Source organism: Abramis brama (genome assembly GCF_963993115.1).
Source record: "Abramis brama genome assembly, chromosome: 3".
In the NCBI taxonomy this organism is placed as follows: domain Eukaryota; kingdom Metazoa; phylum Chordata; class Actinopteri; order Cypriniformes; family Leuciscidae; genus Abramis; species Abramis brama.
The window spans coordinates 12,238,893-12,310,981 of NC_139965.1; the positions used below are offsets into that span (position 1 = coordinate 12,238,893).

At 38.9% G+C, this 72,089-nt stretch overlaps 3 protein-coding genes and 1 long non-coding RNA gene across 6 annotated transcripts; 2 read left to right on the forward strand and 2 right to left on the reverse strand.

Annotated features, from left to right (window-relative positions):
- Positions 1-2,520: 2,520 nt before the first annotated feature.
- Positions 2,521-4,089, forward strand: LOC311080336 (growth-regulated alpha protein-like). Of its 2 annotated transcripts, none has more exons than XM_084110252.1 (4): positions 2,521-2,660; positions 2,744-2,873; positions 3,543-3,611; positions 3,785-4,089. In XM_084110252.1, the coding sequence occupies exons 1-4, from the start codon at positions 2,591-2,593 to the stop codon at positions 3,852-3,854; spliced, it is 339 nt and encodes a 112-aa protein (XP_083966378.1). In that variant the 5' UTR covers positions 2,521-2,590; the 3' UTR covers positions 3,855-4,089. The 2 variants fall into 2 exon arrangements, with proteins under 2 accessions (XP_083966378.1, XP_083966379.1); XM_084110253.1 differs by having other exon boundaries at positions 2,525-2,660; positions 2,747-2,873.
- Positions 4,090-11,514: 7,425 nt separating this feature from the next.
- f13a1b (coagulation factor XIII, A1 polypeptide b) lies at positions 11,515-33,476 on the reverse strand. Of its 2 annotated transcripts, none has more exons than XM_084107360.1 (15): positions 33,357-33,476; positions 27,753-28,016; positions 26,420-26,608; positions 22,497-22,745; positions 22,244-22,362; positions 21,347-21,454; positions 19,494-19,671; positions 17,777-17,915; positions 15,535-15,638; positions 15,254-15,342; positions 14,414-14,567; positions 14,063-14,338; positions 12,927-13,087; positions 12,234-12,370; positions 11,515-11,853 (listed from the first exon to the last, which is right to left on the reverse strand). In XM_084107360.1, exons 2-15 carry the CDS (start codon positions 28,003-28,005, stop codon positions 11,712-11,714), a joined length of 2,298 nt encoding a protein of 765 aa, XP_083963486.1. In that variant the 5' UTR covers positions 28,006-28,016; positions 33,357-33,476; the 3' UTR covers positions 11,515-11,711. The 2 variants fall into 2 exon arrangements, with proteins under 2 accessions (XP_083963486.1, XP_083963485.1); XM_084107359.1 differs by lacking the exon at positions 33,357-33,476 and adding an exon at positions 30,533-30,807.
- LOC311078527 (uncharacterized protein) lies at positions 32,085-41,453 on the forward strand. The gene is made up of 3 exons (XM_084107358.1): positions 32,085-32,274; positions 33,370-34,134; positions 35,869-41,453. Exons 1-3 carry the CDS (start codon positions 32,241-32,243, stop codon positions 41,298-41,300), a joined length of 6,231 nt encoding a protein of 2,076 aa, XP_083963484.1. The 5' UTR covers positions 32,085-32,240; the 3' UTR covers positions 41,301-41,453.
- Positions 41,454-48,517: 7,064 nt separating this feature from the next.
- LOC311078810 lies at positions 48,518-52,740 on the reverse strand. The gene is made up of 3 exons (XR_014605285.1): positions 52,132-52,740; positions 49,353-49,454; positions 48,518-49,266 (listed from the first exon to the last, which is right to left on the reverse strand). It is a non-coding gene; the product is annotated as an uncharacterized lncRNA (long non-coding RNA).
- Between the last annotated feature and the right edge of the window lie 19,349 nt (positions 52,741-72,089).

Consider the following 72,089-nt stretch of genomic DNA (forward strand, 5'->3'; position numbering starts at 1 on the left):
GTTTGAAAAGTTCTCTGATGATGTAGGTTTGACGGCTTGGTTTGGGAAACGCTTAACCACTGCCCTCAAATCGTTAGTCTGTAATGAGCGAGAGATGGAGAGGAGGAGCGCTAGAGTAAAACCCTGCCCTCTGTTCAATATTCCTTTTCACTGGGAAATACGTCACAACATCTGGAGAAAAGTCGTTTGCAACTTCCGGTTCACGCGGACTTTAATGTAAAAGACGGCTCGTGTGCCAATTGGCTGCTCTGCGGCAACTGCACCAGCCTATCGAGAGAGGCCCTCATGACGTCAGATCCAATGAGGGCACTTTGCGCCCTCAGCGTCACGTCCTGCCAAAACGGGCGTGGCCAGGGCCTATAAATACGGCTCGACGGGCTGGATAATCTGGTTGAATATCTTGGCTTCAATATCTTGCAGAAAAGAGATTTCCCCATAGTGTAAGATATTACGCAGTACTCGTTCCCTCTCTAGAGAGAACCGAGGTTACGTTAGTAACCGAGTACGTTTTCACAGGCGGCGTTCAGATTTCAGCTCGTTCAGTCACTCTTAATCCCTTCTTTATCATTTCACACGCTGAAACAACAGCCTCGTTTCCCCTGCCTTTTCGTTTGTAGCCTACAAATTCTAATAACTTTTATGAAGTTGTTTAGGTTTCCATTTGGTATTATTTAACATGATTATCATTAGTTATCAAGCTTTTCACGTTAAAGTAGGCTACTGATCCAAATTATTAGTTCCTTAGATAGTTACTGATTAGGCTACCTAATAGTGAGCTACCGTTCGACTGAGCGCTACTTGCTTGTTCATTAATCAGAGCTTCTTGTTAGTTAGTAGGCTCTACTATAAAGTTAATAGTGCGTACTCTTAGCTTCCTGTGTAGTTATTCATTAATGAAGGAACAGTATTTTAAATTGTTACCGAAATATGGATTTAAAAAAAAAAGTATGTGTCACGCCCGAGTCACCACACCACCTTGAGGAGCCACCCCGCACCCAAGAAGAGGCGGACACCAAGAACCTGAAGGTTTAACACGTTTATTTTTATTTATTTAAAATGAATGTCTTTAAAAACGGTGCAAGCTTTAACAGGCTCTCGCTGGACTCAGGCAGGAAGTGGAGGTGCATGTACTTCACAGCTTTAGCAGGCTCTTCACTAGCTTCAGCAGGCTCTTCACTGGACTCAGACAGAGAATGAAGGTTACTGACGCAGGCGCAGCGCGCAATGTTTTTTTTTTTTTTATTATTCAAGAAGGAATTGCGGAAGGCAGTGACCGTGCTCGGGAGATTTTTCAGCCTTTTAAGAGAACCAATTCTGAGGTGTGGTCATATTTTGGCTTTAACAAAAGTCCTGAGGGAAACTTAATCGGTGATGGTCACCCTGTCAACAGAACATGCAAGCCACGCCCCCAAAACACATGAACGCGCGACGCCAAACGCTCAGGCTCAGCTGGAAGACGCATTTATTTACCTGAGACGAGTGGAGAGGAAGGAGCGCAGATGCAGTGACATCAGGTCAGAATGACATGTAATAAAATACCTAACTTTATCACTATAAATATAAACAAATAAGATGGCTTTTAGTACTCACTATCAAGCTAGCATATCGATTACTGGTAAAGTTTAAAATATATTTTGTTTGATTCGGTAACGAGCTATATTTAGGCTATAGGTAACGAGCTATATTTATAAGGCAAAGCTAAAAACAGGTTGCATTGATACACGTTTTTCCATTACCATCAGTTAAACTGTGATGAAGGTGAATTTCGTGTAAGATTCATAACATATACGGTGTTTTGCATGTAAGAGTTTCCATGATGAAAACGTTGACTCTGATGAGGACTAACGTTACACTCCAGAGACAAGTACCGCATCGTCGGTTCGAGGACAGGTCTGGGGTCGAGGGCGAAGCAGAGGAGGTCGTTCAAGAGTGCGGGCAACCAGGGTCCGAGGAAGTAGTTTTTGCCTTGTTTGCCTTCGCTGACTGCATATGCAGGTGCTTTGAATTTTGAATGCTCTTTCTCTGCCATAATTTTACTCCTCGTAGGTTCCGCGCCTCTCTTGCACTCCTCAAATCAAACGGGTGCGCGCGCATATGGGCAGATCTTGTAGCAACAGTGGTGGTAGCCATGGTTGCGAGAGTGAGTGACAGTCGCCCAAACCAATCAATTGTTTCGTCCCAAATGGAAATAATGAGCTGTGTTTATTGCAGATTAAAAGGTCTACAGTCACTTGATTTTCATACTCTCTTTTTCAGAGCACTTACATTTTAATTATGTATTGGTATATAAAGACAGTTTAAACAAATTTGAGAATTTTTTTTTTATAAAAATCCTACCTACCCTACCTTTAAGTATTTTTATACTCGCTTGCAAAGGAAATTACAATAGAATAATAGCCACTGAGAGAGAGAGCGAGAAAGAGAGAGTTCCTTGGAAGATAAAATTAGTCAGAACCGTAATTGCGCAACACACTCTCGTGTCATGTGTGAGTCTCTCTCTATAAAAGGGAGAGTGCGGGCCTGTGTTAGACTACAGCAGACTCTCACTTCACACGTTTACTGGCATTTCTCTGCACAACACTGATTCAGAATGATGAAGTTCACCGTAACAGCCTTCGTGTTTCTGATCTGCACCGCTGCACTGCTGTCCACAACAGAAGGTAAGCAGAATATAACATTCATAACAGTGTTTTAAATCAATTCATTTGCAGATATTTACACCAACTCTCTCTCTCTGTCACAGCAGGAATACCTCCCATCAGCAGGCGCTGCCAGTGCATTCAAACACATTCAAACCCACCAATTCCTACTGAAAGAATACTCTCGTTGAAGGTGAATCCTGCTGGACCACTCTGCAAAAATGAGGAGATCATGTGAGTGTGAAACTTACTAAAAACAACACTTCAAATACAGACACATTATTGCTTCTTGCTTCCATCTGTCAAGGTTCCACACTCTTCTTCTTCTTCTTCTTCTTTTCATAATTTCATGAGTTCACATGTGTGGTGGACACTTGTTGATGCTTTTTCACTAATTTGAGTGATTTAAGCCATCATATTAAAAGGTCTTTAAGATCATTAGAGTGGCTGGTAGCGTGTGAAAATTCATAACTGATGATGATACATGGATGTTTCGTCTGAATGAATGAATTTGAGGCTTAATTTACTCTCCTTCATGTTGTTTCAAACCTGTATGGCTTTTATTTTCACCTGATGTTTAGCAGAATGCCTGAGCTGTTCTTCTGTAAAATAAAATAAAAGGTCTTGCTTTATATGGAAAAGAGCAGCTTGGATATTCTGCTATAAATAAAATAATTTTGTATTACACAGAAGAAGAAAAAAGTCATACAAATTTAGAAAAGCATTAGGATGATTAAACAATGACAGAATGTCTATTTTTTGAGGTGAACTTCATTTAACAATAAAGTCGTGACTTACCAGAATGTAATTTATAATTCCATACAATGGTGTGTAAAAATAATAACAACAATGAAAGAGTGTCATTTTATAGATTTTAAATAATCATACATTTGTTTCTTACAGTGCTACAATGAAGAAAGGAATGAAGTGTCTCAATCCTAGAGTAGACTGGGTGATTTCTCTCAAGAAAGAGTAAGTTTGTCTATGATGATGTGTCACACTTAGTATCTGTCTTATTATTATTAATATAAGTTAATTCAAATCATGCTAATGGATGAATTTTAATTAATACTTTTAACCTCGGACACTGCGGCACCTTTCATCCTTCATACAGTAATATAATGTGTCTCTCTTTATGTTTGCAGAATGTGCAAGGGGAACATCCAGAGCCAGTATGCATCATATAACTGTTCTAAAAACACAAAGAGCAACTGAAGCCATATAGAATTTTTTATTTGAATTCATCTCTTCGTGAAGTATTGAATGTGAAAACGTGCTTTTTATAACTTTATAGCTTTTTTTACTGTACTTTTTCTGACCTTGTTTTTTTATTATATTTATTGTTATTGTCTCACTAAATTATAGTTTTATATGTTGATGTAGTTTTGCATTGTTTTTGAATGATGACACGCTTATACTAGCAATAAAATGTTTTAATTGTCTTAATGGATATTTTTGTTGGTTTTTATTGTGCTTATTTTTTCATCTTGCAAAACATTACTAGGTTAATGTACATATAAACATGAATTCAATATTATTCCCTGAGCTATTCACCATCATGTCATTCCAAACCTGTATGACTGTATTCTGCAGAACCCAAAATCTTTTTTCTTTTTTTTTACATGCAGTTACTATGAACTGAGACTGAATCTTTCTAGCTTTCAAAAGCATCATAAACATGTAATAAAAATTAACCATGTAACTCATGCATACATCTGAAGCCATTCAAGTTATTGAATCTCATGACATCTGATCTCATTTACATGTTAAGGCACTCTTAAAAATAAAGGTTCCAATGGGTTTTCACACCGATTCCATAGAAGAACCATTTTTGGCTCCCCAAAGAACCTTTCAGTGAACAGTTCTTAAAATAAAATATATATATCTTAGTGGGGTTTTTTTTTTCATTAATCCAATTAAATAAATTTAGGGTAATGGTTCAAATCTATTTTTTATTTTTTAATCTAACTTGAGCAAATGAAAAATATATAACAATATATATTTTCCTTCACAATATTCACGGAAAACTATTTTATGAGAATGATTGGTCGCCATTATGATGATCATTGTTTCATTTAGTTGGGCAGTTTGATGCTTGGCTTTTTATTTGAGTTTGTGGTTTTTGTAGCAGTGTTTACCAAAATATTTAATTTGTTGTAAGCCAGAAACAAAGATGATCAGGTGATATAGTTTTCATCATCATAAAGTAGAATAGTTCAATAATGTTATCCCTGACCAAAAGTGGCTGTTTGTTATTAACATATAATAATCACCAACAATACTTTCTCGCCACAGATCAGATATTCTGAGTTTTGATTTTTAAAATATATATATATTTTTTTTTAAGACACACACAGAAATCAAGAATCAACATATGAATTTCAAAAATGGTGACATGCCTTACGCCACATGTATTGCAGCATGAAACATGTCTCCATTGCTGTGATGCAAATGTGATTCATTCTTGATGCAATCCTACAACGTATTCAAATTTCAGAATATTTCATCTGTTGCAAGAAAGTACTGTTGGCGAATATAATCTATTAATGCCAAATAACTTTTGATCTGGATAAGATCTGTGATTTTTTCCTATTTTATGATGCTAAAAAATAAAATCACCTGATCATCATCTGGCATTCTTTGCAATACATTATGTATTTTGTTAAACACTATTACAAAGACCACAAACTCGCATAAAGAGCCAAGAGTCAAACTGGCCAACTAATGGAAACACTGATCAAAACAATGGTGACCAAACATTTTCAATAAAGCATAAACATCTAAACCTCTGTTAATTCTCAATAAGAGCTTCTGCTGAGATCTTAAGAGATTTATGGTCTTCTTTTATTTCCAGTTGATTTCAGGCTGTTATAGTTGAGAGTGCAATAATGTTGAACCAACATCACATTGTAACATTGATTCAATGCCATTACCATTGATTTTTTGGAATTAAAAAAATGTATGTTGATTCAAGGCAGTTAATGTTGACATATTAACATTGATTAAACATTGTTTCGATGGTGGCTTGCTATCTGGGTTGTTTTCTAAGGTCAATGTTTGCCAGCTCTTAAAAGTTAAAAATCTGACATTTGAGTACTGAAATTGTGGATGTGTGGAAGTAATGTATAATAAGTTAATAAATATCGATGTAATGGAAATTATTTGTCTATTTTTTTTTTTTTTTTTACTAGATCCTGGATAAGTATACATATTAAGTAATGTTTCTTAATGGGAAACATGTTTTATTAAATCCATATCTTTTTGTTGTTTAGAGCAAATCATTTCCATTAACTATTTTTAAAAATGAGAATCAATTGATTATTAAATCTATATATATTTGATTGGAGAAAACAAACTTGACTTGACTCATGCATACGTCTGAAGCCATTCAAGTTATTGAATCTTATAACATAATGTACATGTTAAAGGAGTCGTATGTAAGACTGTGGCCAAAACTGGTACTGCAATCACTTTCAAATTACTGTAGAGCAGTGTATCCCCTCCCCCCTCCCCCCTGACTCGAGGTTGCCAGATATGCTGCAGGATCCAGCAGGAACATAGGCTGACACGTTTGTAGCTGCAGCTGTAGTAACTAGAGCAGAGCTGGCAACCCAGATGCCGAAACACTACTGACTTCGTGATTGGTAGATAGGTGGAGGGTGGAGCATCAGGCCAAAACACAACATGACAACATCAACATCAGTTGAGGGCTGCAACTTCACTTTTTAAATGACAATATCCTGGCCGGACTACTGTTGTCAGAGATATAAGTATTTGAAATGAACATGATTTCTTAATGTCTAGTGACATATCAGGGCCATTTTATGATTAATTGAAATACATTTCTTACATACAGCTCCTTTAAAGGAACACGCCGACTTTTTGGGACTTTAGCTTATTCACCGTAACCCCCAGAGTTAGATAAGTCCATACAAACCCTTTTCATCTCTTTGCATGCCGTCTACGCTGTCTACTCTGTCTGCATACTGCTCCCAGTAAGTGACAAAATAACGCCAACATTTTCCTATTTACATGTTGTGATTTGTATAGTCACAGTGTGTACAAATAACAAGGTCACATGAGACACAGCCATCTTCTAACCCTATACATACTGGGAACTATATTCTCAGAAGGCGAAGCACTGATAGGAAAATGTTGGTGTTATTTTGTCCCTTATTGGGAGCAGTATGCTAGCTGGAGCTGTTTACCTCCAGTCTTTGTGCTAAGCTAGGCTAACCTGCATGAGTCCTGGAAGCGGTGTAGGTTTCAGCCAGTCACATTGAAGGGTTGAGAGTTTCTGGACAGCTTGTGGCTCTGGTTTGTACCGTTTGCATCAGATAGTCTGGTTGGTTTGGCCTGCTTGGGAGTTGAGGCTGAACTTTGCTCTGTGTGTGTCTGTGGTAATTATGATTCATGTTTTACTGCACATCTCCTTGATATCAGCCTTCATGGTGGTCAGATTCAGTTCATATCTTGACTTACTGTTACCTCTAATTAATTGTATGTAATCTTAAACCACAATGTATTGGACAATAATATACAAAAGTGCATTTATTTTTATTCATTCATTTATTATTCATTAATTCATTCATTAATCCATTCATCTGCCCCTGCCTGTGAATCTACACCCTTTTACTTTAAACTTGGCATTTTGCACTGCTAATATTGTTGTTTCTCATGACAAATTGCTTGTGAAATTTTCCGTTTCTAAGTCGCTTTGGAAAGAAGCATCTGCTAAATAAGATGCTACATTTTTTAAATAAATATGTCCTTCTATGTTTTATCATCTCACATCTTTCACATCTTTCCAGCTCAAATCAAGATTTAATTTCCATTTATTTACATACTAAGTGTGCAAATGCAGTGTGTACTGTACATTGTCTCTGTGATTTTGCGTCATTCCTTACTTCAGGGATTGCTTCAAATGTTTTGTCATCTGAACCCCTTTGATCTTAAATATTAAAATTTGACAACACATTTGCATGTTCACTTTAGAAACAGTTTACATAAAGCATTAAATGTAAAGCGCTTTGAGTGCTGAGAAAAGTATATAAACTATATAAATCCAACTAATTATTCTTATTATTAATTGTTATTACATTTTCAAAAGCTGTGTACATTGCATTACAATATGCAATGCAGTTGATGTGATAGTCCACTATTATCTAATCATTACCTACTATTTTTCATACCTCACTGAAGACTACTAACTACAGTAGTGAACATTTGAAGTTGTCCTAAGACAAGAACGAAGTAAACTATTTTATGAGAATGATTGGTCACCATTATGATGATCATTGTTTCATTTAGTTGGGCAGTTTGAGGCTTGGCTTTTTATTTGAGTTTGTGGTTTTTGTAGCAGTGTTTACCAAAATATTTAATTTGTTGTAAGCCAGAAACAAAGATGATCAGGTGATATAGTTTTCATCATCATAAAGTAGAATAGTTCAATAATGTTATCCCTGACCAAAAGTACTTTCCAATACCAATACTTTCTCGCCACAGATCAGATATTCTGAGTTTTGATTTTTAAAATATATTACGTGAATTTTTTTTAAGACACACACAGAAATCAAGAATCAACATGTGAATTTCAAAAATGGTGACATGCCGTACGCCACATGTATTGCAGCATGAAACATGTCTCCATTGCTGTGATGCATATGTGATTAATTCTTGAACGTATTCAAATTTCAGAATATTTCATCTGTTGCAAGAAAGTACTGTTGGCGAATATAATCTATTAATACCAAATAACTTTTGATCTGGATAAGATCTGTGATTTTTTCCTATTTTATGATGCTAAAAAATAAAATCACCTGATCATCATCTGGCATTCTTTGCAATACATTATGTATTTTGTTAAACACTATTACAAAGACCACAAACTCGCATAAAGAGCCAAGAGTCAAACTGGCCAACTAAAGGAAACACTGATCAAAACAATGGTGACCAAACATTTTCAATAAAGCATAAACATCTAAACCTCTGTTAATTCTCAATAAGAGCTTCTGCTGAGATCTTAAGAGATTTATGGTCTTCTTTTATTTCCAGTTGATTTCAGGCTGTTATAGTTGAGAGTGCAAGCATAATGTTGAACCAACATCACATTGTAACATTGATTCAATGCCATTACCATTGATTTTTTGGAATTAAAAAAATGTATGTTGATTCAAGGCAGTTAATGTTGACATATTAACATTGATTAAACATTGTTTCGATGGTGGCTTGCTATCTGGGTTGTTTTCTAAGGTCAATGTTTGCCAGCTCTTAAAAGTTAAAAATCTGACACTTGAGTACTGAAATTGTGGATGTGTGGAAGTAATGTATAATAAGTTAATAAATATCGATGTAATGGAAATTATTTGTCTATTTTTTTTTTTTTTTTACTAGATCCTGGATAAGTATACATATTAAGTAATGTTTCTTAATGGGAAACATATTTTATTAAATCCATATCTTTTTGTTGTTTAGAATATAAGGTAATGGTAACCCATTATTAATGACTCAAGTGTTACTACATTTTTCTAAAGGAACTTCTAATTATTTTGGATCAGTCTTCTAAAGTGAAGATCATGGGAACACACTAGTAATGACTAAAGTGTTACCAAATCCATCGGAACGAATTACTATTCAAAATCTTACAAAAATCTCAAAAGTTTACTGTGACTAAGGAATTAGTAGTTCCTTTAGCAGGATGTAGTAACACTTGAGTCATTACTAGTGGGTTTCCGTTACCTTTTATTATATAATATGCATTAATCATGTTAATTATGAACCTCTATATATAGTAGTTCTCTGGGAGGTATGAAAAAAAAAAATAGTTACTGAAACTACCCAATTCTCTCTCACGACCGGTTCATACCAGTTCGTACCCATTTGTATGATTTGTTCATTTTAGTGTCGTGATCAGTCATTCGTACTGTATTAGCCACCTCATAAAATTCGTACAAATTGCCGTGAGATCGGGTTGGAACTACCACATTCAACTGAGCGCTGTTACTTACTAATTTGTTAATCTGAGTTTCTTGTTAGTTAAAAGTAGTTACTAAAATATGAATAGTGTGTTACTCATTTATGTATGTGTAGTTGTCATTAATGAAGAAACAGTTTTCTAAAGTGTTGCCGTCTTTGGAAATCTGTAACCAGAAAACCCTCAGGCAGTGCTGGGTCAGTGTAATTAAATGTGTTTTTTTTGTTTTTTTCAGTATCTTTTTTTCTGCAACGCATTGCAGATGCAATTGCACTGCATTGCGTGTAGAAAAATCCTGAAATGTTTTCCTCTAAAAACTTAATTTCTTTTCCACTGAAGAAAGAAAGAAAGACATGGACATCTTGGATGGCATTGGGGTGAGGAAATTATCTGGAAATTTTCATTTTGAGGTGAACTAATCCTTTAAGTCTTACACTTTGAACACACGCACACACACACACACACACACACCACTGTGTGTCTCTGTCAGAGCATTTCTTATAGAGTCATCTTTGAGCAAGATCAGACTGGTGAGTTTGTGTCCGTGAGATCCACGTAAACCCGGGGCGTGTGACCCCTTTGCATTGGGTCCTTTAATGAACGAAGAATTGAAAGTATGGGATACCTAGAATAATCAAAGATCTAAATTTAATCATAATCAGTATTTATGATTATTTTCTAATAAGACACACAATCTAAATTTGAAAATCATTTGAAATTGGAGTCAGATTAAGCGCAGAGCTAAAGTAAAATTTAAACCAAATTCTGAACGCTGAAAAGAAGCATTACACCTTCGCCCACACGGGTGGTCTTTACACAAATAATTCCACATGTCAGTTTTGACAGGCCAAATGAGATGATCGCCGATTGGATGGACCTTTTTGCGTTTGGCAATGCGCTGTAACACCATGTAAGTGTAGGATTGAAAATAATCCAAGATATTTCTTTACTGTTTCCACCCTCTTTCCACCACAAGGACCATTTGGAGTTCCTAAAGGCACAGAGGGGCTGATAGTGTTCAAGGCCTGTAGGCCAATATGTTTGTACTTTGGGGGTTGATGAATTGTCACACCTTTAGTACAGTGGGGGAAGTGTAATTATCTGATTGGTCAGTTTGAATGTCTCACATCTGGGTTTTAGTCACATGGTAAGGAAAGGATAAAAGAAGATTGAAACTGTTGCTCTGGCTCTCTTGATGCTCTGGCTCTCTTCTTCTCTGGGTCCCTTTCTTGGGGCTCTCTTCTTATTCTTGGGGCTCTCTCCTTTTGCCTCCTCTTTTCTTTCTCTCTCTCTCTCTGGTAACATTTTTCATATGCTGGGTACAATTAATAATATAAGTTATCATCATCTCATACATCTATTTTGTAACTATTTTAAGTGTAACCATTACCATATTTTGTCAACTAATGTGCTAACTAGTTTTGAATTGGTATTGACTTTGAAGTGCTACATATTGCAATACAATATCGTCACTCTCTATAGCAACGCTCTCCCACAAATATTAAGCTATTGTAACTGCGCTTATTTCTGTCGTTGTTATAAGTGGCAGTGGGTGGAATAGACAAGAAATGTGCAGTTTTCTACCATCTTGCTAATAACGTTTCTTTAGTCATCCGGCAAGTCTTGCAGCTTGAACCACTGCAGGAATCCACCCTTACAACACACATATGGTCTTTTCTGTAAAAATGACGCTACAATGGGCACTGCATTTGTATTTGAATGATTGATCTTTCCTGTTTTATACATCAGTTAATATTCATACCTAATGAGTGAATTCTATAAAGAGATTAATTCATCTTAATTCAATAAAAAAAGTGTTGTGGAGTGACTTTCACTCGACTTTTTGTTTTCTGTGCTTATTTCCCTTTTCAAGAAAAAAACAAACATTTTTGTTGATTTGTTTATTTATTTTATTTTAAACCTACGGCTATAAGAACATATTAATTGTAATAACTGTATTTTTGACTAAACATAATATAATGCACTGGTAACATGCTTTAGTATGTTTATAGAGTACATGCTATGCTGGAGTTTATATGGTATTTCTCTTTGGTCAAAGACTACAGATGTGTGTTTCTCAGCTTCATCCTCTGTGGCGTTCATGGTTGTATGGTGAGCTCAGTCTCCCCGTACACCTGTCTGAGCGCAGCACAGTCTAGACTCGCCATCAGTTTAGTAGAGCCGGCCCGGCGGGGACTGAATGTCTCCGTCCACGTTATAGAGGTGCCTGGAGAAATCAGACTGAAAAACACATCACACACACACACGTCAGAATGACACAAAACATGCAGTACGGACTTACATTCATGCATTTAGCAGATGCATTTATCCAAAACAACTTGCATTGTATTCAAGGTATACATTTGAATAGTTCATGCATTCCCTGGGAATCAAACCCATGACTTTAGAGATATGAATCTCACATAAAACATGTTCACGTCACATTTCACTCTTACAAAAAGGAACCGTTTTTTGCACCACACATTATTCTCAACAGTGTAATATGGTAATTTTAACATATATGTATTTTATTTTACTTGTATGCCTTGCATTTAAAATATATGTAATATGTACAGATATGTGCAATTTCGATGTAATGGTGTCGGTCTGACAGTGTTCACCTGTACTGCTTGTGTTTGAGGGCCATGATTCCAGGACCCTCCATACGCAGATCCACATTCTCCAGACTGAACTTAAACGGGTTGGTGAACTCGACTGACACATACATTTCCTCGCTCACTCTTGGAGAACCGGTCACCTATACAGAGAGACATAGCAAAGAGACGAGAGAGAGAAAGAAGAGAGATATGAACTAGTCTCTAGTCTACCAGTAGAGGGCAGCAGATTCATTTACATTCAATTATCAAAAGCAACTTGTAGTCCATTCAAACTACATTTTGTCAGTATGTGTGTTATCTGGGAACAGAACCCAGCTAATATATATATATATATATATATAAAAACAAAATCTCAGGGGTACCTCAAGTAAATATGTTAGGTTAAAGGGGTTTGTCTGACCAAAAAAAAAGGTAATTTAACTTAAATTTAATTTAAATTAATAAGAGACCAAATACAGTTAATATGTTTAAACTTATGATATCAGTAAACTTTAAATTTATATTGTTTTTATAATGTTTTATTTGTATATAATAATATACAAGTATAATAATATGTTTGATTAAAAGGTTAATAATCTTAAAATTATTTTTATTATCTATATTTTAGCTTTTTCAGTTCCCTCATCAACGGCAGTTTGGGAAACCCTGGTTTTAATGTAAATGAGAGGTACAGTAACAGTAATAGTAATGCCTGACCGTCACTATGAGTTTGGGGTTGTGCATTGTGATGACTTTCATCGCTGTTATGATCTGTCCCGTCTCTTTAATCTTTCCTGTAGCGATGAAGTGGATGTTTCCCTGTTCCACCAGTTTGTGCATGTAGTCCTCGCCGCGCACAGACACTTTCTCCTCCTTACCTATCGCCAGCAGGGGGAGCATTAAAAGCATGAGTATAGATCCAATCATATTACACTCTCTCCTAGGGCTGGGTTGAAAATATACATTTCTCGATTTTAATCAAATCTCCTTTCTATGTACTGATATCGTTTCTTTAATCCCGATAAATTATCTTTTATTTTATTTGTAGCGCGCCAACCAACCAATAAATTACAATAAGCTTTGTGCAGTTACTTTTGATGTGAAACAAAGTCTTAGCTTTCAAATTCTGTCAATTTTATTATGAATTTTACCATTTTGGCACTCTTCAATGTTAGCGAGGCAGATCGCTGTTCAAGCGGCACTTAAACCAACAGTTACAGCTCCAAATAAACATGAATGAACATCAGAAAGTATGTTAAAAGAAAAGGTACAACTGTGTTTCAACCACAGAAATACATCAATAAAACGGCTTGTAAACAATATGCCACGTAACATTACATTTACCTTTAGAAAAGCTGTTCAATGACCATAAACTCAATAGTAAGAAAGAAAAAAGAACTCTAGAGAGGAGCATTTTTCTAAATATATGCATTAAATATTAATTATATTTTTTGTTCTTCAAAATGTAATGTGTGTTTATATAAATCTGTCATGAAAACAAGTTATGACAGCCACTGTGTAAATGTTTATATTTTTAAAAACCGAATTGGAGTAGAAACATAATTATGTCATTATTACAATAACGTATTATAACAAGAACAGTAACAGTTTGTATACAAATCAGGTGTTAACTTTAACCTTTAAAATGATATTAATGTACCAACTGACATTATTCCCTGTATAGTTTACAGCATTAGTTGAGATTAGTTTAGATTTTTTTTCCTTGACATGCACTGTAACTGATAAATATTCACATGAATCGATATCAAAACGAGATCTTTAGCAAACTTGTGAATCAATATTGAATTGAGAAACTGGTGTACCCAGCCCTCCTCTCTCCTACGTGTACTCACTCTGCAGTGGCTCTAGTTTCACTCTGGGTGTATTAAACACCACCTCGCCGCTCGGGACTCCGGTGTAATACACCACAGTCCCGATGATGTACACGTCTGCACTGCGCCGCTGGTCGCTGCGGTTGTTAAACTGCAGCGTCACGTTAAAGCTGTCCCCTACGCGAACATCCAGACTGAGGATCTCCACATCCACATCACCCTTAGGAAGAGAGGATTTCTCCCTCTGACAGCCGAACTCCTCCGCTTTCTCCAGAACACGGCGCTCCTCTGGGCTCCCTGAGGAAAGAAAGGTTTAAAATGGAAGTCGATCCTGGTTATCTGACATTTACATCCAAGAGCAACTTCTCTCACCTTCAGGAAACTTGTATTGATTGGTGATGTCTCGACGCCCATCGTGCAGCACGGCTTTGGTCAGAACCATGCGGCCCACGTGAGAGGTATTGACCTTCACCGCGTCCAGTGTGCCATCTTTATGTCTACGATAAAAGACCACGTCACTGTTCACCTGCAGAGAGAGAGAGATAGATTAGGTGGATGGACAGACGGACAGACAGACAGACAGACAGACAGACAGATAGATAGATAGATTGATCGATCCCTAAGGGTTAAAAGCAAAAAGGACTCCTTGACCTGGTATTAAGATGCGTTTTGGTCGATCGGATCACAAGTGGACGATGCTAAATTCAGGTGTAAACGGGTCTAAAACGGTTTGAGCTCGTCCACTTTCAAATACTTCCAGAGGTTGTGGAAAACGCATTCGACCGGATTGTCGGCTGAAGACCCAAGTTTGGTTTGAAGATGAAAAACGTATCAAACACAATGTTCTCTCACCATTCCTGATTTCTAACACACACTCACAGCGTTCGGCTGGTCTTGTGACTGTCAGAGCAGAAACTAAAGCTGATGATCTCTGTGTGTTTTTCTGTCATCTCCGGTCGCGTTCATATGTAAATTGCGTGAGCTTATTTTGTCCATTAGATCGAAAGATCTAAAAAAAACACAAACACTTCCCGCCCATAGACCCTCCCCTCGAAGAAAGCAGGACAGAAGTGGATGAAAGTGGACAAAAGAGACGGATTAAAACACCAGGTGTAAACGAGAATGTGTCTCCCTCGTCTACTTGTGATCCGATCGACCAAAATGCATCTTAATGCCAGGAGTAAACGGGGCCTGTCACATGGCTTGCATTACCTCAGAGAAGACAAAAGGGGCATCAAACGGGTAGCAGATCTGGCCGTGTTTAATGGCAGCTACTGATGCAGGACCGCACCTGAACATACCTGACAGAAGAACAGCCTCAATGACATCACAGAACAACAAACAGATGCTGTGTGTGTGTGTGTGTGTGTGTGTGTGTGTGTGTGTGTGTGTGTGTGTGTGTGTGTGTGTGTGTGTGTGTGTGTGTGTGTGTGTGTGTGTGTGTGTGTGTGTGTGTGTGTGTGTGTGTGTGTGTGTGTGTGTGTGTGTCCTACCATCACTTGTCTCCTGTGGCGTAGCGTCCACAACCTGCCATCCTCCAAAGCCAGAGGGCAGATCGGGTCTCGCCATGTAGCACTCGTTCCAGCAATGATAATTCCTGCAGATGAAAATAAAGCAAGTCATTTACTGCATAAGCCACATTCAGCCTTGGGGTAAAAATACTGCCAAAATGAACGAAAAAAGTTCCTCCTCAAGTTCAAGATAAGTGGACAAAAAAGCCTTGTACAAATCATGGGCGAGGCTAGCCCCTTCTTAGGGGTGCTTCAGCACCCCTAAAAAGGAGCTCAGCACCCCTAAAACTTGGAGTAAGAAATGTTGTTATTCTAAAAATTTTGTTCGTCTTTGACAAGGTTAAATAATGTTCTTCATCTTCAATCCGCAGCAGCGCCAAGCAGAGCGCAGGTCAGAAACAGAGGCGTGTGTGTGTGTGTTTGTTCATCTGAGCCTCATTGGTCTTTCACTTCTCGTCAATGTCAGAATATTTGAGATGACCAATCAAATCAAAGTAGGCGGGCTTTATGTTCACAGAAGCTGCTGAGCGCGAATTTTACATGGAATTTTAGCAGCACGACTGACGCTTCAGTTTATAGTGCGAGTTAAGATGTAAGTAGCTAAACTAAACATTTTATATTTGACAGTTTTTTAGGTCATAAATGTTAAACGAATGACAAAAATAATTAGAAAACTAATAAACTTTTGTCTATTTTCGCCATTTTGAGCTGAAAATGGGCCTATATAACGTGTAATTATGTCATTGTGAGGGGACAAGAAACATTAACAAAGCCGTTTTCATAGGCACAAGATTAATAATGCATGTGTACATGTTGAGAATTAATATAATACAATTTGTAGCCTTCAGTAAATTAAAAAAGTTCAGCTTTAGGAGGGGAAGAGGCAGGGCAAGATCAGGAGACTGAGAGAAAAAGACAGAGTGATGGAGATGAGGAGAGAGCGGGTTTTAAATATATTTCTTATCCTTTTTTGGCCTTCAAATGTCTTGAAATGCACATATCAGAGAAATAAAAATGTTTAACCCCATAACAACCTCAAATTTATGACCTCTTTGATTATAAAGCCCTGTCTACGGCCATGTATTAGGCCTAGATCAATAATGAATGTGTACATATTGTGAATGAATTTAATAAACTTAGTTACCTAGCTTTTCTGGTAGCTTTGTCTGAGAAAATGATTCATAAATCAACCTATCAGTTGACCCTATGTTTACTTTCTTCACTGACAGACAAAAATGAAAAGCCTATATCAGTCAAAGCTCAGCTTTAGGAGGGGAAAAGACAGAGCAAGAGAAAAACAAAGAGAAAAAGAGTGTGATGCTGATGAGGTGTGAAAAATAAACAGCTGCTCGCACATGGTTTTAAAGCTATTGTTATCCAATTTTTTTGGCCTTCAAAACATCTTAAAATGCACATATGTAGATCAGAGAAATCAAAATTTTCTCGGGGGAGCATGCCCCCCAACCCCCCTAAATACCTCACATTTGGGACCTCAGTGATTATAAAACCGTGCCATATGCATGTTACTGGATGAATGAATGAAACTAGTTAATAATGAGCATTAGACCATAAACTAACTTTTTTTTTCCCTCACTGGGGGCTGAGCCCCCCTAAAATGAAAATCCTAGAATCGCCCCTGGTACAAATTAAAGTGAAATAAAATGAATGAACTGTGTCAATTGCAGCATTACATCATGATGCAGGGCGCAACTATTATTAAAATATCAATATTATGCAATTGTGTTAATAAATATGTGCCATATATAAAACATTTGATCCAAAACAACGAATTTTTTGTGAAATTGAAATTCGTATTTTTTCCTGCCAAATGTGTTACCATGACATGTTGTATGTAATTTTAATTCATTATACAATTTTAACTCATATTTAGTAATGTACTTAATGTATAATGCATTGTAAAGTTATTCATAATGTACTTTATAAAGCATTATATCTTTTCATAAATAATTATAACCAAAGTTAAAATGCACTATAATATTTGCAGATTCTGAAATGGGTTGTTTGTCATGCTCAATGATTAAATAAGTATTATACTGTATTATAACTGTGTTTAAAATTATTCACGAGACCACACAATGCTTTATAAGGTGCATTACAAGACATAGCATTAAAATACTTGTATAATGCATTATCTTTATAGGCTTTAAGTAAAGTGTTACCAAAAATTGTACTGCTAAATTGCAGGCTGTAAAAGAGCACAAACCAGATGGAATCCTTGGTGCGATTCCGGTCCAGTTTTCCGTTTTCGTCCAGAATGATGTCCATCTTCAAGTTTCCGTCATTGTCGTGGGCGGAGAAGAAGTTTGTCACGACCCTGCTGGGGATCCCGAGACTACGCAAGACTGTGGGGAAGAAGGAGATGATAATTAATCTCATTACACAGCTCTCTGAAATGCTCGGTTCTGATTGGTCAGTTATTCGCCAATAATGACCGTTGTCAAAAGCAATGCTTTATAATGATTGTTTTGTGCACTGTAATGGATTTTAAAACATTTTCTTATCAAATCCCTATTTCATGACCCCTCTGTTATTATTTAGAGACCCAGAAAAAAAAAGTTTTTTGAATTTAGTTTTTTTCCATGTCATCACACTGTTTAGAGCACAATAAACAAATGGTAAAAAAACATTTTTTTAAAATAATATTTTATTCATACGTTATGCTGTGTCCTCTGTAGTGGACGCCAGGACTAAGTTGTTTAAAAAATAAAATGACATGAAATTATATGTATAGGCAAAAACAATGGGATTTTTTTTTCAATCACCAATAAATTTTGGGGTTTCAGGATTTTTTCAACCAAAATTTGTATAAAGATTATTCTCAACTATGTTATGAAAGAAATAACGGAATGAATTGATACACCATTTTACTTTATGCAATATGTGGGTAAAATGGCCATAAATTAATATTCGCATTCAATGCAATGCATCTATAAACTGTATCTAATTTGCACATTAATGTGTTCTTGGAGCAACATTTAATGAAAAAAGAAGTGTAATAATTGGAGTAATAATTGGCAACATTTTAATAATAATATCTAATATTTCATAGGAATATTGATGTATAATTTATTTCCATATTCACTTGTTGTGTCTCACAAAATGCCTGATAAACATGATTTAAGTCCTGGTGTCCTCTACAGTGGACACGTTTGAATTCAAAGCCCTGTTCTGTAACAGAAAGTATTTTTTTTATTTGAAACCCCTTAACATTTTCCTGAGATGTTGTTTTATGAAATACAATTTGAAAAGTAGTCCAATTTAAATTATAATTACAATATATTATCATATTTCCATAAGAATGCTACATTTGATCACTAAATTAATGTCAGACATTTTTAAAGACCAAGGAGAAGTTGTTTTCATGGTGAAACCTCCAAACATTTGGTATCTCTGAAAAGTCCTGAATGTGCTCTTTACAGGACACCCAGGTTGTGTCATGTGACATGTATGATGTCAGAGAAATTCACTAAAATATAATGTCCACTACAGTGGACAAAAGTCTATTCTTGGGTCCCAGGAGGATATGGTGAAAAGCTGTGTAATAAGTGATATGACTATACACTGATATGAACTTGTTTGTTGGTCTAGGCTCAAAGCTGCTGGCTAGGAACTCTTTTCAGTTGTGGAAGCTTTGTGTTGAATGAGCTAATAAAATAGTTAAACTCAGATCAATATTTCGTGTCTAATTATTTACTTATGTGGCGTGTAATAAGCTTACATCCAATACAAGCTACTACAATGTAATGTAATAAGCTAATACATCCAGCCGGTTGTTTCCCCTTCAGGGTGATACAAGACCTGATCACCCTGTCAGGGTTTCAGCGATAACAACCAGCTGGATATACATTATCCCTTACATATAGACCGGAGATCATGTGACCTATAAATGAACGTCTTGTCCTGTTGAAGTGAGCTCTCACAGGTGTTGAAGACAGCAGCGTAGACCCAGCACTGGCTGTAGCAGACCGGCGTTCCTTTGGTGCTGGCGTAGTCCAGGAGGATCTCCACGCTGCCGGTCCAGGACGTCGGCGGGACGCCGTACGTGTAATCTCCACTCCAGTTTCCCACCAACACACCGTCGTCATCACGGGAGTTCAGCTGTTTTGAGCCAGGGAAGAAGTGAGCTCAACAATGACTTCATGAAAGTTGAAAACGATATGTTTTTTTGCCAGTAGCACACATTATAAATCATCATGTGGAAATTTTAAAAGGCTATGTGTTTTTAGTATTAAAGGTGACTAACATAAATGTGTGTACACAACCACCCTATAATAATAAAAATCCACACACTCCTCTTTTTATTCCCCCTAAATCATAAGCGGTGTCTCAGAACAAGCTGTTTGCAGATTCTAGCAATGTGATGTGAGAAATGCCTAAGCCCCACCCACAACTTCTGACGGACTCCGCCCTATTAGCATAGACCCCGCCCTCAGTGAGCTGTACACAGTCCGCCATGTTTATCTCCTCGACCAGGGCATTTAACAGCAGCGTTCAAGTAAGAAATGTATTCCTTTTAAAGCTACTCCCTAGTGAAAAAAAGTATACATCATTGTATTTGAAATATATTCCCTTTTTCAATAGTACATTGCAAATATACTAACAAAACATTTTACTATATTTAAATATATTAAAAGTATATTAGCATCACGCTTTTACCTGTTTTCACAATACAACTTTTAACACATTTTAAAATAATTGTACTTTCGTATATTTTCTGAAAATATATTTTAGAAAAAATTATACTTAAAGTGAAAATTCTGTTTATTTTTTAAAAGTGTATTTATTTGCACTTTACTTAAATATATTTTAGGTATATTTTTTAACTGTGTGCTGGAAATGATCATTGTAACAATGCATTGAAAGTATACTTTCAAAATGCATTATAGTAGCCAATAGTATATTGTACGAAGTATTCAATTTGTTTATTAATGTGCATTTGTTATTGAAGACAAAGTGTGCAATTTGTAGTATTTGGAATAAGCCAAAGGTATTATTGAGCATATACTTTTTACTCAAATATAATAAACTTATGGTATATTGCTTGTGTGTTTCGAAGACACTCATAATGAATTTGTAATGTACTTGTAACACAAATAAAGTACACTTCAACATCACTAATCAAGCATGTAATTAGTCCCTACACAGGCATATACTTAAAGTATACTTGAAGTTGTTCCAATTTAGCACACAAAAGTACACTAAATACACTTAAAGTTATGTTTTACTACAATTTAATTAAAAATAAAATATACTTAGTACAAAATTAGTTGTTCCAAAATAGCACACTTCGAGTTAACTAATCATTGACACACTTGAAGTATACTGAATTAGTCTGGCTGCAAGTTTACTTGTGTTTTTTTCTTTCACCAGGGCTAGTTATTCAATAAAGAGCAGTGAGTGATTTTCTGTTTTTCTGCTGTTGTTTGATTCATATTCACAGCAGTAGGTACTGCATTTTATGCTGCTTTCTTCTGCTCCTTTAATACACAGATCTAATGTAGCTACACATGCGGTTTCTTTCCCTGCTGTTTACGTTCACAGACATAACCAACTGTGTTTATGTGAATAAAAGTATTATTTAAAAGTTATTTATCTGTCAAAATATGACAGTTCGATGCTTTACCGTTAACTGTGAACATTTACGTTATAGTCCAAGTCTGGCACAGTGAAGCTCAGTTCCTCATAAGATGGTAAGCAGTAAGTGAAGGGGATCATTCAGCGTTTTGGAAACTGTAGCTGTAGTTTCTCTGGTTCAAGCGTGTCAGTTTCTCACCATGGCCGAGGCGATGCGCGTCACTTTAATGACGTCACCACGGTTGGACAGCGGCATGTCTGCTTTATCCAGAATGAACAGACAGGCATCCAGGACACCAAACTCAAACTAAAAAACAAAACAAAAATACAGAAAATTGCAATATTTCTATTCATAAACATGAAAATATTCTTACAGCCTTTTAGTTATAATTAAGGATGCACAATATCCCTTTGTCATCACATATCAACACTCACTTAAAATAATTAAAAAAATACTATAAAAAGTTGTACTTATAAAGTTGTGCATAAAATCACTTGTTGAATATAAAATTGTTTTTTTAATACATTTTTACTTTATAGTATAGAATTTTGGTAACAGTTTACAATAAGGTCTAATTTGTTACCATTAGTTAATGCATTAACTAACATTAACAATGAGCAATATAACTGTACTATTTCAACTGTTGTGAATGTTAATCAATGTTAATAGATGCAACTTTTGATCTTCTGTATGTATTATGTATTAGTAAATGTTAAGATTAACCTTAACTGAGATTAATAAATGCGGTAGAAGTATTGTTCATTCTTAGTTCATGTTAACTAATGTTAACAAATAAAACCTTATTGTAAGTGTTTCCAGAATTTTTATATTGGTCATTAATCAATTATCATTCATAACATTGAACTAATTATTGGTTTAATCAAAATTGCTGCATATTTTATAATAAGAGCATACTTAATAATAAATAAAGGTCATAGCGATTTTTCACAGAGATTAAATGTGTCCCAAGTATCTTTTATAAATTGTGTAGGACAATGAATGCAGCCACTCAGTTATTCCTGAACATTAGAGAAAAAAGTGCAATTAAACACATTCATTTGAACATTTAAAGAGCATAAGGAAGCCGAAGCAAACCTGTCCGTAGTTCCAGGCCCGTTCGGACACATCGTCATATGCTCCATGATAGATGATCCCCAGCTCGTTCATAACACACTCTTCACGCTCCTCCTCATCATCCAAGAACACGGGATCAGCTTTCAAAGAAACATCAGTTATCATGCATCACATCTTTTTTTCCTTAACACATGCACACAATTTCAATGTTTCAAAAACAGAACCTAGCCTATATAATATGGGTTCTTCTCCCAGAAAGAAAGAAATGTAAAACCTGATGACCACGGGTTAAAAAGGATGTAGACGTCGGTGCTCGGGTCCCTCCTGGTCCTGCGGATGCCGTAGGGCGTCACCACACCGATATATATCAAGTACTTTCCCACAATGCACTCTGGTGAGGGTGTGATGCCCATCGTGACAACATTGTCGCTGGTCTCTACGACCCGACCCCTCCAGAGACTCTGTCGATCCGCAGTGGGGAAGACGGGAATGTAGGTGCCCTTACTGTACTGAGGACTCGGCCCTGGTGCACAACGACAATCACAGCAAAATATTAGCATTACAGGCTTCATCATTATGCACAAATATATACTACTGTAAGATTGGTAACACTTTACAGTAAGGTTCATTAGTTAACATTAGTTAACTACCTTAGAACTAAGCATGAACAATACTTTTACATCATTAATTAATCTTAGTTTTAATTAATTTCAACATTTACTAATACATTATTAAAATCAAAGGTTGTATTTGTTAACATTAGTTAATGCACTGTGAACTAACATGAAGAAACAATGAACAGCTGTATTTTATTAACTAAGATTAACAAAGATTAATAAATACTGTAATAAATGCATTGCTTATTGTTAGTTCATGTTAGTTTATACATTAACTAATGTAAACTAATAAACCTGTAAAGTGTTACTTTAAGATTTTTACGGGGGAAAAAAGTTCTTGAAAGATGTTCACCAAGGCTGCATTTATTTGATAAAAAAACAGTAATATTGTAAAATATTATTACAATTTAAAATAACCGTTTTATTTAAATATATTTTAACATTTAATTTGTTCCTGAGATACAGTCACACATGATTCAGAAATCATTCTAATATGTTGATTTGCTGTTCAAGAACAAATGTCTTATTATTATCAATGTTGAAAACTGCTTAATATTTTGTGAAAACTCTGATGCATTTTTCAGTATAATTTGATGAACAGAAAGTTCAAAAGTGCAGCATTTATTTGAGATAGAAACATTACAAATGTCTTTACTGTCACTTTTAATGCATCCTTCCTGAATAAAAGTAGAAATCTTACTGACCCCAAACTTTTGCATGGTTGTGTATGGCAAAGTCTGTTCTGAGCAACTATGTTTCCTCAAAAGGTTTGCCTGGTCTGTTTGTTAAAATCATTTTCCAGTAAAGAGAACCTTGCTCAACTAGCCATCAAGCTGACTTCCTTCAGCTCGTGTGCTCAGTTTCCTTAAATATCAGTTGCAATGTGCAAATATCTGGATGTGTAAATATTATCAAGAGAAAAAGAGAAGTACACAAGGTTTTGTCACTGAAGGGAAGTGTGCCAACGAGAAGGGAAAGTGTTGATGGTGCTCAGAAGTTGCAGAACAATGGCATCTCTTGTGAAATTTCTTTGTCAAATACATCCAGAAAATGCATAGTGAATTACATTTAATGCTGTGCTGGACAATATGCCTCTTTAAATAATTCTTAGGTATTGCAAAAGGAGGAAACTGATCATTTAAGCAGAAGGAAGCTTCAAAAAACATGTACGCTCTTAAAAATAAAGGATCCAAAAGAAGGGCTTCACAGCGATGCCATAGAAGAACCTTTTTTGGTTCACTAAAGAACCTTTCAGTGAACAGTTCTTAAAAGAATACATTTTTTCTTTTAAGAAAAGGTTCTAAAACCTTTTCTACTTTAAGAAGCTTTTGTGGAATGGAAAGATTCTATGAATGTTAAAGGTTCTTAATGGAACCATCAATGCCAATAAAGAACCTTTTTTAAGAGTGAAGAATGCTTTAATAAAAAATGGAAAGACTATCAGATTACCACTTTGAGATATAGTGCACTCATTTACACAATACTCGATTTAGACTAATAAACAATGGAATTTTGACTCTTTGAAAAAAGTAAGTTTTTTTTAACGTATTTAAGTATTAAAAGCGCTGATCTATGACCCATATTTATTGTTTATTCTTGCCAGTACTAGTCATAATGACTAGTACTGGCAAGAATAAACAATAAATATGGGTCATAGATCAGCAGTATTAAAGATTAGTGCAAACATTTAATATGTATTGATCTGCAAAAAAAAGCAAACTTTTAAATGTATTACCAAAACTAATTGTACATAATACTGATTATTATACTTCTTATAAACTTTTACAACAGATCTAGTTCACAAATAACTGACAGTCGCACACCTAATTCTTTTTCCTTTTTTTTCAATTTTTCATTTCATTTTTTTTTTCATTTTTTTTTATTCTTTTCATTTACAATAATCAGTCCTAAAATTTGGGATTAGTAACTTACTTTTTGCGCTACGACAATATCCTGGTTAATTTTTACCTAAACACTGAATCAGTGAGTTGCAATCGGATCAGTTTGATTGTAAATGAATCATTCGGTGCGATTCGTGAACCATTTCAACAGGTTCATTGGAAAGAATCATGTTCATGTTCTTGGGTATTGGGTGGCGATTTCTTCAGTTCGAAATAGCGAGGAACGAAATGTTTTCCCTGCTTATAACTGTTATTCGGATATTATTTTTAATAGTCACCTTTTTGCAGATCATTAGTTATTTACATTTTTGGTAAACACTGCATGTATACATTAATATATATCAGTTTGACCCATTCAGGCCGATTTGTAGACCAAGTGTGAAGTAAGCGTTATCAAATTGAAGGATTAATCAGCCAATCACAGTGAGGAAGAGAACATGATAGGCGGGCATTGACAGGGTAGTGAGCAAATCCTAGCCTTGTGTCGTCTTACATGATGTTATGCTTTGAAATGTACTGAAGTAAAAGTTTCCCAAAAGAAAAATACTTAAAGGAGAGATACTTGAAATATCAGTAACTAAGTAAAACTACTTCATTATTGTCCACCACTGGGAAAAAGACTTGTGAACCAGAGGCGGCTCGTCAGGGGAGGTAAGGGAGGCCAAGCCTACCCAAAACTTTGAAGTAAAAATGGGAAAAGGACGATTTAATGGTAATAAAATTCTCAGATATTAATTTCATGTCTCAGAATGTGTATTTATTGTTAGTAATTTCCCCTCTGTAAGAGTAACCACCGCAAGGCTCTTCCCCGAATGTGCAGAATCTGCGAAACGCGATTAGGAGTGTTGAGAAAAGTAACATGGCATGGCAGAGGAGGCTAGCCTCCCTTGGTATAACAACCAATCATTGACGAGATGTAAATTAGCCTACGTGATATTAGTTTGTACTGCTACCGCTAATATAACTATGGAGAGTAGAGATTTTGAATATTTGATCGTAAACAAATTTAGTAAACTACCATTCCAACGCTATCTCACGACCAAATCGTACGAATTCATTGAGCGAGTAAAATGTGGCTGATTCGTATGAATTTGTACGACCTCACTCATACGAATTCATATGATTTGTCTAAACCCCAGTGACGGGTTGGTTTAGGGGCGGGGTCAGGGGTAGGTCATTCATACGAATTCATACGAATTGGGCAACTCGTAAAAAATTTACGATTTAGCAAAAATCTTACAAATTCGTATGAGTGAGGTCGTATGAATTTGTACGAATAAGCCACCTCGTAAAATTTGTACGAATTGGTAGTGAGATCGGGTTGACCATTCATACAACAGCTACAAATTAAAAATGAAGGAAGACCCCATGTCTAAGTTGGAAATAGGCTATACAGCAGTCAGCTTCACTAAACGACACAATGCGAATGTCCTTTTAACACGGACATTTAAAAGGACAGAAGGAAGGATTTTTGCTTCAAGTGATAGGCTAGGACTAGGTGAGTATATTTATATTGTCTTGATTTATGTGTTGTTTTCTATACATTGTCTGTCTATAAGTGACCAAAAATCCATTTTAAAGCAGTTAAAAAATTTAATTTTGTGTGCCTCCATTTAAGAAACCCACCATTCACCATCCACTGTTGTGAACATGTTGAGCTGAATTCTCTGAAGACTCACCTATGACAAACTCAAGTGCAAACTTGTCTTCGGCCGGTTTGTAGGGCCGATTGAATGTGATCTTGATCTGGAACTCTTGAGCCCGACGCACGATGAGGAAGTCGCTGGAGTACAGGTGTGTGTGGTGCTCTTGTTTATTGAGCTCTTGAGGACGTTTCAGCACATCCACGTCCCAGACATCAAGATACTCTGGGGGACAGAAACTGGACTGTCAACACGTTAAAGGCTCAACCATCAATTAGCCTTTTTTAGAATAAATACTCTACAAAAACAGTGGCATGACTCTCACAGAGAATGTCTTTCATTCTTTATCTCTGGGGGGTTGAAGGGAAGAGGATGAAGATGTTACAAGATAAAAGTGGTGTGCTTCCTGCAATAAATGTGAGGGACAAGAGCTCACTGTTATGTTGGGATATTTTTCACTGGAAAAATAATGGTGAGTGTTATTTTAGTATTATTCATATACTATTGTAGTGTTTATTAATATTTTTATTAATCTATTAATATTTTCAATTATAGTTTACATTTGAACAATTTTGCTATGTGCTTATTTTATTTATTTGTAAATATTTTATAATTCAATTATTTTTATATCAGTTTAAGTTTAGTACTTATTTTTCTCAATTCCTAATTTCTTATATTTAATATTTATATTTAATTTTATTTCAGCTTTATTTCAGGTTTTAGTTAACAATAACAACATTGATAATAATGACATCATATTTAAGTGAGAGACATCGCTTTTTTAAAATTAAGTTTCTATTACAGTATTTATCTCCATTTTATTAAGCTGACACTTTGTCTAACTCAATAGTTCTGATTTGGGACAAAAATAGAGATACATTTTACACAGACAAAAATGTCAAGAATATTATATATTGATGATATTAATATGTATTGCAATAACCGTAAAATATTCTTAATATGTAATTTATAAAAACGCACACCAAATAAAAGGGGTACTACTAAAATTTACTTTACATATAATTTCTTACAGTGACAATATTTACATATTCTAGCACTTTAAAATTACCATGAAATCAAAATGGGCAATTCTAATTTTTTAAGGAATATTGCAGTGTTTATTATACATTATTTTTCCGTGCACATTGTTTTTAAAATTCGTGCCTCATAATGTTGTATATAAACTCTTGCAGTGACATCTCTTTTCTTCTCTGATGAAGAGGGCGGGGCAACCTGTCAATCATATGAGATCCACCAATAGCAAACCACACCCATCCAATCAATCCCCCATGGATAAAATCAACATTTATACATTTATTCCTGTTCGAGACGAGAAGCCGATAAAAAGTACAGATGTTCTCATTCTCACCATTGAGTGGAGGTGGTCCTCTGGGCATTAACATGAAGGGCTCAAACTCCTCCACTTTCCCCTCCTGTTGATTAGAGCTGGCTTTGGCTCCTGCACTGCGCCCGCGGTGGGACACGCGTTTGGGGCGTACGGCGGGTGTGGCGGCGGGTGTGGCGGCGGGTGTGGCGGCGGGTGTGACGGCGGGTGTGGCGGCGGGGGGCGGGTTCTCTCGGGCCTCTTGATCAGCCATGGCGGGTACTGGAGTGGTGGCCATTACACTGAACTCTATGAGAAACAATGTAAACCGGTCAGCTGCACACATCGCATACAGACTTCAATGATAAAACAGTAAAAGAGCCTCTTCTTTTGTTTACACATCCATGCATTTTTATAAAATGTTGCAGGAAGGGTGTCATTCATGGCATCTGTTTTGCATTGAGGATGAAGCACTGCATGCACACAAACAAACTCAAAGCATGTGTTGCTGCACAGTTTTATTGCAGGATTTGGCCTTTCTTCCTTTGATTTATAGCAGCATATGAAAAGTCCAAAGTAGAAACGTAAGCTAGACTAATGAGGAAGATGCAGTTTGGCTTTTCTTTCTTTCTGTCATTCTTTGAAAAAGTGGCAAAACTTAAGGTTTAAGGTTTTAAACATTAAGGTTTCGTTATAAACATTAGTTAACTGTAACAGTTAACGTGAACTAACAATGAACAATACTTCTACAGCATTTATTAATCTTAGTCAATGGTAATTTTTACATTTACTAATACATTTTTAAAATCCAAAGTATTTGTTAACGTTAGTTAATGCACTGTGAACTAACATGAACAATTCGATTTACTAATTAAGGTTAACAAATATTAATAAATGCTTTTAAAATATATCGCTCATGCATTGTTAGTTCATGTTAGCTAATGAATTAACTAATATTAATAAATGAGACCTTAATTTTGTCACTGAAAAAGTATTTTGTCTTTTATTTTCAACTCTATAAACAAAAAAAATAATAAACTTGTGGAAATAACAAAATTACTTGCTTACAACTGTTTAAAATAAATAAATAAATATTATTTCTAAACCAGATTTTTTTTTTTTTTTTTTTTCTGTACATTATAGTCGTTATGAAACGGAAGTTGTGATAGTCGTTTCTGCACAATTGTGACATATATCTGAGTGAAACTGATTCTCAAATAAGAATAAATGTAGGGCGGGGCTTGATTGATTGGTTGTGGTTTGCTATTGGTTGATCTCATGTGATTGACAGGTTGCCCCGCCCTCGTGTCAGTAAACACATCATCAGAGAAGAGAAGAGATGTGGCTGCAAGAGGGAGGGGAAGTTATTTTGATTAAAGATTATGAGGGCAAATGAAAAAATGATGATGTGCACAGATAAATCATTTATAATAAATACTGCAATATTAAACAAAAAATAAGAATTGTACATTTTGATTTCATGGTGACTTTATGAACACAATATGGGAATAAGGACAGTGTGTGTTTTTACACAAAACCTTGTGATTCCCTCTTTGGTGCTGTTAATGCAGGCGACATTTTCCCATCCAATAGCCTATTCCTGTGTTTCCTGGCATTTAAATGTGGAAAACTTATTTTTATGATAGGCTGCACAATGGCTGCTTTTACACTGGCAAAATGTGCCACCACAGACACACAAACACCTGTGTGATGGATTACATAAACTGGGCGTCTGCTTGAATGAGGTGCGAAGTTTGAGGAGATGTTTGGCCCGTGAACCCCACCGGAGCCGTGAGTAACACCTCGGACACAGTGAAGTCTCTGTTCACTGGCTGAACACACTTTTCCACAAGTATCTTGGCGAGGTAAACTAGAAGGAAAAGCTGATGCTAATTTAAAAAAAAATAATAATAATAAAAAAAAAAGTTTGTCAAGGTTTTTTTTTTCTGCGTAGATATAAAACAGATGGTGGGACATATTAAAATAGGTAAGTTTTGCAAACTACACAGAAAATTGGCTCTGCATGTAAACACTCAGACTTACTTTCACAAACACACACATAAAATGCATTTGCAAACACAAACGTATCTAAAATCCAGAATATAAATACATCAATCACTTAAAATAACTTTAAAATTCAAACACTAACAAATTATCTTTAAAGACAATAATTTGTCCTTTGCAATTATCCATTTACCCTCAATAAATTTTTGTGAACACACACACACACACACACATATATGCACACATATGTTCTACACAAAAAAGTTAGTTGAAGGTATTTGGATAATTGCAAATATACACTAGTACCTTTCCAGAGCTTTGGGCTCAGTGTCATTTTTTAAAATAAGATATTAATACTTTTATACAGCAAGGATGCATTAAATTGATCAAAAGTGACAGTAAATACCTTTATAATTTTATAAAAGATTTCTATTTCAAATGCATCGCAGTTGAACTTTCTATGCATCAAAGAATCCTGAAAAAAAATTATCCACACAAATGAAGCAGCACAACTGTTTTCAACATTGATAATAATAAATAATAATAAATGCAAATCATCATATTATAATAATTTTCTGAATGATCATGTGATCATTGAAGACACTGAAGACTGGAGTAAGATGAAATTCAGCTTTGATCACAGGAATAAATTATATTTGAAAATATATTCACATAGAAAACAGTTATTTTAAATCGTAAAAACTGTATTTCTGATCAAATAAATGCAGCCTTAATAAGTACTCAAACTTTTGAACAGTAGTTGGCAATTTCCATCTTGCAGAGTGAACTCTTTACTATTAAATATGTAAAAGTAAACTAACCTGGTTTATGTTTAGGTAGAAAGGCGGCACTGGTCTGCAGACACTGGAAGCTGGAGTCCGGGATCACACCAGGGCGAATTCTGCCTTCACTTTTATATGGGGCTGGAATAACAGTGTGTGTGTGTGTGTGTGTGTGTGTGTGTGTGTGTGTGTGTGTGTGTGTGTGTGTGTGTGTGTGTGTGTGTGTGTGTGTGTGGTGTGTGGTGTGTGTGGTCTGTGTGTGTGTGTGTGTGCGCGTGTGTGTGTGTGTGTGTGTGTGCGCGTGTGTGTGTGTGTGTGTGTGTGTGTGAAACCTCATGGTGGGCGTATCTATGTATGCAGATTATCATGACATTATAAAGCAGTGGGTGTGTAGTAGTGTATGTGTGAGATTAGGGTGGAAGTGCAAATGTGTGAGTGTGTGAGGCTTGTAGTGACCAGAAATGAGGCCAAATAAAGACAAGTGTAGAATGTGACACATCTTTCTCTTTAGGCAACGACTCAAAACACGCAGAGACACTTTACAATCAATGCCTAAAATATTCAGTTTCATTTTTTGCAAAACTTTCAATAAAAATCATAATTTTACTGATAAATAGTGTCTCTTAGATTGTGATCCAATTAAAAAAAAGTTGAAAAATGTATATAAAAATCAATCATAATAACATCAAAGCCATTTGCAGTGCTTCAAAATTACTGCATATTGCCTTTGTATGGCAGTATAAGTACAGCTATGAGTTATAATACTGAACAGTTTTCTGTATTTCTACAGTAAACCGTTACTCTTCATCAGATCAGTCTCTTTGCTTACCAGTAAAAAACACCTAGACATCCTTAAAGCAAGATATATTCACCTGAGAAGCAAAAGATGATGCATAAGATATTAAGCATAGAATATAAGAGCATTTCATCTTGTTCCATTTTCTAATGTCCATTTTCGCACTGCATTATGGCTCTAATGGGCAGTTTGAGTCATTGCTTCAGGCATTCTATATGGAAAAATCCCATTTTGCCAATGTTTCTGAGGGAAAACAGGCTGTTCAGACCCCTTTGGATGCTTTGGGAGACTATGAGTCACAGGCATGAGCTCACCTTTACATTGGAGAACAGGCAACTTTCTTTCACCATGAACTTTAATTCAGAAGATGTAATGCTTTTGGTACAATACGAGTGCTTGTCAAAGCAGTTTGACCTTAGCAAGTTACATCTTGCATAACAGAGGGTGGATGCAATCCACGGCTTATAAATGGGCTTTTCATGAACATTTTTGGTGGGCCAAAACTAAAAGGTTAGGGTTATGAGCATATATGTTATGTGCATGCATGTTATTATATGCATATATACCTGATCAAGACACTTCCCCTGAAATACAACAACATAAAACCCAAATAAGCCTTCCTCGATGACCAAATAATGATTCGAAACAAAGCTTTATGATATAGAGCTAAGCACATCTGAAATGAGCAACACTGACCACAAGGCTCCTTTTGATTTCCGCCATACCCATGCGAGCAGAACATGGCGTTTCCTGTGCGAGTTTCAGAAAACCACAGGTTAGTCACGTGAACAAGCTTCCACGTTCAGCGCTTTGTTCCGCTCTGCTGTCGTTCCATGCATATAGGAAGTGAATCGATTATGCTTGAAAGATACTGAGGCGTAAAACGATGCCAACCTAAAACAATACAGCTCACAACGAACAGCGAAGGAGGGCGAAGACAGACAGACAGAGATGGAGAAACAGAAGGAGGATCCCTCGTTCTTGGGTGAGCAAAGTATGATCATGATTGAAGAGAGACCACTGAAGCTAATGTACACATGCACACATTTGTGAAAACATGTCTGAACGTCTTTGCATTAGACAAACATATATCAAAGCAAGTTTTGTATCTTCAGAGCCTTTTTTTCATTTACTAACGACAAACCAACAGAGTGTCACAATACTCAGGAATAAGAGGAACCTCTTTTCAAAAGGTACATTTTTGGACCTTATTTACCCCTAATGGCTGCATATTAGTACCTTAAGGTACATGTTAGTACTTAAACGTATTAGTACCTTTGGTACTGCCCCACTAACAGCTTTTGTACCTTTTCTTTCTGAGAGTGACTCATTTTCAACACCCAAATGGCTTTATGTCAAATGTTTTGCTTGAAAGGCGTGTTTTTGCTATCATACTTTAAATGAATGATACTTGCTTTAATATTTTGCTATCTAATGCAAAAAAAATTGGATATTTTTAAGTGTGGCTTAGGTCTGTAAATAACTTTTGGGGTCACTGCATAATATCTTCTTCCAAAGGGAGATTCAGGCTTTGTCTCACTAAAAAGACAGTGATATGACAACTGTAAAAAATTATTATTATTTTTTTTAATAATATAATGATACAAAATTACACTTATTTAAATATAAAATACAATACATACATACTACCATTCAGACGTTTGAGTGCAGTAAGATTTTTTAAAAGGTTTTTTCTGTTATCTGCTCAACAAGGCAGCATTTTTTTTAATCAAAAATACCATAAAAACAATTTATCTAATTGAAAATATTAAAATGTAATTTATTCCTGTGATCAAAGCTGAATGTTCATCATCATTACTCCATTCTTCAGTGTCACATTTCCTTCAGAAATCATTCTAATATGATGATTTCTGATTATTTTCAATGTTTATAATTATATTTTTGTAGAAACTATGATAATTTTTTTCACAATTCTTTGATGAACAGAGTTCAAAAGAACAGCATTCATTCAAATTGAAATGTTTTGTACATTATAAATCTCTTTAAAATCACTTTTGCCCAATTTGAATTACTTTTGAACGGCAGTGCATTAAAACTAAACATTACCTATCCGTCACAGACAGGAGGCCGCAGACAGCTGAGGCGAATGGAGGAAGTCCTAGTCACCAGCCGTCTCCTCTTCCTGAACTTCGTGTGGTTTTACTCGGCCGCAAAGGTGCCGGGAAGAGCTCAGCTGGAAATACCATTCTAGGCCTGGCAGGAGGGTTTGAGTCGAATAAACCGACCGAGGAGTGTGTGAAGAGGCGCGCCGACGTGGAGGGAAGGCGCGTCACGGTTGTGGACACACCAGGATGGGAATGGTACTATCCGGTGAACGGGACACCCGGTTGGGTGAGGAGAGAAACGAAACGAAGCATGTCCTTGTGTCCGCCAGGCCCTCATGCCGTTCTTCTAGTGGTGCGATCTTGTACGTCAGTGACAGCTGACTACCATCAGCAGATCGAGGAGCACCTGGAGCTTCTGGGAAAAGCGGTGTGGGATCACACACTGGTGCTGTTCACACGCGGGGACGAACTGAGCTCCGTTCCCATCGAACAGAGGATTCAAAGCGGCGGCAAGGCCTTCCAGAGGCTCCTGGAACGATGTGGGAACCGGTTTCACGTTCTGGAGAACAAGAGGCGCGTCGATGATGGATCGCAGGTGAAGGAACTGATGAAGAAGTTGGATGAGCTGGTCGGAGAGAGAGGAGGGAGATATTATGAGATGGATGTGCTGCTTCTGGAGCTGGAGGTGGAGAGTAAACGGAGGGCGAGAGAAAGGAGGAAGAAACAGAGGCTGATGGAGGCGCAGACGCACAGAGGAACCATCAGAGCCGTGCTGACGAGTGAGTGGACGGCATGCAGATAGACAGATAGATAGATAGATTTATTTAATGCCATGTCAGCATCTAAGGCCATTTTTTTATGGCACAAATTCAATTACAAAAATACAAATATCATATAAATACAATGCATGTGAAAAGTGTTCTTCCTCAGTATTTTTGTCTTGGTTTCCAGTACAAATATCTAAACATGCTTAAGCAAGGTCTGGTACTACTAAGATGAACACTTGTTTTTTTTAAATGTATAAATAAATAACATTTGTTTGGGTCAAAATGACGGAACAGAGGATTAAAGGTTAAATTGAGATACTTAATTTACTTTAGAAGCAAAATTACATAAGATATTAAGCCTTAAAAATGCATCTAAATGAAATGAGTATATGATTTAAAAAAATGCCAAGGGTGTAAGAAAAATAAACTGGTTTTGCCTTTTAAATAAATAATAAATAAAGTGATTTTTTTTCTTCTTGTTTTAAGCCTAAACTCACTTTATTTTGGGAATATCATATTTTACAATATACAATATTTTTATTTATTTTTCAGAATATCATGCATCTTAATTTAAATATATTTAGAAAATTGGACTGGAAAACAAGATAAAAGTACTTTTTGCAGTGCATCGAATTCAACAGACAGACTTTACGGTATTACAGAAGTCAAAACAAAATTCTAACTGTGAGTTTGGGATACTTGTTTCTCTACAGAGGAAAACCATTCAGTTTTCAGTATTCGGATTGATAAATTCACTGAAAAGAACCAATTGAAAAGAAACTGGTTTGAAAAAATATTCAGTCACTAAAGAATGATTTATACAAACATCTTACTCTAGCTGATGAAAATTTTAGAGCAGAGCACATTTATTAGGTACAAAAAAAATAATTCACTATAGAAATGTCTATTACTTTAAGACTTAATTCCATTAATTTTGCTACGGCAGTGTACAAGACACATTTTCATCACCTAGAAATGAACATTTTGTCATGATTTACTCACCTCATGTTGTTCCAAATGCGTATGTATTCATATACATCTGTGAAACACACACACACACACACACACACACACACACACACACACACACACACACACACACACACACACACAGTTAATGTTGCAATTCACACACTGCAAAACAAAACAAGCAAATAAACAAAAGTACCATAAAAGAAAAAAACATAAAAATATCTATATGACTACTATGGAAAAATCTTCCAGTCCACCATAGCTTAAAACATAATTCATGCTTGGCCCATTTACACACGCTTCACTAGGTGTGATGTCACTGATGCAAATCAGCATTGTTCCTCACACAAAACAACACACTAGTTTGGAACAAGATGAGTAGGAGCAACTAAAAGATTTGTCAAATTATTTATTTGTCAGCATTAATATGTAGTTAAAAACAGTCACTTGTATATTAGTGCTGTTACAGCAAACAATCTTTTTCTCCTCAAAAATAAATAAATACTGAACATTTAAAATGAATCATTATGTAAGTCCAAATTATGGAATTACATAAATTCTAAATGTGACTAGAATGCATGTAAGCACTACAATTTTGTAAGATTTGAATATAGGCTTACATAATAGATTAACACAGTGATGTAGATAACCTTTGTTTGGCAAAAATACTTAATAATAAAAATGCATCTAAATGATGTGTCAACAAAAGCCATTATTCACAAGTAACCACTTCATTTGGTTGTTTCTGTGTATTGTGTCTCCTGTCCCTGCTAGACGATAATACTCAAACTGAAGACATGGATGAGAGGAATCTCTTCTCCAGAGGTTCACGGCGTCTCCCGGAGCTGAGACTGGTTCTGCTGGGAGAGAGAGAGACGGGGAAAAGCTCGGCTGGGAACGCCATCCTCGGAGGACCGGGATACTTTCAAAGCGGAGAGGCGACGGAGGAGTGTTCGAGACAGCAGATGGAGGTTTCTAACAGACTGGTGACGGTGGTGGATGTGCCGGGATGGGAGGGCGGACCGGAGGGAACAACTCCAGAGAGAGTGAAGCGAGAGATCGGAATGAGTGTGATGCTGTGTCCTCCCGGACCTCACGCGTTTCTTTTGACGTTGCGCGTAGATGCGTTTGTCCAAGCCCAGTCGGTGCGGGAGCACTTGGAGCTTCTGGGGGAGACGGTTTGGAGACATACGTATCTTCTGTTCACGAGGGGCGACCAGCTACGAGAGGGAGTCACGATTGAGCAGCACATACAAGGAGGAGGAAAGGAACTACGCTGGCTGGTGGAACGATGTTCAAATAGGTTCCACGTCATCAGCAGCAATTCTTATTTGGAACCTCGGAATTCCAAGACACAAATAACGGAACTTCTGGAGAAGATTGAAAAGATGGTGGCGGGAAATCGATGCGAGGCCTTCTCGCCACTAGTGCATGAGATTCAAGAGTTAGGAAGACAAAAAAATGAAAAATTTCAACTGAAGGTCAAGGAGTTTGGCGAGAAGCTTCAACGGCAGGACGAAGAACTGAAGAAGATGAAGGAACGAGAGGTCAAGAGCATTCGGTGGTTCTTCGAAAGACGCAAGAAGGACAAAGTGCAATCTCCCGGGAAGGCCGAGAGGGAAGAGGCACCGTACAAAGGCGAAGACGACAGGAGAAGTATGATGGGCGAGCTGGAGGAGAGGATGGCGTGGTTAACGGAAGACAAGGAGCGAGAGATACAAGACCTGAACACTGAAATAAGCAAAGTCACAGTGACTCACCATCAGGTACTGAAAGAGAAAGAGCAACTGCTAATGATATTAGAGGAACGAGAGCGCGAGGGGGAAGAACTTAAAGAGAAAGTGGACGAGCTTCAAATTAAACTGCTAGAACTGGAGCGCTTGGATGCCGCGAAAGAGCAAGAACGAAAAGAGAGAGAGGCCGAAATTCAGCAAGCACACTTGGACGAGAAGAATGTACTTAAAAACAAATTGTTGAACGCTGAGAAAGAGAATGACAGAATGAGAGGAAAGGCTGAGGAAACTCAAAAAGAGAAGGATGCATCACAACGCAGGTATGAAGAAGAGGCCAGACAGCAAAAGCAAGAGATGGAGAGCAAACTGAAAGAGAAGGACAGAGAAATTGAAAACATTTTAAGAGAAATCGAGGAGGTGAAACTTAAGGCTGAGAGCAGAGAAAGAGAACAAGGTGAGATATTCAGGGAAAAGGTTGAGAAGAGAGAGAAAGAGATGGACAAGCTGAGAGAGGTAATAGAGATGATGACAAAAGAGATGGAGCAGCTACGAATGTCCTATCGAGAGCAAGTGAAAACAACAGAAGCCGAGAGAGAAATGCATGGAGACGTTATGGAGAAATACAACACGCTCATAGATAAACTTGTAGGGAAAGACAAAGAAATAGAGCGAACGATGAGAGAGAAGGAAAAAGAGCTGAATAGAAATGCTGAAACGCAAGAGAAGCTTCAGCAAAAAGAAGACGAAATAGTCAAACTGAGACAAAGAGATCAGGAAAAGGACAGAGAATTGGAGACATTGAAGCAAAACATTACCGAAAAACAGAGGGATACAGAAAAGTTAAAAGACACTGTCCAGGCAAATACTGATAAACACACAGCAGAACTTAAAGTTTTGGAGGAAGAGTTGAAAGCAAAAGAAGATGAAATTTACAAGTTAAAACAAAGAAACCTAGAGAATGACAAATGCATTGACAAACTAAAGCAAAACATTAGCGAAAAACAAAATGACATTGAAAAGTTAAAAGACAGTGTTCAGGCACATATTGAAGAAAATGCAGCTCAACTAAAACATCAACAGGAGGAATTCGAAGTAAAAGAAGAGGAAAATGAAAAATTAAGACAGAGAGACCAGGAGAAAGAAAGAGAAATTGACATTCTTAGGCAAAACATTAGCGAAAAACAGAGAGACATTGAAAAGTTAAGAGACTGTATTGAGTCACATACTGAAGAAAGTGCGGCTCAACTGAAGCATTTAGAAGAAGAGCTGAAAATAAAAGAAGAGGAAATAACCAAATTAAAACAAAGAGACCTGGAGAAAGACAATGAAATTCACACACTTAAGAAGAATATTATTGGCCAACAGCAGGACGCTGAAAAATTGAAAGACAGCATTCAGTCAAATATTGAAGAAAGTGCAGCTCAATTGAAACGTTTAGATGACGAATTCAAAATAAAAGATGAGGAAATAATCCAATTAAGAACAAGAGACCTGGAGAAAAACAGAGAAATGAACACACTGCGGGAAAATATTGGCGAAAAACAAAAAGACATTGAAAAGTTAAGAGAGAGTTTTCAAGCACATATTGAGGAAAGTGCAGCTCACCTAAAACATTTAGAGGAGGAGCTACAAACAAAAGAAGAAGAAATAACCAAATTAAATCAGAGAGATATGGAAAAAGACACACTGCTGCAAACAATCAATGAAAAGCATATAAGAGACATAGAAAAGTTGAAAAACAGCATTCACGCAAATACTGAACAAGGTGCTGTTCAACTAAAACTTCTAGAGGAGGAGTTTGACGTAAAGATGGAGGTCTACAAAAGAAAGAATACGATGATGGAAAAGGAGATGGAAAATATAAAGAAACAGTATGAGGAAGCAAGAGTAATAATTGAGATGAAAGAGAATATCATCAGTCAGTTACAACAGCAACACGCAGACACTGAAAGATGCTCAGAAGAGCTGAAACAACAGCATAGTAGAGAGCAAATGCGTAACGACGCCCTACAAAACGTGAACGCAGAACTGGAGAAAGAATTCGAAGAGCTGAAGTGCAAGTGTGAGGGACTTCAGACTCAGCTGAAGACTTCAGTTGAGCGCTATGAGATACAGATGAAAGAAATGAACGGGTTAGAACAACAGCTAGATGAGTTAAAACGGCTGCTGGAGGAGAAGGAGAAAGAGAAAGAGAGTGATATGCAAGACATGAAGATGTATTATGAGAACAGACTGAGAGAAAGGCATGAAGAGCATGAGACGGAGAAAGAACAGGAGCTTTGCAGGAGAGAGAGGGAGGTAGAAAAGAAAGAAGAGAAATTAGCTCAAAACAAACAAGATTTGTTAACTAGAGAGGGTGAAATTAATAGGAGAGAACAAGCGCTAACAGATGAAAAGCAGGATTTGGAGGTGCAAATGTACAGGGTTAGAGAAGAGGAGAAGAATCTGGAAAACGAGGGCCAGAATAACAAACGTTTAGCTGTAGATCTGATGAGAATGAGAGAAGAGATTGAGAAAAGAGCAGAAGAGCTTATGGTTCGAGAGGAAAAATTAAAGGAGCAAGAGCAGCAGATAAAATGTCGAAAGGATGAACTACAAGCAATGGAGAGGATATTGGAGAACAAGGAGAAGGAAATGAAAGATCTGACTGAAAAGCAGGAGAAAAATATGGAAAATCGTAGAGAGCAGATAGAAAGGAGAGAGCAAGAGCTGTTTGAAATGGAGGAGACATTTGTTAAAGAACAACACAGGCTTAAGGGAGAAGAAAAATCCTTGGAGATGCTCAGAGCAAATCTGGAAACGAGAGAAAATCAGCTTAATAAACGAGAGCAGATGTGGGAAGTAAAAACCCATGAGCTTTTAAAGAGCTCAGAGGAACTTGAAAATAACAAACACAACGCAGAGAAACGGCAAGCCGAGTTGAGCAATGAGGAAAATGATCTTCTGCAAAAAATAAAAGGATTACAAGAAAAGGAGCAAGAACTTGAACTCAAAGGTCAAAGGCTGATGGAGCAACAACGAGACATGGAAAAACGGGACAATACTCAGCATGAACATGACCTGGAGCTTGAGAGCATTAGAGAAGCGTTAGGAAAAAGGGAGCAAGAGCTGATAAAAGGCGAAGAAGTGCTTTCTCAAAGAGAGCAAAAGCTGAAAAGTGAAGAAATCTATTTAGAGAAAAGAGAGCAAGTCATGCAAAAACGGGAAGAACAGCATGAAGACTTGTTACGCGGTCTGAAGAAACAGCAGGATGTTTTGAAAGACAGAGAACGCTCTTTAGACACCAGAGAAACAGATCTGCGTCAGCTGGAACTGGAGCTCGCTACGAAAGATAATAAAAACAAATTTCTGCAGAACCAAGAATTAGATCTAAAGAACAAAGAGAGCGATTTTGAGGCCAAAACCCAAATGCTAGAGCTCCTAAAAACAACACTAGACGTGAGAGAAAAGGAGCTTGAGGAACGTCAAAACCAATTGGACGGCAGAACGCAGGAGGTAAATAATGAACAAGACAAGCTGGAAAAGAAGCGAGAGGAACTTGAGAAATGGGAGAAGTATTTGTATAACACAGAGCTCAATTTGATACACAAAGAGCCTTCCTCAGGGTATCGCCCATGGACAAACTGCGCTGAAATGAATGGGAAACAAATGGAAGGTGAAGACATCCATCGAATGCATCAAGAAATAGGAGTGGATGGTGGCATTTGCGATGCAAAAGACACAAGAAGTGAAGAGCGATTGGTGTTGGCTATAAACTGTGCAAACAACAGATCGGTAAAGAACCAGAGGGTTAAACGAACACTGCAGGCCAAGCAAAATGAGGAAGATGGTGAGATTGATAATTCTGAAGGCGAAAGTGAGGAAGACTTCTTTGAACCTTCAAGCACCAGTTTCCAACCTACCGGACATTCACCCTGGCCCGTGTCTGATCTAAGGCTTATGCTTTTAGGAGACTCCTGGTCGTCCCGTCATCCAGCGAGATGCACCATCGTGGGGTCTGATGCAAATGGATGCAACCCTTGGAGAGGAGAGATTTCCGGCAGGCAAGTCACTATTGTAGAGCCTCAGGGCCTGAAATGGAGATCTGGGATTGACAGTAAAGGCACATTTCAAAAACATCTCTCTCAAAGTGTCTCTCTGTGTCAACCTGGACCACATGCATTCATCCTGGTGATTCCCGCTTTTTTATCCTTCACTGGTCAGTACAGGCGTGCAGTGGAACGTACCATATCAGCGTTAGGAGAAGCATCATGGAGCCACACTATTGTTTTGCTCACCTGGGGGGAAACTTTAGGAGAGAGCGGCCAGCAGCACGTGAAGAGAAACGGTGACCTGGAGCGGCTGGTTCGGAGGTGTGGGAATAGATGCCACGTGCTTGACAACAGATATCGGCAATCTCACGTGGTTAAGTTGCTAGAAAAGGTTGAGGAGATGCTTAGAGGAAATAATGGATGTTACTACAAACTGGACTGAAAAAGACTGTTGGGAATTTAAAGAGAGTCTTTATGACTGTGAATGGCATTTAAATTATGATATAGACCTATCTGGTAGATTGTCTTGACATTCTTTTAAACAATATTTATGTGTTTAGGAGTACAAATGAAAATAAACAAGATTTTCAAAAGACTTTAGAGCAAAATGTGTTTATGTATAACAGAGTAGGTAGCCGAACTACAGCAAACATGCAAGTAGCCTATGTATGTAATTCACACTCTTAACAGACGGTGGCGCACTTGTACTAAAAGTTCCACTAGGTCGTTTCACTAACAATACTGCTTTTCACAGTATTTTAATCTTTAGCTAATTTATTAGCAAATATGAGGAAGAATACGTTATTTTCTCTCTTTGTAATACAATACAATGAGTAAAGTGCATGGTTCATTTCCAAAACGCCTCACGTAGGCCTAAACATAACTTTTTTTTTGTTTAACGATCATTTCAGTCTAAAAATGAATCATAAAGAAGCCGATCTCCTCATAATGTGTTGCGAGATTGGAAAGATATAAAGACGACAAATTACTCACATTTAACACCGATTCAAGCATATTCAAGGATTCTCCGGAACATAAACAGAATGTATTTTCCATTAGTGCCTCGGTGAAGTGGCGTCTTGCTGTGCTTCCGCTGCGATCATGACAGGTAAATTATTACCTTAAAACATATTGGTCAGTTTCGCCTGAAAGAAAAACCCTTCCCATCGAGTGAAAACACACATTTAAAATGAATTTTTCTTTTATGGCCCACACACAGAAAACCCAAACGCTTACATATAATCTGTGGTAATTACGCGAGGATAGTATTCCTCCGCCTCGCTATTACACGCGTCAAACAAATCAAATAATTCCTCAACAGCGTGTCGTTTCCCCCACGACGTTTATGTGTCTGAATGGGTCTATTTTCAAGTCTTTTGAAAGAATCTATAATTTATCACTTATGACATCAAATACAGATTTTATTTTATAAGACCAACATTGTTAGATTTTAGGAAAACACTTCAATTAGACTAAAATAATATGCAATCTAATTGAAAGTGTGTCAGTCTGAGTGCATTAGTCGACTTCTTTCATTTGCCCATTAATTGCTATTTTGGGTTTTCTAGTCATTATCTGCACTATAGCTTTTTAAGGTAATGAACAAGGCCATGCTAACATCATTTCATCAGCAGAAACTTCAAATTTCAGTCTCCTCTTAAACTACTAGACAGATATGCATTCATTGGCATGCTTATTGTATGTGTAGTAAATCCAGCTATCTCTAATGGATGATAAAACCTCTTGACAATTCTAATTAGCCTAAATTCACTGCAATTACCATATGTGCCCATTTCTCTTTTGGTCAGATCAGATCAAGCAATGTTAAGGTTTTTATAAAAGGATGTAAAACACTCACTCCATTCATGTTTCAAATTAGAATTACAGTTTTAGTTAGACTGCATGAAACTTTTCCCAAATAGGCTAAATGTAGATTCTTCCAGATTCCCAACATGCAAAGTCACAAGTCAAAGTAGGTGCATTGTCGTTTGTCTCCTAAATGGTAGGAAAGGCATCTAAAAACCGTTACTCGAGACTCAATTCAGATAACAGAGATTAACATACAAATAAATGCACATAAAATGGTGCACCTTTCAACTTTCTGGGTCTATAAGCAGGGTAAACTTCTGGAGAGACCATATTAACTGTTGCATTAAAAAATGAAAAATCCACCATTGCATTCCCATTTTCAAAATTTTCAGAACTCCCTCAGTTCCATAAAACATGAAGCAATTTTTAACATAAAAAAAATAAGGAATGTTTCTTGAGCAGCAAATCATCATAATTTCTGAAGGATCATGTGACGCTGAAGACTGGAGTAATTGATCACAGGAATAAATTACATTTTAACGCGTATTTAAATAGAAAACAATTATTTTAAAATGTATAAATATTTCACAGTATTACTGTTTTGCTGTATTTGTAATGTTTTGCAGTATTTTTGCTGTATTTTTTGCATAATTTGCTATAAATTCAGCCTTGCTGAACTGAACATAATGATAGTATAAATGTACATACTAAAAAATAAAATAAAAATAACTGCTAGCTTTATGAAGTTCATTATTTTGCAAAAGGGTCCATCCTGGTGTACACAATATCAGTAAATGATAATATTAAACAAGAGTAAAGGAATCCATTTATGTACAGTTTGTAATTATCATGCAAGAGGTTTTAATACATTGATTCCAAATAATGCTTTATTTTGTAGTCACTTGTTAGGCATAGGCCGATCGAACTTTGAGAGACCCTGACCCTCCAGATGCCCTTTAAAATGCCCCTTTGGAACTTCAGATGCTGTCTGCATGCACAGTGTGCAGCGAACTTATAAAGGTCAACCCGATGTCTCTGAGGGCAGACATATCAATTCTGATGGACCATGAGGAGCACTCTAATTAATATCTTCTCGTAAATGCTGATCCAGGAACAGTTTTCCGATTCCAAAATCTATCATCATACTTGGAAAAAACTACAGAACTGGCCTCAGATCAGCATATTTGTGAGTAAAGGCCAACCTTTAGCCACATTTACACATGGACCATGAAGCAAAGACAATTTTAGGCAATTTTTTTTATTGTATCTTAAAAAGTTTCATATTGAATGCGCATATTGCATCTCGACTCAGACCTGGACAAGAATGTGGGCAAATGGTTTTACGGCTTATCAAATATAACTTTATTCACACTTCACAGAACAGTGCAGTTTAAAAAAAAAAAATTCCCAAATTCAAGTCCCGACCCAAAGCATCATCATGCCTGTCTTTATAATAAAATTAACTTTTCACTAAGAAGCAATATTTGTCTGTGAAAGTGAGTTTCAGGGTTTAATTTCTTTTTTTTTTAAATACAGAGAAAAACTGGTGGTATTATTGAGAGATGAATATGGATTTGAAACATGATGCTGATGTGCCAATGATATATATATATATATATAGATAGATATATATATATATATATATATATATATATATATATATATATATATATATATATATATATATATATATATATATGTATGTATGTATGGAAAAACCTGATACATGAATTCTAAAATGGTCAATAAATAATTTTACTCAACAAGACTTGGATTTTCTTTTTTTGCACACAAAAGTTTCACCATTTATACTTGTCCTATTAACCTCCTGCAAAGTTTCAAGCCGTTTGCTACATAAATTAGCCTATATACTTACATCTGATGAACTTCTTCCCAAGATCATCTCGTCAGGTAGGCTAAGTCAGAAAATTGAGATGTTTGATTGAAACCCCAGTCAGCGGAAGATTTGTATGCATCTCCTCCCCGAAATTACCATGGCTCATAAAACGCATCGTTTTACAATGCATTAATGTCAACTGCATACCATTTCCATATGCCCATCCATGTGATACCACGTTTAACACAAGACATTAGGAAAATATAAGATAAGGACTATGTGCCGTCACAATACAATACAATACTAAAAATCATTCAGTATCCTTGCCTTGTTTTAGAATAAATAAATCATTGTATAAAATACATTTCAGAGAACGTTTACAGAGAAGAGTTATTCCCAATCTTTAATTTCCACTGGCCAAATATTAGGCAATGTTTAATTGATTAAGCAAATCAAATTTATGCATTTAGGCCTATAAGGTAAACATGTATTTAATGATGGTTTATATGTGTTTTAATGGAAACAGATAGGCCTTATTTTTTTCAGTGTAAATAATTGTCTGACTATTGCGTCACTGACAAAACATTTAAAATAATAAAAACGTGCATATCCTACAGTTTCCTTCAAATTCTATCCTTCAAATATAATTGTAGTTTCATAATATTGGGAAGACCCAACAATGGTTGTCTTTAGGCTACTGTCGGTGCACGACACCCAGAAGTTTTACTGTCATCGGATTTATTCAAACAGTAGTGCCGAATTCTGTGACCCTATAGGCGCCGTAGTGATCGTATAGGATTAGGATTGGGTAGGAGTAAATCGGATTATCTTAATACAGCGCCTATAGGGTCACAAAATTCGGTGGGACACAGCATTCAGCACGGAGTCAAGCGCTGATCATCATTCGTTCTGCTTTTTCTAGAACACAATTTAAAGCGGAATTATCAGGAGCTATTAAGCAATCCTCGCTGTAGTTAAAACATTCAAACACAGCATGCCACAGGAAAAGTGTTCAAAAGCAGCGCATCCACTTCAAATATTTATATTTAAATTAATAATAAATAAAAAACTTTTGTTGTAATTTTTGGTTAGGACTAATTATTTCATGAAAGTTCAGTAGGCTACTTAACTCATTTAATGAGAGTGGCATATTTAATCTAAATGTGTATATCAGATGTAAGTTTAAATCATCCTGTTTACTTAATTACTTTGCTCACCAAGTAGAAGAGTGCATATGCATAGTCTAGTATCCGTGCGTCCGCACATATTTGCACCGCCTAGTTTATTTTATTTTTTTAAATCCCGCCACATTTTGGCTCCTCCCTATTGGAGTCAACCATTTACAAAAACCAGGGGGAGTATGAAAGTTTACGGTGCTCAAGTAAACTCGCACCCATATAATCAACACCAAAAATAAATAAACCTATACAATTCATACCAACATCAATTAACATAAACCCAACAACATTTCCCACATCACACAATTATGTAAGCTAGTAGCCTACCAAGACCTTGACAGTATAAATACCGGAAGCCCTCATTACCAAGCACTTTTTATCTTCGTCTCCTTCGCACCCGGAATCAGACAACACAAACTAACTGGTAATTATACTTAAATGTAGTGATGGCAAAATCGAGGCCTCGTGAACCAATGAAACAGTTGAACCAAATGTGCCATATTGTTTCGAGGCTTCGAATCAATCCGACACCCGTCTCAACGGTGACACCTAGTGGTCACTTGCAGGTGTTGATCTGAAACAACCTTGACGAGCCATTAAAAAAATGTGTTGTTTTTTTATTATTATAATGTTCTAATATGTGAAGCTTGTAACCTATAGGCTCCTCACTGTGCATAATGTTATTTTGGTCATGAAAAATGAATATTAATAAAAGAAATCAAGCCACAATGTCTCACTTTTTTAGAGATTTTTATTCAAAAATATTAATTTATCTGCTGTGGAAGGACTTAGCCTACTTCTTTTTTTACAGATAATTTCTCCAGCCTTTGAAAAAAATCCTCTCACAAAAACCCACGAGGTCAAAATGCGTTTATTTCACTTTTATACAGATGTGCGATTGTGTGGTCTGTTCCCGACCGTTCCAATCAAACGCTGATTCGGCGGACCACACCTGATGAAACACTTCGAGGCTTCGTTTGGTCATAGTCACGTGACATGGGTATTTCGAATCACGCTTCGGATCAGTGTTTCGACACATCTGCGCTTCGGGATCTCGCAAAGCTTCGGAACGACTGTTTCGCTTCAGCCATCCTTACTTAAATGTATTCTTGCTCTTCGCATGATAAACATTTCGTAAGCTTTATATTCTAATCGCTGAAAACATCAGACACACTTTTAGCAGAATTCTAATGTCCTCTTTGCGTTATTCAGCCTGTGGGTGGCGCTCTAATGATGATTGACCTACTTTAGTACACACACAAACGCATAATGTCATCTTTTAGAATTGCTTTAATGTAGTATTTATTGCCTCGGAATGTTGTTTTAGAATTTTGCAAGTTGTGTAGGAATTCCAGTGAGGAAAACCGTGTCAACAAACATAAAACAAACACCACAGACTAATGTATAGCCTACAAGTTCACATAAGCTGCGAATGCTTTGCCCTGTCATTTTTTTACACAATGGGGAAAAAACGCACACATTACCTATAATTTTTTTTGACAAGTTGTCAAACTGGGTGAGTAAAGTCAGTAAAATTTTGTCCAATGCAGTAACTTGCATTTTCGGTACGGGAAAATCCTAGAGTGCCTGCCCACTGATCTTCAACATGTTTTATGCTAAATAATACTTTTGTTGTGAACGATATGTAGATTTACTTTGATAAAAAGGCGATCCTATAAGAGAAGGTTGTGACAGGTAGGACGGCTTATTTACGACATTACCATAGTATTTAATCGTAATATTGAGACTAGCCCAAAGAGAACTGACAACAGACAATAAACAGGATTACACAGGACTAAATTAGTGAGATAATGAGGAACAGGTGGACACAACAGGTTGCCATGGGAACAGATGTAAACAACACTAGGGCTGCATCTGAAATTTTGAATCAGTAATTACTTCATGACCGCTAAAAAAGTATGTTCTATATAGTATTAATGTGTGTAGTATGAATGTAATCTGGAAGTACTATATTAGCCATGTTGTCATTATCATGTGACCTACCAGCATCAGTTGCATCACTTCACTCTCATTCACAAATCCTCTCCCAACGGCCTCATGGGATAGTAAGTCTTTATCATATACACACTTCAGAATCTCGCCGGAAGAAGGTCATCCGGGGACTTTTTGTGTACTCTTTTATGAGTACTGTGAATTTGGACATACTACTCTTGTTACATAATGTTTGTCACCTACTATATATTAGGAAGTATGCGTTTTCGGATTCAGCCTAGAAAACTAGGGCTGCGGGGCCATTCACACGACACTGTGTTCAACTAAAAACAGAAAACTTTTTATGCATTTTGGTTGTTCAAGTTTCAAGTGCAAGTTTTTGAAAACGATACCGTTATTGTCTCCTTGTAAACTACAAAACCGCAAATTAGTGAAAACGGTGACGGATCCGTGTGAACGGGGAACGTTTTGACAGCATTGTCGCCTGTAGGCTACATGAAAAACACAAAGGTAAAACTTTTCCATTTTTAGTACATCGTTGTTGTGTAAACGTACCCTTATTCAGCTTACTTGTTGCCTTGCTGACTTATCAGGCAATGACTTGAAGGCAGAGTTTGCGCACACAGGTAGCCTACATGCTGCCTTCAAAAATGATCAGATGAAGGTATATCAGGTCAGGAGACAGTGGAGCTAACATTGGATTCGGATGTGCCTTGATGCCTTCCTACACTGGAATGCAGCATTTTAAGCTTTCGGATGCAACGTTGGTCAACCAAGAAAAAGGAACTGGGAAACCATGAAACTAAACCAAAACAGAACATAAACCTGACCATAAAAGTGCATATAAATATCAATTGTAACTCTATATCTCGAATATGTCTTACGTCTAAAGCTCTGTATCTTTTATTGTTGGGGAAAAAACATAATTCAATGCAATACATTGATGATTTAGAAATGAACAAATAAACTTTCCTCAAAAGCCTGATCATCCTGATGGATCATATTTGATACACATTTTAACATGATTTCTCTAAAAAAAGATTTATGGATAATCAGTAAGTTGTTCATCCTGAAATATTACTAACAATTTAAAAGTTATTCTTTATAAAAATCAGTCAAGATTTCACATGCAACAAGGCCTTTTACTAAAAACATTAACAGATGATAGAAAGCATGTAGACTTTGTAGTAGCCTACAACACTTTTTCAGCAGTTTTAATCAGTTTTTGATCATTTAGAGGCCTCAAAAATTTTTAAGGGCAAAAATGCAAATCATGACAAACAACAATAAAATCATCAAAACATCTGCTTCTTTTTCCTGTAAAATACTTTATATATTTCATAATGTAATGATTTCCTGTCTGTTCATTTCAAAGCTGCATGACTATTCTTTAAAAATCTACTTTTGAGTTCCACGAGAACAAAAAGCATTCAGCTTTGGAATGAAAAAACTATGAGAGAAATTTCATGAACGGGTGCACTAAACTTTTGAATTGGTTCTTTTATTCAGCAATAGTCCGGTGAGCACTAGGTGGCACTGTTCTCTTCACTTAGCTCTCTCTCTCTCTCTCTCTCTCTCTCTCTCTCTCTCCAATTATCCCTCTTGTCTGTCAGTCGGTGAGGCATCATCTGCTATGGGTTAAAAGCAAGGTCATATAGTTTTAGAAAACAGTTAAATGCGTGCGTGCGAATGCGCCTATGCACAATGTAAAACTCACGGGTCTCAGGTGAGGTGCCCAAAACAAGCAGAATCACATGACCTCTGAGTGACTTCCACATGGCAGTGTGTCTGTGGGATGTGAACACACTCGCCTCGGGATCTGTAAACAACGCGGGAAAGTATCGAGGGTCGTAAGTTCAGGTCATCCTGTCCATCGCTTGAAAATAACAGATGTGTCTGATGTTTTTCGCTATTTGTTAACATACACTCATATTCGGTTTATTTGCAATATTATTAGTGTATGGCTTTGATTTGTTCATCTTAAACGATCCATAGTCGTATTCAAGAGTGTTGCCTTTGGCATTAGCGCATTAGTCAAAAGTTCAACTGTAAGCCACCTAGTGGAAGAATTAAGCATATTGAATCATGACGCATTTAATTATGCGTCACATTTGGAGTCCACACACATACACATATGTTCTCCATCTGTTTATGTAATATATCATTTCTCTTGATCATTCTGACTGGAATTTGTCCAAAGATATAGCTTATTTTGCTCAAAAGAGCTGTATGCTAAATAAATTAGGTTGCAAACCGCTGAACAGTCTGCATCCTGAAAGAAGATTTAGCGGTTCGTTGTGTGTCTGTGTTTGTTTTTCTACACCATTTTATTAGTACTAAGTAGGGGTGTAACAATTCCCTCATGTCACGATTCGATACATATCACGATACTGAACTTACAATATTATATTTTTGCGATACTCCAAGACATGGTAAAAGGTTAACAAAAAATAAACTGTTGATTAAAATGCTACATTTGATATTACATTGTGGGTGTAAATTAATAGGCTTGGACTTGGTGCTGATAACCCAATGCACAGGACAATAGTGACACCCGAATACAAATATGCATGATTCTAAAGCTGAAAATACTATTTTAGATGAATATGCTTGCACTCTTTCACTGACTACATATATTTAAAATAATGTAGGCCACTTTTTACTGGTAAAATAAGATATCTGGACCCACAAATATATTATCAGGACCCACAAATATTCCCCCATTGCATTATTATATATTATATTCAACGTTATAATTAGTAGTTTAATGTAGTACTGACACTAAAACTCTGTAAACTTGTTATTTTGGGTGAACTATACACAATACATATTGTCACTATCCACGATACATATTGTTGCATTTTTGTATTGCGATATATTCTGACACGGTATATTGTTACACCCCTAGTACTAAGTAGGCACCACATTCAGCATTCAAAGCAAGTTTATTCTGTGTGTTTGATGGCAGGTGTGACTGGTCTCTTCCTAAAAATCACAGTCTAGCACTGTCTAACACCATCTACGTTTCTACCGCACAGAAATGTATTTTTGACGAGCGAAGGGTAACGGAGGCAGAGCACCCTCCATTTTGGTTTTATCTCAATTACCTGTATGAAATTTTGATGCTGGCGTTGAGAGTGCATGGTAGCATTTCTGTAGAGCAGATTAAAGATTGATCATGTAATGAGGTCTCGCCTGAAAGGGTAGCGGAGGTGGGAGCGTGAACACTTGTGTCTGTGAGCGCGTGTTCGTGCTGCAACGAAAGGAAGACACACTGGCTGTGTTCACTAATGAGCTAAAAAGTGAGTCAGTGCTCTGGTTTGAGAAGGCCAGGGTCTGTGTAACCGGTCCTACTCGCTCTGCTCCAAGCAGGATTCAAACCCGGGTCTCTGGCATGGGAAGTGGGCGCTAACAAGTAAAAGACAGCATCTTCCCGCGTCAGTCGCTAGCTCACCTTTTGAGATCAGGGGAGTGAGGTTTACACGCACAGCTCTTACTAGCCTACGTCTATTACATCTGAATCAGTTTAGCCATATAAAGACTTTATTTTCTTTATGCTTAGAGTCCCAGAGACCCCCATGCTTTGGGGGGGGGGGGGGGGGGGGGGACATAATAATTTTGAAATTAAACTATTCATTTGCTTTTGAGTGTTTCTTTGACCTCCTTTGTTTTACCAGAAAACCAGCTAACAGAAATATGTTCTAAAAATGTTTTCCTAAAGTTTCCATTAAGTTACGGGAACTTTATTTTTCTGAACATCAAGTTAAAAAAATAATAATAATTTCTTGGTTATGCAAACATTATGGGGAACATTACTTTTTAGCATTTTGCAAAAATTATGGGTTACTTTTAATGTTCTCTGAACGTTCTGAAACAAGTAGTCACATTTATTGAAACATTACATGAATGATGTAGATAATGTTTTGTGCTAACATTTTGAGAACATTATCAAAGACCAGATAACTTTTGTGAATGAACATTCCATAAATGTTACTGGAGAAATGTTTATTAATAACTTTGAGAGAACCTTGCCAGAACATTAGAGAAGCTCTGAGAACATTCTCTGTGTTTTTCAATGCAGATTAGTGATAGTTATAATTGATTCTGGTGACGAAAATAAAACTTCAAATAAATTTGTTCAGTGTTTCTTTGACCTCCTTTGTTTTGCCAAAAGCCCAGCTAACAAAAATATGTTCTCAAAATGTTTTGCTAACGTTTCCTTTAAGTTACAAGAACTTTATTTTTCTGAACGTTAAAAACATCCAGTATTTTAAAAATGTTTTAAGAACTTTTTTTTTTTTTCTTGGTTCGTGATTTTCTATGCAGATTAGTAATAGCTATGATTGATTCTGATAACGAAAATAAATAAATAAATTCAATTAAATTCGTTTTGGGGCTCTATCTTAATCCAAACAGACACTTTGACAGGGAAAGTTAATGAATAAGAAAAATGATGCATCAACGAAGGCAGAGCTTTAAAATTGCATGAGACTTACAGCGGAATGGTAGATTCAGCACAGCGAAGATGCAGCAAATGTGCCTGAGGTGGAAGGGAAGAATAGAGTTGCACTGGGAACTCATTGGCTCTGTGGAGGCCGGTGACGGGGCTTCTCCGGGACGTCTGCTCAGATTGCTTTTGTTTTGATGTATCAGTGGCAGTGGTTTCACGTGTGCCCGCCTGGCCAGTGGAGCTCGACCATGGCACAAAATGTCTCCTGGCAGTGCCCGCTGCGCGGTGGATTTTATGAGTGATTTCACAACACATGCACTCAGTGAAAACGGACTAATTACACAGACAGAACAGGCAGACACGGACCAAATTGAGTCAAGGAGCATGGAGCACATTTTTAAATGTAACATTCACATGCATGCAGTCTTTTATCTTTAATAGTTTTTTTTTTTTTTTTTTGCTAATATTTGAATGTGCATATGTGCGCATGGTCTTCAGTCAGGCAAATGTCATATTCAACGCAAAAATGGCAATTGCATGGTCATTTCAGTAATGATTTAGGCAAACATTTTGTTTGCCGACAGCTAAACTGACCATCGTGTCAGTGCGTCTGAACAGGACTGATCCGATGAAAATACGAAAGATGCGCACACAAAGATGTCCTATCCATTACTGCAATTTTCTCTCAGGGTGAATAGTTCACATCGCATCACATGTACCCGAGCTTCTGCTGCTGTTGCCATAGAAACCCGCTATAGGTTGACTTTCTGCTGTTAATGCATCCGTATACGCACCTGTCCTCCTTTTGACAAACTTTGCTTGCATTAGCCTATTTGAGTTTCACTCACATGTATGATAATTAATGTTCTCATTCTACAAAAATGGTAATACTTTGTTAGTTTTACTGCAAATATGCAGAACAATGCGTGATGGTCATTGTTTTTGAGATCTTAACTTATGTTACCAAAAAAGACTGAGTTTACGCGTGTCTTGGTTGTCATTTATTTAGTATTGTATTTATTTCATCGTTTATTTTAAAGAGTTAAAAATTTTCAAATTAAGATCAGAAAAGTTCTGAAAACTTATTTGAAAACATAAATATGGTCTTGCTTGTTTATCACGCACACTAACAAATCAAATAGCTTGATTTCAAATGTTAAGTTTGGTCATTTACTTAAAAGTGTGAATAGCCGCTACACAAGTTTTTTTTAAAAAATAAAATAAGATGCTTTTCGTAAGCAAAATATGCTGATTCGTTATTTATTAAACTGAGTTAATGAAAAGTAAATTTTAAAGTGTGCAAATCCAAAACGGGATACTTTTATGAGTCTATTTTAATGCGATATTCTTTTCTTTTCTTTTTTTCTTATTTAAATCTAAAAAAGGATTGCGTTAAAATATCTTCTAATTCCGTTGTCTGCTTATTAATTATTCATAGCATCTCAGATGTAGAAAAAGAGGAGATTTTATAGACTGGCTGAGGGGTTTGAGTTTCCAGAAAGCGTCCAGTCGCTTCTCACAGAATCACAGGACACAGGCGAAGCTGGACGAAAACAAGGTAAAGACTAGCAGTAATATTATAGTGTTCCTTCTTTATAAACAGTGTTTGATATATAGGCTATATATATATATATATATATATATATATATATATATATATATATATATATATATATATATAAGCAAGCGTAGAATAAGTGATTTTAATGTTTATTTTCTTTTTATTTCTGTTTTGAATGTCATTTTTAAGAGGAATATTTAGTAGCTAATATTTATAGACTTGGTTTTGCATTGTTTTTATAATAGAAACATTCCTCAAATGAACGAGTGTTTATTTGTTTGTTTTGTATGCATTTGCCTTTATATTTTTAATGTTAATTATAAATGTGTCACTTTGAGCTTGTCCTCTGCCAGGAACCGAGCGGAATGGTGGAATGGTTTTTTTTGGTGGAAAAAAAAGTATTTTTTCCATCAATTTCTCCAAAGGGATTTTTCAAAAAAGTCTTTGTTAAAGCGTTGTAAGCTAACCAAGCCATCTAGCCATGGGATGAATCATAACACTACAAACTTTGATTTTGAGCACCAAAAAAAGTTTTTCAAATATTGACAAAAATTCAAAAGGAACAAGACTGTGTACTTAACGTCTTTAGTGAGGGATAGAACTACAATCCCATGAAGCATTGCGAGCATAATCGAATTAAAAACGATGGATAAATATAAAACTACACATTTATGAACCTTGATTTGATTATACAACAGAAGCAAAAACTATCGAATAACAACCTCAGTTCAAAATAGGTCTGTCTTTAAAGGTTTTAAGTTATCGTTAAAAATCAATTTCCCTATGAAGAAATTGAATGGTGTTTTTAATTCCGGACCCGACTTCTGCACTCTATAGAACTCTATAGTGCATCCCAAATGACGCACTATGCATTTATACACTATATGCAATATGTATGTGTAGTGTATGAGTTTTATAAGGTTATTTTGTCATTCAACATTAAAGTCTGATAGGCGGCTTAATATTTCGCTAAATATTTCTAAGTAACTGCATTGCAAAATCCTATTGAAGGTGGTACCGTGTCTCTTGTAGGGACCAGAACATCATCACTTTTGACTTGGGCCAGTAAGAAAGCACCGAGAACACCCTAAAAAAAAAACACTCAGAACATTGCAACCATATAGCAACACCCTGGCAACCATCAAACACTTGGGTTTGCAGCCCATCATATGTATTTTTTTTTTTTTTTTTTTATGTTTTCTATTAATTATGATTAGCTTTTCTTTTTCTTTTCCCTATTTGCTTTTAATTATTTAGATTATGTGTTCATTACTTATTTGTTTGTTACTTTTTTTTATTGCAAATGTCCTTCAGGTCAAACTGAGGTGTCACTTTTGCAGTCGTTGACTTGTGATATCACAGCCTGTGGGCTTATTAGACACTGAATACTTTCTGGAGCCAAACACCTGAAGTCTTTTCTCCACAGAAGTGTCTCTTGGGTTTTATTCACAATCATTATGGGATGGTGGTTGAGATAATTTCTTTCAATATTATCTTCACATCCAACTTTAGGTGAAGTGTGTAAGCACAATGAATGATGAGAGGTTTCAAAATAATGGAAAAATGTTCTAGTTGTAATACTCAAACAAATACATTGTGTTTTGATAGCGCCACAGAGTCATATAGCACTTAAACTACTGGGGGAATCAACCTACGAATGACTTAGTTATCTATCCACATTAACAGACCACAAGAACCTATTTTAATTTACACACTTCACCTTTAAAGAAAAACGATCTGTTCATAAACTCCCTTTTTTTACCACTGGGGATTTCTTGTGCATCTCTTTCAAAGTGCAAGGTCATCTATAGTAAAGAAGCAGAAAGAGAACGAGAGAGAAATGAAGTTCTTTTGAAGCGATGGCTGAGTGAAATGCTCTCTGGATGTTTTTCACACTTCATGCTGTCCATCAGATTAGCACCTCCCCAAAGGTCCATTACTGGAGCGCTTTGACAATCTCCTGAGAAGCTCTGGAAAGAGAGACGGAGAAAGGCAAAGCTACTGTTTATTTGACTGAAGGAGCGCAGCCTGAACATGACACACATGCGTATATGTATATGACTTCTGTGTGTATCTGTTTAATCTGTGTTCCTTAGTTTCAGTTAAGTGATTTCTGAGAAACACTGTTGATATTTGAAAACAACCCAAACAAACACACCCCTCCCTTCATTGCTCTGCCCCTAAAATGCACGATCACGAAATGCAAATGGAGGTGATGAGTGAACAAACAATGAACATACAGTACACAAGAGTAAATACAAGCAAGAGTTGGTTGTTAGTCGACAGCAGCTCCAGACAAACAGTGACACTCAGACTGTCCTGTTACTATAGCTAACATTAAAACAACAGCATATCTTGGTTCTGTGAAACACAGAAAAAACAATGTCACTCATATATGGAGCAGAAACAACACAACCTTGGCATCCGTATTCAGGTCTTCCCACTTCTGTCTCTCCAGTGCTGGAAAGCTTTCCTAATATTAACAGGTCCTAAAGCTCTTGCCTGATCCATAACCCTTCTTTTCCCAGTGATATTCCTCTGACCTTTTCTCTTTTGTAATGTCTCTCAGCCATCTCTCTTTCTACAGTCTTTCTTCAAATCTCCCTCTTACTCACTCTGTCTCCCTGCATCATGAGTGGACACGCCCCATACTTTTGATTGGCTCACTCTCTCTCCTCCTCCATCATGAGTGGACACACCCCCTACTGCTGATTGGCTCTCTCTCTCTCTCTCTCTCCTCCCCCATCATGAGAGGACACACCCTTAACTGCTGATTGGCTCACTCTCTCTCCTCCCCATCACGAGTGGACACGCCCCCTACTGCTGATTGGCTACAAGTGTGTTGTGCTGCTTGTCTGATCCACTTTCAACAGCATTTCTCAGAAATCACTTACTGCACCTTTAATTTGCTGGAATTTGAATCGAATTTGAATTGGAATGACAGGAAGAGGAATCTACTGAATTGCAATTAACACAAACACAACACAGTCACGTCAGAGGAGTTTTGCCATAATTACTCATCATTAATTTAGACTAATTATGTCAATGTCAATAACACTGTCAACACAATTAACACAGTCATCAAACAGTTGTTGAATTTGCCTTGGAGCACCACAAAATGGCCACTGAATTGTTTTCTGAAAACCTTTTTTAAAACAGGCATTAAAATGTGTGGTAAATTAGAGCTGTTACAAAAGATTTCTATTTCAAATAAATGCTACTCTATTTGAACTTGATATTCAACAAAGCACCCTGAAAAAATGTATCATGGTTTCCACAAAAATATGAAGCAGCACAACTGTTTTCAACATTGATAATAAAAAAATAAATGTTTCTTGAGCATCAAATCAGCATATTAGAATGATTTCTGAAGGATGTGACTCTTAAGACTGGAGTAATGATGCTGAAAATTCAGCTTTGATCACAGAAATAAATTACACCTTAAAATATATTACAATAGAAAATGGCTATTTCAAGCTGTAATAATATTTCAAAATTAAAAAAAAAAAAAATCAAATAAATGAAGCCTCGGTGAGCAGAAGAGACTAATTTAAATATTAAAAAATATTTCCGACTTAAAACTTTTGAACAGTAGCATATATATATATATATATATATATATATTATTATATATATATATATATATATATATATATATATATATATATATTTGAATTCTTCTTTAAATTTAAAAGGCTCAACTCAGTCCTGAATGCCTCGTTGGCACGTGGATGTGTGTGTGTATCTTCATACCGGATCTCATCACTGAAAGGTAATCCATCTAATGTGGGGCAAACAGTGTCTGATACCATCTACAGCCCTAGAGAGATAGATTGAGGAAATATGTGCGTAAATGAGCTAATCATCTGAATGCATGCCTGCATTATTAGTCATAAATGCTGAGTGCGCCAGGTGCCAGGTACAATTATAATCTAATGGCAGTATCAGATGTCCTGTTTTCCTCTGATCCAATCATAGTCTTCTCTCTCTTCTCTACCAATCATATCAGCCTCCACACATCTCAACAGAAACCAAGAGACCTCCAAACCCTGCAGGGGGTTGATGGATGTCAGACCCCAAATCAGGTCAGCTTGGACAAGAAAACAACTTTCTCAAAAAACAAAAAAAAATGCATATGCTACAAATAACTATAAAATAAAATTGAATGTTCACTCATTCGCTATTTTCACCTTATTTTGCAATGCGGATGTAACAGTTTGCAGTATCTAGCAGCATAAGAAGCTGTTTTGTGCAGCTAAAAAGAACTGAAGCGAATGACACCAGAAGCCAGACACATTCATGTTATAAATGGCGCATGAGAAATAAGGTGGATATGGAATAAACGAGTGATCGAGTCAGCGCTTTCATACAGCTTATGTCTGAACTGTTCACCCATCAATGTGCACATGTAAAGAAGAGTTCTAGAATGCCATCTATCATTGATTTGATATCTTGGCCCCATCTGTCAGCATCAGTCTCGCTGCTAAAGCAGATACCGGAGTAAATAATTCAGTACATAATTAGATGAGAGTTTGGCCTGATCTTCCACAGGGACAAATGTGACGGTGGATCCTTGAGTTCTCTCTGGATTGGATTAGACTGAAACTGTTAGCTTTAGAACTAAAGAGAGCAAATAAGACTCTCAGAAGAGACAATGAAAACTTCATTTTCCAGCAGGATTTGCACCTGCCCACACTGCCAAAATAACCAAAACCTGGTTCAATGACCATGGTATCACTGTGTAATTACTGTGTGATTTCATGTAATATTCTAATTTTTTGAAATCCTGTTTTTGTGGGTTTTATGAGCTGGAAGCCCAAATTATGTACAAATAAACAACTAAATACTTGAAATCGTTTAAGTTGTGGGCCCTGAATCTATAATCTATGGAAGTTTAACGTTTTGAATGGAATTATGAAAATAAATAAACTTTTCCATGATATTCTAATTTTTTGGAAAGGGTCTGTATATATATATAGTCTCACAATTCTTTAATGTTACTTTCTGAGATTAAATTTTCATGAATTGCAATTCAATAAATTAATTGTTGGATCACGTAAAAAAATTATATGATCAATAAGTTATGACTACATTTGTTTTTACATTGCTTTAACTCATCAAAATAAGTTAAGCAACTTTCAACTTTTTTTTTTACAAGTTTCAAGATTCAACTCATTTTTTAAAGTCAGTTTAATGTAATTTAAGTTGAAATGACATAAACATCCAAGTTTGCTGTACTTAAAAAATGTAAGGCAGCAACTTCTTTTTTACAGTGTAGGTTCTGTATGTGAATAAACCATCTTGATAGCAGCTCTCTATCAATCAACTGAAAATCCCACCGTACATTTGTCCTTCAGAGTCAATATCAGCATGTTTCTGTCACTGTTGATAATACAGTCGCATTGATTGGCTCACACCACGATGGTGTTTGGTGTTTCCTGTTGGTTGACCTCAGGGTGACCCTACGATTCATGCTCTCTGACCTGAGCGCTGGCCTCAGCGCTAATGCTCTGTGACTGTGTGACAGTGTTCACACGTCTAAAGCCCAGCGTTCATGGTGAGCGCCGGACAGTAATGTGGACTGGCTGCTGAGTGTTCGGTTTGGCAGGAGTGTGATTTGTTTGTCACAGGTGTTGTTTTAATCTCTGCTTCCTGTCGCCGCCGTTCACTGCCTTGCTTTTTCTTTTATTGGCTGTGCAGTTTATGCATTAGCTACAGTATCTCTCACACACTCATTGGCTATTAAACTAGTTTAATATACTGCAGTACACTCAAACAAATGTTCTTTATTGGCATTGATGCTGACATGAAGTAATTTAAAGGTCCAGTAATTCTTTTATAAACAATATTTGTTCTGCTGGTTAAAATTCTCTTCACATCCTGATAGAAATCAATAATAGAAGTGCATATGTACATATGTTCTGTGGTAGTCTCAGGACCTAACAATTTTCGTCCAATCACTGATAATTGAAATGATAGGATGTTCTACCTGCCTGTCAACATATATATTTCAGTACCTCCGCCGCACATCTGCTCTCAGACATCACAGATCATCAGTGTGTTTTATGCTACACTGTAAAAAATGATCGTGATTTTAACAGTAAAAGACTGTAAAAATGCTACAGTGAAAAACTGTTAATTGGTTAAACAGAAAGTTTCCGTACTATACGGTGAATAACTGTGATAGATCTAATGGTACATTTAAAATAAATTTTTTACAGTGTATGCAGAGTTGTAGACAGACATCAGTCACTGAGCACCACAAACAAACAGCAGAAACCTTTTACAGTTCCTCCTGAACCAAAACAATGAGCTTATGCCATGTTCATAACCGTAATTAAGAGAGATGGAAACCTGTGGCGTTCTACCTGGAGCTGTTCACGTCCTCAGACTTGGATTTTTGAACTTCTATGTCAACACTATGAACGCAAAATTGAATCTGCAACAGTCAGGTGGTACAAGGCAGAGCCCTCTAAGTTGTTTACGTTCATTATTATTGTAATGTCATGTGCTTTGAGACATGAAGTAATTTAACGGCGTCTCTCATGACGCTTTGCAGACTCTGCTCTGGCTGTGTGTGTTCATGTGTTTTGAAGGAGGCGTGGCTTTGGATACGCTCTGAAGGGAGCGCGGGATCTTATGCTTTCAAAGCTAGCTTGCTATTGCTAGCCTCCAAAATTGCATTCCCTTACATCCATAGAATCTTTCCATTCCACAAAAGGTTCTTTATAGTGGAAAAAGGGTCTTTGGAATTTAAGAATGTTCTTCACATTAAGAAAAAATGGTTCTTTTTTGGAATCTCTGTGAAAACCCTTTTTGGAACTTTTATTGTTTAAGAGCACTATATGTAAACTGCCTGTTTTTATTAAAATAGCCCTAAAATAGAAGGCATTAATCACTGAACACTTAAATGAGTGAAAAAGTACGCCAGGCTGTATGAAGTGTGTTTTTGGATATATATGAAGACCAGGAACACACACAAATACACACACACACACACACACACACACACACACACACACACACACACACACACACACACACACACACACACACACACACCCTTCTAACATCCTTGACACACCCAAAAATAAATCTCAAGAGACAACCTGCCCTGGGCGACTTCACACTCATTGTCTTTCTTCTTCTCAGATGCATCTGCTCCAAAATGTTGTGACACACACCATGTACCAACACATGCTCAGATCAGCCTGGATAAACCTAGAAACACACACATTTGCCCACTTATATTAGCAAATACCTCAAATCACAAAACATCGAAATATTTCAATGCCACATATTTTAACATAATTTTTATTTGATGAAAACATGTTAATTTGTTCCTACAAAAGCATGTATGCATCAGCCAAAAGTCAGTATTTTGTCACGTCAGATGAAAACTGTGATCTTTAAGCTTTAATGAGTTGGGAGACAGAGATAAATAAAATAAAAAATGCAGAACTAAATAGCAGTTTTGAAAGTGTATGATTAATTCAAATTCAATGGATGTTTCCATCAGGGTCAAATTCCACGGGGCAATGTAAGTGAAGTGCGTGTTAAGGGCGCAACGCAAAACATTGTGATGAGAGGATATAAATGAAGCTTTTCAGGGCATTGCTATATGTAATGGGTTTTTGATAACATGCTGAAATGCACAAAAGGTTTTTATGGTTCAAATGTACACTCAAAAAAATAACTCTTTGAATGAACATAAAAAAATCATGGAAAAGATTTCCACATGATTAACTTGCTTTATTTCAGCATTATGCAATTCTGTTATTCCAATTTAATGTATTTACGTTGGGTCAACTTAATTTATTAAGGTTGATTCAACTTATTTACTATGGTTGGACACAGCTTAATTTAATAGTGTCAGCCCAACTAATTTACTTAATTTGCAACTTATGTGTTTGTTATTTTCATTCATCCATTAATATTTCATTTATTTTAGTGACACATAATTAAATTGATAGACTATAGCTAGCTATTTGTTAGCAGTAGCACATATTAGCATCTTAAATGATTTACATGCTCCTTCAACCAAAGCAGTTATAAGTACCCAAATCAGTCCACAGCCAAACAAAATGCTCCACACTTCTCCACAACGGTTCTCTTACGAGAGGTTCTCTCGTATTTGCGTAAGTTTAGCTTACGCTATGGGAAAAGTCATCTTTTTCTCGAGATACTGAAGCCAAAAATTATCCTTAATTTTCATTTATTGTCAACGCAGTGCAGCAGGCAGCTAGCAGAGCTAGAGCGGGCAATACTGCGCGCTCATTGGCTGCCGCGCGGCAACTGCTTTAGCCTACCGGTGAGCCCGGCGTGACGTCACGCCCAATGAGGGCGCGCGCACCCTCGCGCGTCACAGCCCACCAGAATGGGCGGCGTCAGAGCGTATATAAGGAGGGCTCGGAGGCTAAAACTCTGTTCTCTTACGAGAGGTTCTCTCGTATTGCGTAAGTAGCTTACGCTTCGGGAAAGTTCTCTTTCTTCGAGATCTGAAGCCAAAAAATTATCCTTAATTTTGCATTTATTGTCAACGCAGTGCAGCGGCAGGCAGACCAAAGCAAGCTGTATAAGCGTGCTCATTGGCTGCCAGGCGGCAACTGCTTAAGCCTACCAGTGAGCCCGGCGTGACGTCACACCCAATGAGGGTAACCGTCAAGAAGGGTGTGGCCAGTGTGTATATATTGAGGGCTCACAGGCTGAACTCTGATTTTCTTGTCTTCAGCGAAGCTCTTCGCATCGCTGGATCTTGAGAAGCCGCCGCCGTCGAAACCAGCGACCAGCAAGCTTAGGACAGCGCCTGAGGAAGCCGGCCGCCTTCGCCGCCTTCAGCCATCCGTGCCTGCTACGCTATCCGGCGACATATCCTTTTATTACTGCTGTGTGTGTTCGCCCTGCGACACACACTTTCTCTCACTGTTCTAAAAGAGCACGAGGCGTTTTTGTCAAAATGCCTCGTTTTTCCTGCGGCTCGTGCCGCGCCCCGCTCAGCAACGGAGACCGCCACCTCTTCTGCGCTCTCTGCCTGGGCCGCGAGCACGCCGCCACCGCACTCTCTACGGGCGGCTGCCCCGAGTGCGAGGAACTTTCAATGTCGACCCTGCGGGCTCGACTTGAAGTTTTCGACCAAGCTGTCGCTCCGCCTGTCCCTGCCGGGCCGCGCAAGAAGAAGCGCCGCTCGCAGAGACCACCGGACCACTGTTGTGACTGAGGAGCTCGCCGGAAGCGAGGAAGGAGCTGGCTTGTTGGGCCGCGCAGATTGCGCCGTTCACAAGGGATAACAGAGCGGACGGTCACGAGCAACGTTCAGCGCGCGCGCCTCACTCACCGGCGAAAAGAGGAGAGAGAGTGTTTTAGTCCCGCTGTGGCCGGACAAACCGCCAATTCTCTCACATTTCTCAGTCCCCTCTTAAGTTCAGGCGGCTGGAAATATTACTATTGCAGTAAACGAGCCTGTTTTTATACACGCACGCCTGCAAACGAACATGAGGTCGCTCTCTTATATCTTCGCGCTAACTGAAAGGTAATGTGTTCTCCCCTGTGGTTCAGTGGCAGAATCATAGGCTTTCGCGCTAGAGACCCGTGTTCGATCCCGGCTCTCGCGGCAGATAAAAATGTATGCTGTTCGCTTCTCCGAGCTCGCGGCCAGTTTTTCTTACATACAGAAAATGAACCCGCCTCTCGTACCACTCCTACTCATGGTGCTCGAGTATTTATGAGCGTCTAAACACGAGGGAAGAAAAGACGGTTAAGTCCCGCTGCGGCTGGACCACTGTCAAAGCTTCACGCTCTGTCAGTCCCCGTTGCCACGGCTACTGCAGATGTTTTACTTCGCAGTCAACGAGCCGGTATATCTACCCGCTCGCCTGCGCGCAACCACCGTTCTCACGGCGACCCAGAGAAATCTCAAATGAGCATAATGTCTGGTTGCACGGCTCACGCCGTATGTGTTTCAAATGCAGTGAATGTGCCCACGTTTCCGTGTTCACTCCTGCACACAAGCACTATAAATCCCGTGCCTCTCACAGAGCCCACTCTCACAAAGCAGGCAGAAGCCGCTCGAGTGTTAAAAGTAGGTCACGTGTCCACCTCACCGTGCCCACACCTACTCACTGCCCGCTCTGTCACACGGCCTCTCACGACCGGTCATGTTTTAAATGCAAGTCCTGTGCCCGCCTTCGAGCGCTCACACATACTAACGAACATTTCACCCCGACGCCGCCCTCGCGCGTCGCGCCTCACACTATATGTTCCCCGTCCAAGCCACCGGGACACCGTGTGTAAAACGGCCAGCTATCGCTGCGTGCGATCCGCCGTATCTAAGCACCAAGAGCGCGCGCGCTGACAATGTGACAATGGGAGCCATCTCACACCGCAAAGTTATCTCGACGGACGCTTCCACCTCAGGTTGGGGCGCTCTTTCGAGGGCAAACCGGTCTTTGGCCTGTGGTCAGACCAGGAGAAATGCCTCCACATAAACTGTTTGGAGATGATAGCGGTCGAGAACGCGCTCAAGCGCTTCCTCCCATTCATACAGGATCACCATGTGCTAGTCCGCTCGGACAACATGTCCGTGGTATCCTATGTGAACCGACAGGGCGGTGTCAGATCCAGGAACCTGTGCAAGCTGACAGAACGCCTTCTCGTGTGGGCTCACCGCTCGTTGCGCTCGCTGAGAGCCGCGCACGTGCCGGGCCACCTGAATGTCGGTCCAGACAGACTGTCCAGAGACATCATTCCCCCGGGAGAATGGTCCCTGCAACCCCAGACAGTCCAGTTTCTCTGGCGCCTATTCGGCAGAGCGGAGGTCGACCTCTTTGCGTCAAGAGACAACGCTCATTGCCCGAAATTTTTCTCGAAAAGCGAGGACGCGCTGTCCCAGACCTGGCCCAGCCTCCCGCTGTACGCTTTTCCCCCGATCTCCCTGTTACCACAGGTTTTAACAAGGATCAGGGAAACACAGCACCCAGTGCTCCTTATAGCCCCGCGCTGGGAGAACCAGATTTGGTACCCAGAGCTGGTGAGGCTGTCGCACTCACCCCCATGGCCGATCCCGGTGAGAAAGGATCTCCTCTCTCAAGCCGGTGGGTCAATCTGGCATCCCCATCTGGAGCGATGGTCTCTGCATGCATGGGTAATCAACGGATACCCGTTGACCTGCCAGAAGGGGTCGTGAACATGATCACGCAGTCTAGAGCTCCCTCCACGAGACGGCTCTATGCGTCTAAGTGGTCTGTGTTCTCTAAATGGTGCGCTACTAAGAGCTTTGATCCACGCACATGTGGGGTTCCGCAAGTGCTCTCCTTCCTACAGGAGCTGTTGAAAAAGGGCAGGTCCCCTTCCACGCTCAAAGTGTATGTGGCGGCTATTACAGCGTTCGCTGAGATAACGCGCAGCCGGGCAATCGGAAGGAATTAGCTTATTATCCGTTTCCTCTGAGGAGCCAGGCGGATGAATCCCCCACGGCCCCCCTCGGTTCCTATTTGGGATCTGTCCTTGGTCCTGGAGGCCCTGAAGGCTTTTCCTTTTGAACCGCTTGAATCTGTGGATCCTAAGTACCTTTCGCTCAAAACCGTTTTTCTGATAGCTCTGTCTTCAGTAAAACGCGTGGGGGATCTGCACGCGCTATCTATTAGCCCTGCATGTCTTGAGTTCGGACCGAATGACTCTAAAGTCATTCTCAGACCGAGACACGGGTATATTCCCAAAGCGATTGGTACCCCCTTTAGGGCACAAATCATCTCCTCTCGGCTCTGCCAATATCCTATAACAGGGACAGTGATAACCTCCTATGCCCTGTAAGGGCGCTGAGAGTTTACATCACGTGTTCCGCCGCTTTCAGACGGTCCGAGCAGCTCTTTGTTTCTTTTGGCGGACGCACCAAGGGTCTCGCCGCCTCGAAACAGAGCCTGTCCAGGTGGATAGTGGACGCGATTGCAGCAGCTTACGCCTCCAAACACCTGTAGTGTCCTTTGGGTGTCAGAGCCCACTCCACTAGAGGCATGGCCTCTTCGTGGGCCTGGTCCAGCGGAATTTCTATTCACGATATTTGTATGGCGGCGGGCTGGGCCTCCCCATCTACATTCGTGAGGTTTTATAACCTGGAAGTTCCCGCCCTGCAGGCTAAACTGTTATCAGTATAAGTGGCATGTATGCTGCCCAGTCGCTTATGTGCAGACTATGTCCACATACTGGTTTATTTTCTGGTTGGCACCAGGGGAAGGATTCTTTTCTACAAATAGACCAGTGTTTCTGCTCTATTCCCTTTCCCTATACGTGTTTATGCACTGTGTGGGCCCGCGCTGCCGGCCGCACCATTTCCACTGATGTATACAGACTGGCTATGCCGCTCTATCATTTATGTGAAGTGAAGTGCTTAGTACAGGTGTTGGCCCGACCGGCCACCTGTTTCAACATTATGTTTTTCCCCGGTCTCCCTGGGATTCATGTGTTGGATGCTCGGCGCGCACGGCGTTGACAATGGGTTCCCGAAGCGTAAGCTACTTACGCAATACGAGAGAACCTCTCGTAAGAGAACGTACTCGGTTACCTAATGTAACCTCGGTTCTCTCTAGAAGAGGGAACGAGTATTGCGTAACCTGCCGTGACGCGCCACGAGCTTTTGCGCTTCAGACTATGAAAACCAGAGTTCAGCCTGTGAGCCCTCAATATATACACACTGGCCACACCCTTCTTGACGGTTAGAAGGGTGTGGAGGGCGCGAAGCCCTTATTAATTATTAAGGATAATTTTTTGGCTTCAGATCTCGAAGAAAGAGAACTTTCCCGAAGCGTAAGCTACTTACGCAATACTCGTTCCCTCTTCTAGAGAGAACCGAGGTTACATTAGGTAACCGAGTACGATTTCTGTCTCTTCAGCGAAGCTCTTCGCATCGCTGTTCTCCGAGAGAAGCCGCCGCCGTCGAGAAAGCACCGAGCCAGCTTAGGACAGCGCCTGAGGAAGCCGGACGAATCTTCGCCGCCTTCAGCCTGCCGTGCCAGCTCAGCTATCCGGCGACAATATCCTTTTTCTCACTGTGTTTGTAAATGCTTTGTATTTACATGCTGTGTGTGTTCGCCGCTGCGACACACACTCTCCCTAAAAGAGAAATTTCATACGAGGCGTTGTTTCAAATGCCTCGCACCACTCCCCGCTCTCTCTCTCCCTCTGTTCGAGCCGCGCAAACTGCGCCGTTCACAAGGGATGTCAGAGATGTGGATGATTACGGGGCTCGCTCTCTCCCTCTGTTCGAGCCGCGCAAACCGTGCCGCTCACAAGGGATCGCAGACGCGTACGGTCACGGGGCTAGCTTTCTTTACGTTACAAGAAAGCTACCCCGTCTCCCGGCAAAGGAGAAAAGAGTGTTTTAGCCCCGCCGAGGCCGGTCTAACCTCCATCACAAACATATTTCTCAGTCCCCTCCTAAGTTCAGGCTACTGGGAATATCAATACAGTACACGCTGTAAAAGTTTATACGATTAAATACCGTTCCAAATTATTTTACATCCTATCAGGACATATAAATAATCCCGCGGTAACTAAAGAGCCTATCCTTTAGTCGTACTTTTAAGAGTTAGGTGAATAGTCCCTACAAATTCGTATTTTATTATAAAGATAATAAGAATTATAAATATAATAAATCTCCCCTTCGTAGTATAAATCTACCTTTTTAGGTACTCTTCAACCGTGTTTGCTATACAACAATAACCTTGTTATAAGTTGTTTCTTTAGCCAGGCCTATCAATCAATTCAAAGTTCACACTGATTTACTTATATCAGAAAATCATGCTCACCCTCTGTAGTTTTCCCCCGGTTGGGACCGTCCTGGTCCAGGAAAGGAAGGTGAAAACGTACTCAAAAATTCCAAGTTCCAGTCAGATGATTTAGAATAAATGTTTAACAATATTTATTAAAAGAATCAAAAATGAAAAGAATACTTGTTACAGAATATAATAGAGTACTTAGACTAACAGAGTAATATTAGCTAGGCTTTACAGCTTCTTGCACCCAGGAACTGCTGGCGTCCCGGGCTGGAGATTGCAAGGAAGAGCGGTTAATTTTCGTCCGGTTCCTTTCTTTTATAGTCCAGATTCGAATACCTTTCGTCATATTTACTGTAAGGCAAATCACATGTACAGATGCTGATCCCAGCAAATGTCTTGACACTCCTATCAGTGGCCGCGTGACTGTCCAGTCAACGGAAATCCCCCAGAAGATACAATAGCTTCTCTGTATGTGTGGACAAAGACCCTTGTCACTGCTCTCTCATTTGACTTGAGAGTAGCAGGAATGGACAGAAAATTCTTTATACAAAACACTTATTATTAGACAGTCATGTGCTCTAGCAGACCAGAAAGTGCATCTGCAGCATTATTGGTTACAGGCTTCTTATTGTGGCCCTTTCTGCGTTGTCGGCGAGTTTGCGGCGTTGGGGAAGTGAGTGAAATGCCGTCCTCAGGTGGAGCCTCGTGACACCTCACCACAACGCACGCCTGCAAACATGGCGCTCTCTGGCTGCTCGTCCCTCTCCCCGCGCTCTCTCCCTCTGTTCGAGCCGCGCAGACGGCGCCGCTCACAAGGGATCGCAAAGCTGACAGTCACGGGGTTAGTTTTCTTTACGTTACAAGAAAGCTACTGCCCCCGCGCCCGTCACTCACCGGCGATAGGAGAAAAGAGAGTGTGTGAGTTCCGCCGAGGCTTGACTACCGCCATTCTCACATATTTCTCAGTCCCCTCTAAGTTCAGGCGGCTGGAAATATTAATATTGCAGTAAACGAGCCTGTCACCGTACACGCACGCCTGCAAAACATGATGACGCTCTGGCTACTCGCCCCGCTTCCCGTGCAAACTGCGTCGTTCTCAAGGGATGTCAGAGCGGACGGTCACGAGTAATGTTCAGCACCCCGCGTGCCTCACTCACCGGCGGAAGGAGGAGAGAGAGTGTTTGTAGCCCCGCTGAGGCCGGGCCAATCTCCAATCCTCATACGTTTCTCAGTCCCCTCTAGTTCAGGCGGCTGGAAATGTTAATACTGCAGTAACGAGCCTGTTATAATACACGCACGTCTGCACGCTAACGCCGACGCGAAACATGCCGACGCACTCTCATATGCTCGCGCGAACCGGTAGCCTATGTATTCTTCCCCTGTGGCTCAGTGGCAGAATAACAGGCTTTCGCGCCAGAGACCCGTGTTCGATCCCGGCTCTGGCGGCAAAAAATTCGCTGTTCCGAGCTCGCGGCCAACTTCTCACATGCAGAAAGTGAACCCGCCCCTCGCACCCTCCCGCTGATGGTGCTCGAGTAATTATGAGAGTTTAAACATATGAGCCTTCAAGCATTTCGCGCTGTCAGTCACCTAAGAAGGCGACTGCAGATGTGTATTTTGCAGCCGATGAGTCAGTTACACAACTCGCTCGCCTGCACACAAACGCCTTTCGTACAAACGCCTTTTCAAGCACTTCCCAGTGCTCACGCCTACACACTGCCCGCTCTGTTTCACATACTCAGGGTCTAGATCTCATAAAGCCCCATGCCACCGGCCGTGTTTTAATAAAGAGTCCTGTGCCCGCTCCCCAGCGCTCACACTCGCTTGTAAACACTCCCAGGCCCGCCCCGCATTCGCGCCTCGGGCTGCCCACTACAGCGCGCTCTCAGTCCCTAGAGACCGTGTCTGTGAGCACTGCTCAGCCGGTTGTCGCTATCAGCGAGCCCCCGTTCCCCAGCACCAACAGCGCGCGCGCGCTCTCGCCGCTTCAGGTCTCCTGCCCCGCGCAGAGCAGCGGGCGAGACCCAGAGGCCATTTGACCCCTAGCTATGAGTGCAGATGCATGGAAAGCTATCCCGGGCGTGTCGAAATGGGTACTGAACACAGTAATACGGGGCTATTCGCTGCAGTTCTTTCGCCGTCCTCCGCGCTTTCGAGCGCGCGTCGAGACGGAGGTGAACGCAGAAGCAGCCCATCTGCTTCATACAGAAATAGCGAAACTATTGCGCAAAGGGGCGATAGAGCGAGTTCACCCTTCTTTAACCGAGGCAGGCCTTTACAGCCGTTATTTCCTCGTTCCCAAGAAGGACGGAGCGCTCAGACCTATATTAGATCTGAGATATTTGAACAAAGTTCTCATGAGACGGCCGTTCAAAATGCTCACGACCAGACAAATCCTCGCGCAAATTCTGGACTGGTTTATTTCTCTCGATCTGAAAGACGCATACTTTCAGATTCAGATTATACCCCGTCACAGGTCATTCTTGAGATTCGCCTTCGACGGCCAGGTATATCAATACACCGTCCTCCCGTTCAGCCTGTCCCTGGCACCCCGTACATTTACGAAGTGCATGGATGCGGCTCTCGCTCCCCTGAGAACACAGGGGATGCGAATTCTGAACTATCTGGACGATTGGCTCATTCTGGCGCAGTCAGTGGAAGAGCTCGCTTCCCACAAGATGGCGTTTCTCAGTCATTTAGAAAGCCTGGGTCTTTCGGTGAACTGGGCCAAGAGCTCACTAATCCCCAGCCAGTCGATCTCCTTTCTGGGAATAGAACTAGACTCGGTGGCCATGACAGCCAGGCTGTGTTCGACACCTCGCCGCGTCTTTTCAAAGAGGCAGGTGTTTCCCCCTGAAAACTTTCCAGAGGTTGTTGGGCCATATGGCCTCAGCTGCAGCAGTTCTGCAGCTGGGTTTACTGCGAGCCAGAGTGACTCAGAGCTGTGTCTCAGCCCTGCAGCCCTGGCTGGCAGCTGAATGGTACCAACAGGGAGTTACGTTGGGGGTGATTTCACACCGCAAACTGATCTCGACAGACGCGTCCAACACAGGTTGGGGAGCGCTTCACGAGGGCAGACCGGTCTACGGCCGCTGGTCGGACCAGGAGAAAAGCCTTCACATAAACTGTCTGGAGATGTTGGCGGTCAAGAAAGCGCTGAAGCACTTTCAACCTGCACGGGCACCATGTGCTAGTCCGCACGGACAACATGTCAGTGGTGTCGTATGTGAACCGTCAGGGCGGAATCAAACCCAGAACTCTACGCGCTCTGGCAGAGCGCCTTCTGGTCTGGGCTCAGGGCTCGCTGCGCTCTCTGAGAGCCGCGCACGTGCCCGGTCGCCTGAACGGACAGGCTGTCCAGGGACAATGTTCCCCCCGGGGAATGGGCTCTACACGGCCAAACAGTCCAGACACTGTGGCGTCGCTTTGGCAAAGCAGAAGTCGACCTTTTCGCCACGAGCGAGAACGCTCAGTGCCAGAGGTTCTTCTCAAAGAGCGAGGACGCGCTGGCCCAAGTCTGGCCCAGCGTCCCGTTGTACGCTTTTCCCCCGATCTCAATGCTGCCACAAGTGATAGCGAAGATCAGGGAGACGCGCTGCGCGGTGCTCCTCATAGCCCCGCGCTGGGAGAACCAGTTTTGGTTCCCAGAGCTGACGGCGCTGTCAGAAACAGCCCCGTGGCCGATTCCGGTGAATTCTACATCCCCATCCAGAGCACTGGTCTCTGCATGCGTGGGTAATCAACAGATATTCGTTGATCTGCCAGAAGGGGTAGTTAACACGATCGCGCAGTCCAGAGCTCCCTCGACGAGGCGGCTCTATGCGTCTAAATGGTCAGTGTTTAACAAATGGTGCGCGGGAAAGAGTCTGAATTCTCAAACTTGTGGGGTTCCACAGGTTTTGAACTTCCTCCAAGAGCTCTTGGACGCGGGCAGGTCCCCCTCCACGCTCAAGGTTTATGTTGCGGCGATTGCTGCGTTCGCCGACTCGGCGCACGGCCACGCATTGGGGAAGAAATGAACTCATTACCCGCTTCCTCCGAGGGGCCAGGAGATTGAACCCTCCACGGCCGCCTTCGGTACCTATATGGGATCTGTCTTTGGTCCTAGAGGCCCTAAAAGCTTATCCCTTCGAACCCCTGGACTCTACGGAGTTGAAATACCTGACGTTTAAAACCGTTTTTCTGTTAGCCCTGGCTTCAGTGAAACGCGTGGGCGACTTACATGCGCTATCAGTTAGCGCGGCGTGTCTTGAGTTTGGACCTAATGACTCGTTGGTCATTCTCAAACCAAAGCACGGCTATGTCCCCAAAGTGTTGGGTACTCCGTTCAGAGCTCAAGTTATTTCCCTCTCAGCCCTGCCGTCCGGCAGTGGGGATGACAGTAGCCTCCTTTGCCCTGTCAGGGCCCTAGGTGTTATGTCACACGCTCCGCCGCCTTCAGGCTCTCGGAGCAGCTCTTTATCTCGTTTGGTGGGCGCACCAAGGGTCTCGCCGCCTCGAAACAGACGCTATCCAGATGGATAGTGGACGCTATTGCAGCAGCTTATGCGTCCAAAGACCTGCAGTGCCCTTTGGGCATACGGGCTCATTCCACCAGAGGCATGGCCTCGTCGTGGGCATGGTCCAGCGGAATTTCCATTCATGACATTTGTATGGCGGCGGGCTGGGCCTCAC

Excerpts from the sequence above, each read along its gene's own strand:
- LOC311078527 (XM_084107358.1), top strand. The coding sequence starts at position 32,241 with ATGGAGAAACAGAAGGAGGATCCCTCGTTCTTGG. Across the intron at positions 32,275-33,369 it reads GGAGGATCCCTCGTTCTTGG|ACAGGAGGCCGCAGACAGCT; the intron begins GTGAGCAAAGTA and ends TATCCGTCACAG. Across the intron at positions 34,135-35,868 it reads CATCAGAGCCGTGCTGACGA|ACGATAATACTCAAACTGAA; the intron begins GTGAGTGGACGG and ends TGTCCCTGCTAG.
- LOC311080336 (XM_084110252.1), top strand. The coding sequence starts at position 2,591 with ATGATGAAGTTCACCGTAACAGCCTTCGTGTTTCTGATCTGCACCGCT. Across the intron at positions 2,661-2,743 it reads ACTGCTGTCCACAACAGAAG|CAGGAATACCTCCCATCAGC; the intron begins GTAAGCAGAATA and ends TCTCTGTCACAG. Across the intron at positions 3,612-3,784 it reads GTGATTTCTCTCAAGAAAGA|AATGTGCAAGGGGAACATCC; the intron begins GTAAGTTTGTCT and ends TTATGTTTGCAG.
- f13a1b (XM_084107360.1), bottom strand. The coding sequence starts at position 28,005 with ATGGCCACCACTCCAGTACCCGCCATGGCTGATCAAGAGGCCCGAGAG. Across the intron at positions 15,343-15,534 it reads GCCACAGGAGACAAGTGATG|GTATGTTCAGGTGCGGTCCT; the intron begins GTAGGACACACA and ends TTCTTCTGTCAG. Across the intron at positions 11,854-12,233 it reads CTCAAACACAAGCAGTACAG|TCTGATTTCTCCAGGCACCT; the intron begins GTGAACACTGTC and ends TGTGTTTTTCAG.